The sequence below is a fragment of the Adiantum capillus-veneris genome, chromosome 12, assembly GCF_014529385.1.
Source record: "Adiantum capillus-veneris isolate H3 chromosome 12, ASM1452938v2, whole genome shotgun sequence".
NCBI classification, from domain to species: domain Eukaryota; kingdom Viridiplantae; phylum Streptophyta; class Polypodiopsida; order Polypodiales; family Pteridaceae; genus Adiantum; species Adiantum capillus-veneris.
Window position 1 is genome coordinate 90,999,242 of NC_140942.1, and position 72,089 is coordinate 91,071,330.

At 40.9% G+C, this 72,089-nt stretch overlaps 1 protein-coding gene across 1 annotated transcript; it reads right to left on the reverse strand.

The window, feature by feature from the left end:
- Positions 1-31,986: 31,986 nt before the first annotated feature.
- On the reverse strand, positions 31,987-49,772 carry LOC147446122 (transmembrane emp24 domain-containing protein p24beta2-like). Its single transcript, XM_086525425.1, has 4 exons — positions 49,457-49,772; positions 33,075-33,258; positions 32,597-32,704; positions 31,987-32,519 (listed from the first exon to the last, which is right to left on the reverse strand). Exons 1-4 carry the CDS (start codon positions 49,664-49,666, stop codon positions 32,386-32,388), a joined length of 636 nt encoding a protein of 211 aa, XP_086381551.1. The 5' UTR covers positions 49,667-49,772; the 3' UTR covers positions 31,987-32,385.
- Positions 49,773-72,089: the final 22,317 nt, after the last annotated feature.

Genomic DNA, 72,089 nt, shown 5'->3' on the forward strand with positions numbered 1-72,089 from the left:
GGAAATCTGCCTACGTCCTTTCTCATAGCTCTAGGTCATCACGCCATTTTGGCACTCGAACGGACTCGAAATGCAATGAAACTTTAGGAGGAGGTCTAGGACACCTAGGGGCACTATCCTAGCATGTCTGGTTGCAATCTGACAAGGTACCAAAATAATGAGCCATCATGAAAAAGGTCCTGAAAACTGCAATAGAACATACCAGAAAGGTCGTCCTATGGTTTAGGAACACTCTCCTATGGTCAAAATGACTAAAAACAATGATTTAAGCACTCAAATCTGAAGATTAGGCTCACTAACACGTAGTCGTGAACCTCAACAAAACTGACAATGCCTACACTTAATTTAAAGAGCAAAGAGAGAGGAACACAATGCAAGTTTCGGAATTGAAAATAGATTACCAAATCATTAGTTACGTCGATTACAAGTTTGGAGCAGCTCGTAGCTTGAGTGCACGTTTTTTGAGCTCCCTTCTTCTTCTAAAGATAAGCCTCCTTTGCACATTACAATTATTGACCTTTATACCTAGGGCTTTCTAAATGGCCAGTGGCTGGTTCACATGGACCTTTATAAATATCATTACATCATTACAACTCAGGGAATTGATCTAATACTCTGGAATCAGGATTTACACCGAATATCACTACACTAGCTCGAACAAAATAATAGACTACAATTGTGGTGTCCGGCTACGTGTCTGACCAGTTGGGTGCCCGTTTGATATGTCCGCAAACATTCCCCCCTTCCTAATTCGTGTCGTCCCTTGACACGACCGTGTGTAGTCTTGTCATAGGGTTGTCTTCAGCTTTGTCTTTAAGGTTGGACTTCAACTTGAGACCGGTTTTGACTAGTTTTTGTATTTGGCTATTTTGACCAACTTTTTTCAATTTTTTGACGTGGTCCCTTTGGCAAAGTTGTTTCAAATGATATCAGGGATGTACTTGTCAAATATCAATCCCAAATGTCAAAAGGTACATGGATCGCGATCCATGCTTGGCAGCAATTTTTCATGAATTTTGTTATGTTGGTTCTTCATGCCCTGTAGATGCAAATTCTCACCCCTTTTTGAATTTGGATCCCAAAAAGTAGAAAAAACCCAACTTCTGTGTCTGCAATGCCTGTTTTGCTATTTTTGCCCTAATAGGGAATTCTGATGTGATTTTTGAATTTTTCTTTGAAGCAAACTTGATCAGAGCAGTTTCCCACTGATGCTCACTGTAACTGGTCACTTTTCACCAAAAATGGTTTTTTGGGGTACATGGATCGCGATCCATGTTCCTCCACAGAATCTGGCCAAACTTCTCAGATTGCTTCTTGAGAGTATATTGATGCCCTTGATCCACAAATTTTTGAATTTAAATCACTTTTGAGGTCTCTATCATCAAATTTTCACAATTTCAGAGTTGTGGTCATTTCTGCCAAAATATGGTTTTCACCCTTTTTTTTCCTCAATCTTTTAGCCCAATTTTGATGGTGGTAGTTCCTACTTACACTACTCCTAAGTACTGAAATGAAACATGAAACAAAAACAAACGAAACTGTACAAAATAAAGTCGTAACGGAAAACGATACAACACTCTGAAAGCATAGAGAAAATCGAAGAATGAAATGCTTTTGGCTATTTCATTCACAACCCTCTTTACTTCTCAAGAATAGATCTAGCAAGTCCTTGACTTCTAAACTCTATCAAGCACTAAGCCCCGTGTCTAGCTGCTTCACTGCTAAAGTGTAAATGGAATGGAGAGACAAATCTTAGAAAAAGAACGCTCTAAAAATGCACTAGGTCACTCACCATCTAAGGATCATATCCCCGGCAACGGCTCCAATGTTAGTGGGTCGCCGTGAGCGACGGACGTCTGCAGCATAGCTTTCTGGCACTAACATAATGTCAATACTCAGGGAAAGTGACTCGGATGGGGCATGGAGACTCTATGAGATCGTCAATCTCACGGAGTGAACCTTAACAAGCAAACACACTAACTCTATAAGCAAACCAACACTCAATGATCAGGGAAATCTGCCTACATCCTTTCTCACAGCTTTAGGTCATCACGCCATTTCGGCACTCGAACGGACTCGAAATGCAACGAAACTTTAGGAGGAGGTCTAGGACACCTAGGGCCACTATCCTAGCAAGTCTGGTCGCAATCTAACAAGGTACCAAAATCACGATCCATCATGAAAAAGGTCCTGAAAACTGCAACAGAACATACCAGAAAGGTCGACCTATGGTCTAGGAACACTCTCTTATGGTCAAAATGACTAAAAACAATGATTTAAGCACTCAAATTTGAAGATTAGGCTCACTAACACGTAGTCGCGAACCTCAACAAAATTGACAATGCCTACACTTAATTTAAAGAGCAAAGAGAGAGGAACACAATGCAAGTTTTGGAATTGAAAACAGATTACCAAATCATTAGTTGCGTCGATTACAAGTTTGGAGCAACTCGTAGCTTGAGCGTACGTTTTTTGAGCTCCCTTCTTCTTCTAAAGATAAGCCTCCTTTTCACATTACAGTTATTGACCTTTATACCTAGGGCTTTCTAAATGGCCAGTGGCTGGTTCACATGGACCTTTATAAATATCATTACATCATTACAACTCAGGGAATTGATCTAATACTCTGGAATCAGGATTTACACCGAGTATCACTACACTACCTCGGACAAAATAATAGATTACAATTGTGGCGTCCGGCTACGTGTCCAACCAGTTGGGTGCCCCATTGATCTATCCTCAAACACACACATTCAAACATAGGACATCAAACATGTACATGATGCCAAGAGCACGAGGAATCAACACATGAAATTTCATGAACAATGCCTACGTGTACAAAGAGTAGTAAGCATGCAAGCATAGGCGTACACTTCACTACTTGTGCTCCAAAGTAAAAACAGAACCCTTTTATAATTACAAATTTTGGCTTATATACCTAAGGTAGAAAATTGGGCTTTTTTGGCTAGAAAGGAATAGTTACTTCAAAAATGTGATGGGCTTTGGCATCTAACCTCTTCATTAAGTACAAAATGGTTTGAAAATAATCAGACTCTTTCGAGTTCAGGATTTACAACACCAGCTAATGAGTGTAGAAAAAAGGTTTTGATGGCCCATCTGGACGGCGTGATTGGGCTCCTTTGCTTCAACACTCCCCCCTCCTGGCTTCTTGTCATCCCTGACAAGACTTCAATCTTTTAGTAGGGGCTTTCTTTGCTTTTGCTCGTCGACACTGTTGAAATGCCGACATCATCTGTTGCACTCGGTCTTCTTCTTGTGGCTTGTAGATTCTGGTTAAAGGGTTTTCTCATTCACTTAGTGTGTAAGCCACAAATCTTAATTTGAGATCTTTGCAGATGGGCATGAACATGGTGGATCCATCTCGAAGTAGCCCATATAGAATGCATCCTTGAAGCTTTGCATGTAGTGACTGGGCAAGAACATAATCCTTGAGAATAATCCATAAATGACCTTCATCTTGGGGGTATCATTCAAATTTAAGATTATACCCTTGTAGCCCTCCAAGAATGAAGTCCATTTGACTTTAGTGGACTCTGTGTTCCTGAAAGTGTTGATGCATGCTCAGAGCATATAGCATATTTTTAGCATCATCTTGCATGCGATGTCTGGCTTTCCTCAAACCAAGCTGATCATTTGCTTTATGGCCTTCCTCATGTAGGCAAGTGAAGGTGCCTCTCTTGGTTTGGGAAATATTGGGTAATTCAGCCATGCGTGGTGAGATACAAGTAGTTGCTCAAAATCAACCCAACTTCTCCTCCAAATGATTGGGCAATATGTTGGATCGATTTGAAGGTGGTGGGTGGGAGCAAATGAGTTTACTATGATTGCTTGCTTGTCTCCCCCATAAATTTCTCTTTCCATTCAGGTATGGATTCCTTGATTTATTATGTGGTCCATTCTGAAAGGTCTACGTCTTTGTAGTTTCCCTCGGCATCTGGCATAATTGATGGCATCGGTTCTTTCTTCTTCTCTATTGTTAGCCATTTGAGTAGTGGTGGATAGAGAAGTTCCTCTCATAGCTATTCTGGAGTGATGTACTTTAATAGATCCGATTTCAATAAATGGTGCTCGTAGCGGAGGTTCCTGGCCATAACTTCCTTAGTCACTGCCCAATGTTCCTCTGGTAGATGTGAGTACTCTTGGGGCAATATGTAGGGTTCAATTGAATTACCCACATCTACCAAGCCTTCAAATGATTGTCCTCTCGCTCTGTCTCTTCTTCTGTTTGCTCAAACTCAGGCCCTGTTTCCAAGGGTCCTTTCTCTCTAGGTGAGAGGTTTTGGAATTGCTCTACCGTTGATAGTTGTTTTCTTAACTCCTCCACTTCCTTCATGAGCATCACGATGCTTTGATGGTTGGGTTTCCTTCTTCTATCATAGCTTTGCTCTTTGAGTGCAGATCCTCTTCCAATGTGATTCTCATTGTTTGGGAAACTTCTAAGGCTTGTTACAAATTTGTTAACTGCTTCTTGTAAATATTAATCTGCTCAAATCTGCTTGTTGGGATGAACAAGGAATCTTTTGTGAATGCTTCAAGCTGTCAGTCTGATAATCTATTCGGCTTTTTAGTACATCTAGTGAGATCCTTTGTTTCTAAAACATTGTTGCAGATTCCTTGGAACTTTGATGTGCTTGTTAAAATTGCTTCTAAGGCAAGCTTGCTGCTTTGAGCTATGCCCTCTTGTACTTGCCTGACCATCTTTTCTTTTTCATACATCTCTTTGTACTTTTCTAGCTCTCGGCTGACATGCTCTAGGTGCACATCCCTTCTGTGGAGATCTTCTACTAGGAGAGTGTTGGTCGCAATCAACTCCTTGTTTTCACTCTTTGTTTTGTTCATTTCTTCTTGTATGCTGACCATCGCTAAGCTGAGATTAGTGTTGTTTTCTTCTTCTCTCTCGTACTTGAGAGTTATCTGCATGATTTCTTTGTTTAAATCCTCAGCTAGCTTGGATATTAGTGTTGCCTTAGCTATACTTGACATTTATTCTTTGATGATTGGCCCTTGAACAACAACTTGTGTCGTCTTGGTGGTGGTTTCTGACACATATTTCTTGCTTTCATCTTTTTTGATAAGAGTGATCTCTGGTGCAGTGGTAGTCTCCATCCTTTGCTCTAGACTGCTAACAAATCCTGGATGGTCTTCTTGGCTTGTTCTTCCTCGATGAGGGGTCCGTATGGAATATCTACTTATTTGCTCTCCATGCAGGCTTACTTTGATTGAAGGTCTTCATTTGTGGGTGGGGACTCCATGTGAATCAAATTTGTAGGCACATGGCTTGGTATTTTGGGTCCGTCTTGTTGCTGAGTTTCCTGTTGCTACCCTTGCCTTGCCTGCTCCTCTTGCTGTTGCTGGTAGATATGGTCCATCATATCTATGACATTTTCTTGGTCAAAAGTTTCTTCTTTTGTAGTGGTATCAGCAGGTTGTTGGCGGTCTAATCTTCTCTTTGTCCTTAGTTCTCTGGTGGAGGCACCTTCTTCAGGCTGATCCTAAGTTTTCATCCTTTTAGGCTCCTCCCCTTGTGCTCCTTCTTCAGCTGGTCTTTTTAATGTCTGGTCAATTTGTTCTTTGATTTTGGCCCTCATTCATTACAGTTTGGGGCATCCTCCAATGAGTCGTGTTCTCCGATTAAACATGCCGCAACAGTTTTTGTTAAGAATTTGGCTCCCTTGAGGTGTGGGATGCCGGATGGTTTGGCCCATTGCTTCTTTCAGCCGCTGCTACAAGCTGATCGAAGCCCCATTTGGCTAGATCAATAGGCACATGCCTGTGTTGCGGTACTAACTTGTGTAAGGTTGAGGCTAAATTTTTGTCAAGCCTCATGTATCTAGTTTTCCTGTCAAAATGGAGGTGTTGGTGCAGAACTCTCATCAAATGCTCTATCCTCATTTCCTTGATGCTTCTAAATGTTGGCAACTTCATAGTCCAAAAGTCCCCGTTAGCTTAGCCTTGGTTCCTTTTGGCAATTTTGTGATTTTTTGCTATGGAATCCAGGGTGATCTCTATTGTAACCTTCTCTCCATCAGCCTTTGTAAGAGTCACTATCATCTTTTCTTCATCCACCGTCTGAAGAGTGGTAATCAATTAATGGGCCCTTCTGAAATCCGCTCGTACTATTGGTTCGGAGAGGAAATCCTCAACTCCTAGCCTGGATATGGCTCTATTGGCATTTTGAGGTGTGTATGCAATGGTATTGAAATCTTTGGGCATTTGTGGTGCCTCCCATATCTTTCCTTGCTTGTCTTTCCATACGCAATTAAAGACTCTGAGGCCATGCTGAGTTTGGATGGCTTCGTCGACAAAATAGGCTCTAGACCCTATGATGTGGTCCATGTTGACCTGATAGCTTTCCTTTTCTTCGAGCTTGTAGATGCTTCGATGTTGCATTTTCCAAGGAGTATCTGATCATGTGGCAAAAAAATGAAAGAAAATCCAACTTTTAGTTGGATAATCATTAAATTTCAGCCACTTGTGCAGTTAGTGCTCTGAAAGTTAGTTTGGTCAATATCTTGAGCTCAAAGTGTCCATTTTTGTCATGTGAGGTGTCATTGGAATCCCCTTGAGGTGTACTTCATCATGGTCAACTCCAATCCCAAAAAATTGAAAAGTGGCAACAATCATGATAGGTTTCATTTGTGCCAGATCTGATATGTTTTCATATATTTTGTATATTCACATCTTTTTGATCGTATCCATGCTATGTATGATCAATTTCGACACCTAAATCTTCAAATTAGGCCCAAAAAGTATATTGACCCCTTCTAACTTGGTCTTTCCAGAGTCAAGTTGGAATTCTCGACTTTTGACTTGCCTTGTGATTTCATTTTTTGGATTCTACTCCTCAATTGGGTTCACTCGACTGGCAAAATGCTATATTTTGTCAACTTTCCTGGCTCAAGTGCAAATTTTCAAGTCATGTGGCAGCAATCGTGATACTTGTCAATTGTACCCATTTTTAGTATGAGTGGTACCCTCTGATTCCCTTTGATGTGTAGAGTCTATTGCCACCCTGTATGGTCAATTTGGATCACTGGTTTGGTTACCACTTAGTTTTTCCTCTTGCTGGGAGTTTGGTTTGTTAAGCAAGCCCTAATTATGGTTTTGCAGTTGAGTTCACACCTTTCCTGTAGCTTCCTCTGGTCATTTAAATGCTTTTGGGAGTTCGGGTTGTAAACTTTGTCCCATGGGGGGCTAGGTAATCTGCTTGTCTTTAGAAAAATGCACTGAAAATGCACTTTCTATGATAAGTTGAACTTCGGTCAACTTTTTGCCCTATTCCTTATGGCAATTGGTTCCTTATGGCTAGGTTGAGCTTATGGTCCAAAAACGCAAGGCTTTTGGCCTCATTAGGATCCTCTAGGGATGGACAACCTATTGGTATGCTTGTTTCTAGTTTTCGTGCCAGGTGGCAGCTACCACGATAGTTTTCACTGGGACCTGCTAACTGACCTGGGTCATACCCGTGCATTCTCCATGCTTTGGGGATTCTTTTGATGCCCTGCACTATCATTTGAATTTTTAGTTGATTTTCCATTAATGTTAAGTCTCGAGCTTCCAATTCAATGGTTCTTTGTTGGGTTCTTGTGATATTTTCAGGGAATGTCCTTATTGTCAGGTAGTCAACCATATATTGACTCCATTGAGGTGTGACTGCAATCTAAAATAGTGTGGCATATTCCATAGGTGGATTGTTCATGCATGTAACACAATTTAGAACATAGCTCTGTACATCTGCATGTATATCAAGCTAGTACACTCCCGATTGCTTTAAGCATTGGTGTGTCTTCTTTTGAGAGAAATGGAAGGCTATGTCATGTACATGGGCTTCCATGAGATAGCACTCATATTCTTCCGGACTAATGCACAGTCACAATATTCCTTTGGAGCTTAGATGGTAGAAGCGTCCACCTACAAGTTGAAAGTTTTTAGCTTGTCTGATTGTTTGTTGCTTTTGAGTTTGTTCAGACTTATCAAACTCGCCATTGTAAGTCAAAAGATTGACTACCTCTTGAGACTACTTTGGAACCATCTCAATGTTGAATAAGTAAGCATCATGTATATCATCATCTACTACTTTGGGTGCTTCACCATTGGGTAATCTAGAGAGATGATTTGCTCTAAGATGTGGTTTTCTCTTTTTTACCACAACCGTAAAATCAAACTCAAGCAATATGATGAGCCAAAGAACAATTCTTCATGTATTGCAAGGTTTGTTTACTAGATACAAGAGTTCTTGGTGATCTATAAAGAAGACAATTTTGTTGGTTAGAAGATAATGCCTAAATTTTTTTACGGCATATCATTCCTAACCCCTCTCGTTCCATGGTTATGTAATTCTTTTCTGCACTGTTTAGCTGTCGACTAGTGTAGCAAACTTGGAAATCCATTGTTCCTTCTCCTGGTTGAGCCATGATACAACCTATAGAAAATGCTGAGGCGTCAATGTGAACATGGAATATTTTATCCCAATCTGGTGCCTTTAGTATTGGTGCTGATATAAGCGCTTCCTTAAGTTTTGTGAATGACTCCTCATACTCTTTTGTCCAATCAAAGACAACTATCAACCTAGACAAGGACTGTGCAATAATTGCGTACAATCATATGAACCATCGATAGTACCCACAATGTCCCATGAAAGAGTGTACATGTTTGGCATTATTTGGCCTTGGCATTTCCACAATCACATTGATCTTGTCAAGGTCCATAGAGATGCCATTCTTAGAGACAATATGTCCCAAGATTCTGCCATGTCTTACCATGAAGATAAATTTTTCAAGGTTTAGGCAGATTCTATAAGTTCTGCACTTTTCAAATACTTTTCTGAGATGCTCAATGTGCTCGCCCTAAGGATAGAGCGAACACAAATGCCATCCATGTAAATTTCCAAGAATATCTGCAAGTATTCTTTGAAAGTGTGCATCATTAGCCTTTGGATTGTGGTTGGTGCATTGGTCAAGTCGAAAGGCATTACCCTGTAAGTGTAGATTTTTCATTCCATGGCGAATGCCATTTTGTATCGGTCTTCTACCATGATAGCCAATTGGTTGTATCTTGATAATTCATCTAAGAAAGAGTAGGCTTGTTTGCTAGCCACTCGTTCGAGCACATGTTTCGTAATTGGTAAGGGATAGTTTACCCTTATGGTTGCAACATTCACTTTTTTGAGATTCACACAGACACGTAATTTCCCATTTTTCATGGGGACATACACAATGGGTGACACCTAATCAGTGTTCAATCTTGTAGATAAATTTCACCTCTTTAAGCTTGTCAATCTCCTCTTTAATTCGTTCGGCAAATGTGTCACTATAGCTATAGGGATGTTGTCTACAGGGTTTGGCATCCAACTTCAAGGGAATCGTGTGTTGACATATGGATGGGTCGACCCCCTTCAGGTCTTTGTATGACCATGCAAAAACATCTCTATACCCTTTGAGGAGTTGTATATACAACTCCTCTTCTTTTGCGTTCAAATCCATTGCTATTCACACCGATCTCGCAACCTCTCCAGGTTCTGCTAGATCTATTTGTTTTGCGTTTTCTGGGCCATCATAGGATTCATTAACTTTTTCCTCCCTAATTGTTTGAGTCGTCACTATCTTCCTGTCCTGGATGGTGAATTTTTGATAGTGGGAAGGGACATCTATATTTTCTATGTTGATGCTCTCTCCTTCTTCACTTTTTACCTTTGTGGTCCATACTTCCTTCATGGTTCTTTTGAATTCTTGGCATTTCTTTTTATGCTCAACCTTGGTCCATTTTGGTTCTCCAAACTCATCCATCCGTGGTTCTTTTGGCCTCTTTTGTTTCTTTTCCTTTTTAGTCTTTTGAGCTTGCTTCCTCAAGCTCTTAATACCCTCCTTTTTTTTTTAATGGCCTGTGTTTTTGTGAACTGACCCAATATTTCTTCTTTTTATGCAATCTTTTGCCCTTACAAGCATCAGGAATTGTGTTTTACCTTTTACTTTTGGCATCGGATTTTCCTCTGGCCATGTTCAAGATCCTTTTCTTTGTGTCCCGTTGTTGTCGCTTGGGTTTTTGATTTGGAAAATCATAAAACTTGACATCCATTATGGTCCCTTCTTGATCACGTAGGTTGTCAGAGCATTCATCATCTGCATCTTCATCATACTTGAAATGTTTAGGAGAGTCGTAAGACAACTCTTCCTCTCTTTCCTTGTGCTGTGTTTCTATTTTGGGTTCATTTGAGGCTCGATTCTCACCCTCTTCCTCGACTACATTGACCATGTAATATGGGATCACGTCATAGCCATCCTTGTCACCGAACTTTGTTGTGGGGCCATCGGCCATTGCGCATACATCCAAGGTAGCCAAAATGTGTTCACATCCTAAAGGCTTTAGTTCTTCTTCTGGAAAGGGCTCTGGGATGTAGTCTTTGTCTTCTAGAACCCTTTCTAAGATACACTCCTCGCGCTTTAAGCTTCCACACTCTAAAGCTCCGCACATCCATAATTGCTTGGACTTACCTAACCATGCTGGGAGTTCAGATCCTGCTAATGTAGCTGAATCAAGCTCCTCAACCGATGTTCTAGTTATATCCTTGTAACTATGGTATTTTAGGTTTATCTTGGTTGTTGTTCCATGTTTCTCAGCTATATGTGGTCATAACTCCAGCCTTGGACCATTTTTAGCTGTCTCATGAATGGTCTTCCAAGTATGATGTCATAGTTGTTCTTCTTGCCAACATGGTCCCTTGGGTTGTTGAGATGCTTTTTGAGCAGCTCTTTGCTGATATGCATGTCTTGATCCCACTAATCTCCCATTTTCTATAAATAGCAATGTGCGTTCATCTAAGTTGTATCTATCTTCTCCTGTAACATGGGCCCTCTCATGTAGCATGGGCAGTAGTTGGTGGTCCAACTGATCCAATCATGCTCCATGGTTATGACGCTTTCGGCTCTTCAAGTGGATAGTATCTTGTTTTGGTCATATATCCACTGGGCTCCTCATAACATGCTGGGATTGGCACTAAGGCTTGTTCCTCAGGCTCTTCTACCATTGGTGCATATCTGAATCCTACATGTCTCGTTCTTGGTAGAGGGGGTTGTTGTCCTAAGATAGGTTGTGGTCTTTCAACTCCTACTGGATCCGGAAGAATTGTTGTTGTGTATCTTGGCATTGGTGGGGCTTGAGCTTGTCCTAAGATAGGTTGTGGTCTTTCAACTCCTACTGGATCTGGAAGAATTGTTGTTGTGTATCTTGGCATTGGTGGGGCTTGAGCTTGTGCTACTTGGGCTTGTGGGACATACTGGTGTTCCTTTACATATCCCTTGTTGTAATTGCAAACCTTTGTGGCATGATTTTTCCACTTCTTTTCTATTGCACACCACTTAGGTTGCTTAACCTATGGCTTAGCAAACGGATTGATCCTCTTGAGTACCACTTCTATGATCCATTCTTGATTTATCAGGATTTGGATTTTTGTACTGACTTGGCCAATTTTGATCCACTATGCTATGATGAGGAATCATCGTCTAAATGCTTGTATTCTCTTCCTTGTAAAAAACACAATTATCTACCAAGTATAGAGATTCTTTCATCAACTCATTTCGTGTAGGGCTCTTTTTCACGTGAAGGTCTATCTGGAGATCTGTGTTCCTCAGTCCTTGGATAAAAATGAGCATTAACCTTGATTAGGTTGGCAGTTCTTCTTCTAGATAGAAGGTAATGCTGCTTTTCGTACGGATCCTCCTCCTTTCTGCTTGAATTTGTGGATTTGCGAGACGGTGAGAGAATTCCTTGATAAATTCATCAAACACCTGCTCCATTGACTAAAAATCCTTACGTTCTACAGAATCAAACTAGGTGGCATCCTCCTCCTCAAGGGTTAGTCCAAATCTTATGAATTGCACTGGAACGTCTAGGACCTCCTCAACTTTAACGATGTGCACAAATGCTACCACGTGATCCCTTAGATCTCTATTTTTGAAATATTTCTTGTTCACTCACTTCTTGACTTGAGATGATCTCATCCTACGGTGATCCATTAATCTAAGCATAGGGTCCCCCAATCCTCCTCTACGAGCTATTTTCTGCTAGGATATGATACATGTTCGTCTCCTAGGGGTCCTAATCCATAATTCCTAGTTGGTTTGACTGGTGGTCATTCCTATGCTTGGACCTTTTCTTCTTGTTCTTGTTCTTGTTCTCGTTCTTGTTCTCGTTCTTGATGTAGTGCTTCAATCCTGGTTGGATTGGACGTTCTTGTTCTACTCTCATCTTGGTACTACTGATGGACTGGTGGTATTGGTGGTGCTCCTAGGCCTTACATGGCTTGATAACCACCTCTGTTTGTGTTTTGTTTGGTACTATATACTATTCGAGCCATGCTTGAAATGATATTGATGTGGTTTGTTGGTCTTGAGGATTGGCAATGGTTGTCTATTCGTATGTGATGTGGTGTCATAGTCATCTAAAAAGAGATATGTGGATTTGCTAGGGGTTTGTATGGGGTTTTTCTGCTCTTCAAAATCTTGTGCTAATAACTTTGGTGTTATCACTCTTCCTACATCCCCTGGGTGGATTGGCTTGTATTCTCGTTCGTACTTATCGAAAAAAATGTTATGGGTTCCTGTTGCAGAGTCATGAAAACAAGTACAAGACTTTGTCTTTGCTTAATTCATTCACATGGGGTTCCAAGCAACGGTAATAAGAGATGAATCTCGCATCCCCGTGCTTGTAAATCTCAATATTGTCACTCTCTTGTCATGAATGTAAAAGGCTCTAGGAAGATTAAGTTAAGGAGCCAGTTCTTGGGTCTCCATAACCATCATGGAATCTATCAACATCATCCTTTACTAGGATTACTTCTAATCCTCTAGCAGGCTTTTCCTCAATAGAGATGCATTACTGTCCTCGAACATTTGCATATACTAGGGCTCCATGGCCGTTTGTTCCCTTTAGGAAGATTGTCGTGTATATTGGTGTGTTTAAGGGTTTTTGGGAGGTGTGATCTATCTTGGCTTGGTTTACACTCTCTTCAGTTGACACTAGACTCCCTTGGTCCATCGTTCTCTTAGAAGATACTTTCCCAATCTCAAATACATGAAAAAAGCCAGACACACTCTTGCAAAATCCCAACCTCTTACCTGTGAGGTCAGCTTGCTCCTTGTGCAGCCTTGCTCTTGGTACCTTAGATACCTTTATACAAAAGATCAAGCACTTTGCCTCTTGGCCTTTTGAGTGATTAGTCCAAATTTCTCTTTGGAATCTTTACTGCAAATTTTTGAAGCCTAGGTCAAGAATTTGATGATTCAAAGCCTAATCTCTTTGAGGGTGATTTTGGAGTTTGTTTGATTCAACTAAGGTATTTTTGGAACCCTGGCAAGATGGCCTATAGGCTGGTAGAGTCAAATTTGCAAGCTGAGCCAGATGGCAGCTACTGTGATAGTTGATATTGGTGGAATTTTTGAGCCTGGTCAATTTTTGCTGGTTGGTCTTCACCTGGTGAGTCTTTTGACATCCTTTATGAAGTGTTTTGACACTTTTGATGCCTATTGGGTCAATTATCAGAGGTTGTCCTTGGATTTTTAGTTTTTGGGTGATTAGAGGGGCTTTCAATGGTCCAAATAGGTCAAGGAAGGTGTATTTGGGATCCTTGCATTGCTAGGAATCAAATGATACCAACTTGGTTCCGTTTTGGTACAAGTGGCAACTACCACATTAGCTGGCTTTTGTGAAATTTTGGACTTCTGAAACTTCCAGTGGTTTCCCAATCACATGTATAGTCTTTTGCACCTTTGTGTCTCTTGCAATTTTAATTTTGACCTGTCAAAGTCAAGTTAACTCCCCAGGCTTGGTCACTTAAGAAATCTTGGCTAGTTTTTTTGAGCCTTTTTTACTTGTGGAAGGTGGATTTGGCAAGTATGGAATCCAAGGATCTTGCTAGTATGCCCTAGCTGTGGAAAATTGACAAGTGGCAGTAACCACAATAGCTGCCACTGGGGTCTGATTTTAGCCTGGTCACTTCTTGTGGTTTCCTTATCTTTGGGGCTTCCCAATGACACCTTGCATGACTTAAAATGATCACTTTTTGGCCTCTATCCAAAGTTTCAAGTCCGACTTGACCACTTTTTGCAAAATCTGCTCTAACTCACAACAGCTGATGACTCAAAATTTAACCACAATTTCCAGATATGCTCTACTAGAGTGCATGCAAGAATTCCTCAAATCACACACTCCGTATTCAAGTTATGTATACTTCTTGCTTATTCAGTCACTTTTCCCATCAAAGGTCACAATATGGTATTTAAAAGCAACTTTGGCTCGTCCAAGCAACACCAAAATGTAATGTTAACCTAACTTCTACTCCTACAACTAATCTAATCAACAAAACTTACAAAATATAAAACAAAATGAAGTAAAAAGAAGTGATAGTGGGATAGATGACAGAGGAATTTTTGAATCTGGACCCTACTTACCACAACCACCTACCAAACACAATCTACAACAAGACTCAAAGCGGAGACTCAATGCACAATGCACTAAAACCAACAACTAAGGTCGTCCTAACCTACAAGGTAACCGAAAGAGAGTACACGGCTCTTCAGTCTACCTGAGAAATCAGCAAGCCTCATTGATTCTCCTACCTAAAGATAAATGTAATGAACTTTAACACTTGGGCACTGGGTAAATAAAAACCTCACCACGACCTCTTCGCTAGTGTAAGTCCCACATCCTTGGCAATGACGCCAATGTTGGTGGATCTCCGCAATTAGATGATGTATCCTAGCGAGAACTCAAACCAACATAAATATAATAATCCAAGGATGTAGCCAACCCGATCAGTGCATGGAAAAGTCAAATGCAATGCCCAAATAGCAAAGCACTGAGGAGAGGTGTCACTCTCAAGCAAGTAAGCAACTAAGTGGAAAATGCCTAAGTCTCCCGTGCGGTCTAACTAACACTCAAATGGTTGTGGAGGGGTCGAATGAACTCTAAATGACATGAAACTTGAGATTGGGGGTCTCTAAGTTGTAGGCAATAGGTTTCCAACATCAAAACCTGAAAAATTCATAGTCGGGTAGGTGAGCAACCGCAATTGTCGCCACCTCTCAACTACACCAAAAATGACGAATGAGGGGTCGTTTGGCTCCTCTTAAGGCCTACTTATCTCTGTCCATGCTTAGTTTCACTTAAAGCACCATTAACAACACAAAACAATCACTTAAACACACTAGGTGACCTAAAGCTAAAACCGCTCATTGCATCACACACACACACACACTCTCAACATAGCACATTGTACATGATGCCAAGAGAATGAGGAAGCAACACATGAAGTTTCATTAGCAATGCTTACCCATACAAAGAGTAGTGAGTGTGCTAGCATAGGCGTAATCTTCACTTGGTGTGCTCCAAAGTAAAAACACAACCCTTTTATAATTACAAATTTTGGCTTATATACCTAAGGTATAAAATTAGGCTTTTTTTGGCTAGAAAGGGATAGTTACTTTAAAATTTTGATGGGCTCTAGCATCTAACCTCTTCATTAAGTACAAAATGGTTTGGAAATAATCAGACTCTTTTGAATTCAGGATTTACAATGTCGGCTTAGGCGGAAAATAAGTGAGTGCGAGAAAAAGTTTTGCTAGCCCATCTGGATCAGCGTGATTGGACTCCTTTGCTTCAACACTCATCCTCGTCAATTTCACTCTTGTTATCTTCACTTTCTATGCTAGTGCTCAAACTTTCACATTTATCTATTGTGTGTCATCTTCTTTGCAGGCACGGTCATATGTGTTGAGGATAGGTGACATTTGTCATACGTGTTGAGGATAGGTGACATTTGTCTTGTACCAATTGTGTTGACAACTGATGAGGCTCACCATCGAGAGGCACAATTCTTGGGCTTTCATTTGCTGTTAGCTCCTTTAAGATCAAAAGAGTATGGGGAACGGGTTGTGCCTGCACCCAATCAATCAACATATACTCTACCAGTCCTTTGTGCTCCAACCAGACCTCATTGCCTCCGTCATCTGATGATTTATGGGGGTAAGAGTCTTCATGCTCACAGAACCCATAGCTGGTGCCATCGAGTAGTTGTATGCAAAGAGCTCAAGAAATTTCACAGAGAATGCAGTGAAATGTGCGAGGCTGTGTGATAAGCAGAATTGCATAGAGAAAATTAAAATGCATGCACAAGACACACAAAGGTGAATGGCAAGTAAAAGTGGGTCCAAAGAATTCTCCACACTTATATAGAATCTCTTTTGCATGTCGGGCACCACGTACCATGCATTGATTCTTGGGTTCACATGTGTGAAAATTAATAAACTGCCAACCCTTGTCACAATTACCCTACTCATTACTAAGTCTTGCTCATGATGCCTCAGATTCCTCGCATAAGACTTATTGCCACGTTCAAAGTCATATGCTAGCATTATTACCGGGATAAGCAGGATCAAACCAGCTCTTCAATCTTTTTCTCATGATTACAAGGTACTGTCCCAAGGTAGTGCCATAATTTAAATCCATTAACTGGACTTGGAACTTCCGCAAGAAAACTGCATTTACACCGGCACTTCCTTAAACATGGTATGGTCCTGTCCACCGCAATTTAGCTTTTTTTAAATGTTTCCCTTGTTGAGAACTAAACATCAACACCAAATCCCCTTTCTTAAAAGTCTTAAACCGCATTACTTTATCTATATGTTTCTTTTTCCTACTCTTTTGCATCAACATAAGACTGATATACCTCTTCCAACTATAGCAACCAATTTATTTGTTAGACAACTAAATTCTTTGGTAACAATCTCTCCGACACCACAATGCGCATGCCAAGCACCACAAATTCCAATGGGGAAATGGCTTCTATTTTGACCGCTAACTTAAACGGAGTAAACCCCGTAGCAATTTTAAATGAAGTGCGGTATGGCCTAAGTGCCATAGGGAGTTTCAAATCCCAATCATCTCTTTTCTCAATTGTTAACTTGGGCAACATCTGTATAATATCCTTATTGCTACTTTTTGCCAAGCTATTTTCTTGCGGATAATAAGGAATACTCTTTTTATGAACGACCTCGAAGGTCCACAGAAACTCTCTTATTACTTTATTCAAAAAATGCGTACCCCAATCGCTAACCAGTTCCACTGGTAGACCAAATCATGGAAACACACCCTAACAAAGACATTTTGCACCTGAAAGCGCATTATCTTCTTTTAATGCCCAAGCTTCAACCCACTTTGTACAATAATCCATACAAGTAAGAATGTATCTACATTGAGATTGTTTTACTGCCGATTTGATTGGACCTATAAAATCCAAACCCCACTTTTGGAACGGTTCAAGGGGTAGAATCGGATTAAGAGGCAATCCGTCTTTATTCACTAGATGTCCAACCCTTTAGTAGATGTTGCATTGAGCTATGAACCTCATTGCATCCACATGAACTATAGGCCACCAAAGCCCGACTTGAAACTCCTTCTTTGCAGTTGGGTGAGATAGATGACCACCAACAACACCTTCATGAGCTTCCTTGAGTAATTTCTTGTTGTTCTGGTCCTGGAACACACTGCAACAATACTCCCCAAATATCTTTGCAATAAAGCTGATCGAATAGAATTTCAAACCTGTTAAGTGGCCATAGACAACATAGAAGTGATCCGTTCTTAGATAGTTCTATTCATCCTTTCTGCCACACCATTCTAAGGGGGTGTGTAAGGCCGTGTGAACTATCTTCTAATGCCTCATTTACTACAGGTTTCCTTGAACTCAAAGGAGATATACTTGCCTCTATTTTTAGTTCACAAAGCTTTAAGCTTTCTATGCAATTGGTTTTCTCCATTGCTAAGAACTCTTAAAAGACACTAAATACTTCGCTCTTCAGCTTCAAGTGATAAACTGACACCTCCTAAAGAGTCATCTATGAATGTCAGGAAGTATGGGTGCTCCCCTAGAGACTTAACATGGTCCACATAAGTCGCTATGGTGAACAAGATATAGAGGGATTTCTAAATCCTTGTCTAAAGGTGTTGATGTCAACCTACTCTGTTTTCCATAAATGTAAATCTCACATAAACAAAAGTCACAGTTATCTAACATGGGGAGATAACCAAAATGCTATAGTACTTCATTCCTTTTTGAGTCATATGTCCCAGCCGTCGGCTATGCCACAACTCTATAGACGGTAGCTCGTCTACACACATAGAATTCCTTTTCACTAAAGAGACATAGAGTGAATTCACTGAGCCAAACTTCTCGCCTTTAAGCATGACTAGGTTTCCTTTCTTGATCATCCAAGAACCATGTGAAAAATAGTAGTGTAGCCCAAATCGTTAATTGCCCTATAAACATCAAACTCTTTGTCAATTTGGGTACATGTGTGACACTCTATAGCATAAACTCGGTGCCATTATGCATACAAAGTTTTTTGGTCCCAATACTGCATATATCCAGCTCATAAGAATTACCCAGCTTCATTGTACCATGTGTAGCAATGTATGTGGAGAAACACTCCTTATGAGGAGTCACATGAAAGCTAGCACCTGAGTCCACTATCGAATTCTGGGCATGCACTCATCAAGAGCTAACAATGCATGAGGACTCAAATCTGAGGTGAAGATCAATGCATCTAATGTCTTCCTCATATCAAGAATAGTCTCAACAATTGAAAACTCAACAACAATAAGTTCTTCTACCTTCATGGTGCTCTTAGGTGTGTCAGACTTCACTTTTTCTTTTCCTTTTTCAAGATATAATGTACGAAAATCCTTATTCAAGTGTTTTTTTTAATGGTAATGATAATATTCAATGTTCTACATGTCTCTTTCATGACTCTTGCTACGAATGTTCTTGAAATTTTGAAAACGATCACCACTACGACCATGCTACCTTGTCTTGTCATGGCTGCCATAGCCATATACGCATCACCATGCCCACTTGCATCAAAAGACTGACGTCTAATCTCCTTGTCAGCAACATGCTAATAATGTCACTAAACGCTAGCTTCTCACATGTGATGAGTTACTTATGGCTGTATTGAATGTATCCCATGATGATGACAATGAACATAGCAAGAAGATGACCTTCATCTCATCATCAAATTTTGGAACTTTGGAGGTAAGCTATGAAAAGACATCGTCGAACTCGTTCAAATGAGAGCTAACATTGCCGCCTTCTTTCATGTTCATGTGCATAAGTTTCTTCATGAGAAAGACCTTGTTCGAGGCACTTTTACCATCCCATGTTGCTCATAAATCACCCCATAAATCTTTGGCATTGGCCTTATCCATTATTGTGAAGTAAATGGATTCACCAAGGTGTAGACAAATGATTGCCATATCAAGCTCATTCAAATCTTCTCGCTAATCATCAATGTATGCATTCTCTTTTTTGTCATGCAATGGCGCTATCAAACCCTTATTGATAAACACATTGTACATACGCTTCTCTAGATTGCAAAGTTTGTGCCATTAAGTAGTACTGATCCTTGTCCGAGGCACTACTAGCATTCATATTTCAAGAAAATGTGACCAAAAGACTTACTGAAATTTTTTTGGGAGAATTTTGACAGAGTTTGCACTATAATACGAGAAAAATCTCAAAAACAATATGAAGCGAAATCATTGTGTGAACAATCAAGTGTGCCAAGAATGCGTATGGATGACTTGTAGGAAAATATGGTAGAGTCTCCTTTGTTCAAGGAGCAAGATCTCAACCCAAAACAAATGTGAAACAACACATAAACAAAATCAAATGCTCTCAGAGCATGTAATGGCATAAAATGGTAGCATAAACGACTGACAGAGCACGAATGACTGCCAACTTGGCATCAAAAGCACATATACCCATCTATATATAACCTACGGTAAGGCCATGAATGGGCATCTCTAGCAACCTAATCCATCTCACACTAGGTAACCCGGTCCCCCGTGCTCAACTTCAAAAAACCTCATGCAACAACCCCTCATAAAAGGTTATGCAGACTCAATGACTAGTCAGTCTCAGAATGGGCTCTTTCAGGACAAGCATCATACAATGGAAATATTCGCAACTCAACGTACATGTAACGGTAGTCACTATTAGTGTAGCAGCATCTGCACACAACAAGCGCTAAAAGAGTGCGAAAAGTCTGTACTGATACCTCTCCCTATAGGGAGTGAAAACCGCTCTCAATAGAGCTCAACAACACTAAAATCCATGCTACCATATGCATAGTTACACGTAATCTCACACTGGAGTGGAAAAATGCATCAAAGCTATAGTAAAATGCCCTATAACTACTGTGTCAAACTACCCAATGAGACTGATGCAGACAGTGCTCGCTAACGGGAACCAAATAGAGTTGAATTTTCCGTCCAAAAGTGGCTTGCAATAAGCTAAATTGATAGATGAAATTTCAGCTCAAAAGGACGATTTGTACCAGCCCTATGTGAAAACCCAGCATCCATACATCAAATTGCCACCAAAACTTCGAAAAGAGGCTATTTTAGCCTACAAGACAGCCCCTTTCCTGATGTATCTTGCAGTCAATGTGTCCAAGAGACGATGGTATGGAAAATAATCACATCAAGCACTTTGTGTGCTATTTCAAATGCACCACAAGTTGGCATACATGCCGATGAAAAATCAATGACAATTTTTGTGGTCAAAATTGCCATCTTTGTTTATCAGCAAATAGAATCCTCCTCAACCACATACATCCAATCAATGACCAACTCAAGTGTGCCATGAAAACCCCACCACAGGTGTATGCGCTCAGTCCCAAGATAGCTCGCTCACAACTCACCTCAAAAGTATCATCGCATATGGCTCATAGCCTCACACCACTACATGCATAATCAAAAGCATTCAAAGAAAGAACCCAATTTGGGTCAATCAGAGCCCATACATTTAATGCATCTCGTCTTTTGCAATCTTTGCTTCTCTTCCAAAGGTGATGTACAATGTATACGCATTTACTTTTTCATCTAGCCATTGCAAACATGAACGATCTTTTTCATATGTTCTGCTCCCTTGTTATGTATGGCCTTCTTGGTAGTGGAGTAGGGACAATATCTGGATAGATCCAAAATAAGGAAAAAAAGCTAGATTCTAGTTTGGGAGGATGGTTTTAGTGATTTCACCCAGTCAATTGCAAATGATGCAACATTAGCTGGTGTAACATGTGATCTTGATTCAAGAAATGAGAGTGTTGAGTAGTCCTACAGTAGCCAATTGTTGGTACTTGTCTAAAGTCAGGAGCTATTTGAGATGGCAAAAGAGTGTGGCCCCAATCTGTAGCTCGTATGTCATTTATGCAGCAGCTCCTACCGCAAACCTTAGGTTGTATGCCGTTTATGTAGCAACTCTTACCGCCATGCTCTGATACCACTTGAAGCGCGCACAGAGCGGGAGCGTGTATGGGTGCAAGCAAGGGAACGAGCTAGAGAGGATAGGAGGCACATATTTTGGTGGAGCTCTTGGTGAAAATTTCTCACCACTCCTTATTCTTCATTATATCTAAGAATAAGGTTAGTTATTAGTGATGGGCGACCGATCAGTTTGCCTAAACCCTAACATGCATGATCGGTAGTGGGAAACCCACCGTAACCATGGAAGGAGAAGAAAGATGCCATGACAGCTTGTGAAGTGCTAGTGGAAGAGCCAACCAAAATCGAACCGAGGAAGGATCCTGTGAATGGGATCTTCCAATCTGATGTTTGGGAGGCAATGGTGCATTTACCTATCAAGATGAAGTTGGGGAATATGTTTTGATTGGTACTTGCTTTCAAAGAGCACTGGATGTATCCACTGAAGCGACCAACCATAAACAAAATAGGGCCGAAGGAGTTGGGTCCTCTTGTAGATGACCAAGCCCCACTTATTATTGTACGGCATTAGGGTAGTAACATTCAAAATGTACTTGTAGATGGGGGATCTGGAGTCAATATGATTACATGGGAGACATGTAAGAAATATGGATGTCGGGAATTCGAACCAGTCCTATTTTGTTTCCAAATGTCAGATCAAAAAAGGGTACGACCCCAAGAGATATCGAGGAATGTTACTTTTGTTGATATTGGGGGGATACCTTTTGCGATATTGTTTGTGGTGTTATATCTCCAGGAAATGAAAGAAGACTACCAGATGCTATGGGGTTGACCATGGTTGTGACAAGCCAAGGTGAGACAGAATTGGGTAAATCATACATTAGTTATACAAAGAGGATCGAGAAAGGTTCGGGTTTTGTATCAACAAGCCAATCATGTTTGTGAGGACAACCAACCCAATGTGGCCAAACCAATAAATATGATGGAAGGATTGACGGACGAAGAAGAAGCTACCCAATTCTTGCAGGAAAATCAAGATTTGATGGCTATTTGTACGGTGGATATGGAAGCAATTTAAAAGCATTATGTGGAGAATCTAGCCAAGTTCCAATGGAGATATTCAAGAGCTGGACGAAGAAGGCCAATCCAATCAAGAGCTAATGGACCTGAGGAATTATTACATCAAGAACGTGAATTTGAGAAGCGAGATTGCTCTAGTGAAACACATTAGGTGTTGTCAAAGTCTGCTCCCTAGAGACTGAGGGAAAGATGATATACATAGAGTTCTTTGATATGCTCATGCTCGAGGTTGATGAGTTGATGCTAGGACACATAACTCGTTTATGGATCAGAGGATGTAGCCATCTCAGTGTTAGCGATGACACATCCATACATGATGAGTAGTTTTGATGATGCATTGTAAGCAGATAATGCTAAGAAGGCTAGTATAGCTAGGGTTGCAGAGATTTTGTCAGCATGTGGGCATTTCATCTACAACCTACTAGTGTCAAGGCACGACCTAATAGCTACAATTGGTGTATTTGCAACACGGATTGTCAGTTGTATGATGATTGACACTAGCATGATGCATTATGGAGCTATGTAGACCATACAAAGATGTCTACGAGATTTGCATACAGACTCTAGTATGGATTCGCACGCTCACCTATCACTAGAGCTGATACGATTGCATGTAGATCAAGTGTGCGAGCCAGTGGGCGTAGGGTGAGAGAGTATATCACCTATTTTTTATATGTACTAGTAGTTTAGCTAGTAGCATTCACTTATTGGCACATTCACCTTTAAGTGGGAGGTTGTTGGGGTTAAAGGTGGATGTACCTTTACCCTGAGTTGGACACTATATTTGGCCACCCCCTTATTCATTGTACATTATAAGGAGCACTCTCCTACACTTCTGCTAAGAGGTTGCACCACCCACTCTGTGTGTTCCGCACGTACATTGCATTTGTACACCCTTTAGAAAGGAAACATACCATTTGTTATTGAGGATATCTAGCTGAGTGGAGTAGTTAAGCTGGCAACTTAGATAGTGTTATAATGGCTAATTGGATTAGTGGACACCGCGTGCACACAATGCCTCCATAGAAGCTTCCGTATACATGAGCAAAATCCCTCGCAAACCTGTGATGCACACACGTACTCCCTTCTTCCTTCTCTTGAATCTACTACCATCAATACGCTTGTCATTGCAAAGTCGTTGACCATTGTCGCATTTCACCCACACAAAACCGAAGCTCAGATACCACTTGTGAGAGCGCTAGGTGCAGAAGAGATGCGCGGTGCGTGCAAAATGTGAGGGAGGAGAAGAGTAGAAGACACATTGTCTGGGTGGAGCAACTCCAAGAATGTGGTAAGGAGCTCCGTATTTCTTCTTTTTTTTGACACACCGGAGGGCCCATAAGGAGCTCCTTATTCTTTGTGTATATGAAGAATAAGGAATTTGTATGTACATATAGTGGGCGGTAGGACACCGGACGTCCGGCCCCACAATGCCTTTTTCCCAACATTGCTACCACAAGTTCGTCATGAGCCAGATCCAAGGGTGATCTTGAGCCAGTAGGAACAACCACAACCACAACCACAACCACAACCACAACCACAACCACAACCACATTGAAGAGCACTAGTGCCGGAGCGTGAGAGAGTGTGTGCAAGCACAAGCAAGGGACGAGCAAGAGAGGAGACGAGACATAGATTTTGGTCGAGCTCTTGGTGGGAATTTATCACCACTCCTTATTTTTCATTATATCCAAGAATAAGATTAGTGGTTAGTGATGGACGACCGACCAATTGGCATGAACCCTAACAATCTCCCACTTGAAGGCCAACATGGCTCAAGTGGCTATAAGTGTAAGGGTTAGTATGTACAATTATACAAGTATGAAGCATGACCATAGCTTCACCCTATGCCCATCATCTTGATACAATTTGAAAGCCAGACTAAAGATAAGCTCTTTGTCATCCACTTGGTTCTCATCCATTTGGACTTTGGCTAACTCAATGCGTTTTCTAGCCAAAATATCCCCTATCACATGATACATTACCTTGATGTGTTTTGATTTGGGATGAAACACGGGGTTCTTTGCTAACGCAATCGCACCTAGCTATCACAATGCAACAATGGAGACTGGTATATATTAAGGTCTCCCACTAGACGAGATAACCACATAGCTTCCTTGTTGGCACTAAAAACTGAAACATACTCGACCTCAGTGGTGGAAGACAAAGTGCAATTTGGAGACCAGATCTCCAAGAGACTACTGCTTCAGCAAACAAGAAAAAATAGCCAAATGTGGATCTCCAAGTGCCCACACAACCCACATAATTAGAATCAATGTATCCAACTATAGATGCATCACTGTTCCCAAAACATAAGCACTTGTTAGTTGAACCCTTGATGTATCTCAAGAGATGCTTCATTGCTTCCTAATGCTTTCTGTCCTTGTTTGCTATATACCTGCTGACCACTCCCACTACAAATGCAATGTTAGTCACGTGCTAACCATGGTGAACATGAGACTGCCAACTGCCAAAGAATCTGGCACCTTTTTCATCTCTGCCTTTTTAGCATTCAATTTGGGGTAATCATTCTTGCTAGTTTTTACATATGCTATCATTGGGGTACTCAATGCTTTCCCCTTGCATGTTAAAATGTTGCAAGACCTTGTGAATATACTCTTCCTGTGATAGTTCAAGTATTCCACGTTGACAATCTCTCTTGACACGCATACCAAGAAAGTGATGTGCATTGCCCAAATCCTTCATGACAAACTGCTTGCTTAAGGCATCCTTGAGAAGTGCAATCTCATCTTTTGACTTCTCGGCTATAAGCTTATCATCCACATACAAGAAGTGATCCTCTTGGCTCTATACATAACTTTGGGATTGAATGTACTTATCAAACTTGCTATACCAGTGCTTTGAGCCTTGCTTTAGTCCATACAAAGCTTTCTTGAGTTTACACACCAGTTCTGCCCTTGTTGGATTCTCAAGCTTTATCTCAAAACCTTTTGGATGCATCATGTAGACATCTTCCGCGAGATCCCAATGAAGAAACATCATCTTCACATCCATTTGGACCAGTTCCATGTCCTCTATGGCTACTAAACCAAGCACAAGACGTAGTGTAGTCATCGTGACTATTGGGGAAAAGATATCATCAAAATCTACACCTTTTTTTTTTCTTGAATACTTTAACAATCTAGCCTTATACTTAGGCTAGGGATCTTCTGCCATGTATTTCTTCTTGTACACCTATTTGCAAGCCAATGCTTGTTTAGCCTCTAGTAACTCTGTCCATTCCCAAGTTTGATTAGCTAAGATTGAGTTATACTCAGATTGCATAGCATGTTTCCACTTCATGCTATCTTGTATCTAAATAGCTTCTTTATAACAAGTGGCCCACCATAGTCTCAGTGTGACTATTAAGTCTAATCGTAGCTGAAAACGCCCAGGTGCACGAGATACACAAGTAGATCGTATGAGTGCCTGACTATTGGATTTCTCTCACTCTGGAGAAACATTTGTCTTTGTACTAGTGGAAGGTACATCATTAGCACACCCAACATTCTGTGTAACTGGTTGTGAGGCAACATCCTCAAACCTTACTTTGCAATATTCAATCTCTTTCATTGATTGTCTATCAATATTAGACTCATTGAATATCACCTGTGAGCTATATATAACCTTTTTAGATTTTTGGGTACCAGAGATGATATCCATCTCTGTGTCCACACTATATCCAATGAAGATGCACTTGTGTGATTTGGGATCCAGCTTCTGGCTAAGCTCTTTTGGCACATGTGAGAATGCCTCACACCCAAAAACACGTAATCTGTTGTAATTAGGCTGTTTGCCCATGCCACATCTCTTGCAGAATCTTATACTTCAGTGGTGTACTAGGTGACCAATTTATCAAGTAAACAATTGTCGTAACAGCTTCGCCCCAAAACTCATGAGTTAAAGTCAATGCCACCCTTTTCCATTGATCTACAGTCAAATGGGCCGGCATAATTCCTTCTTGCAAAAAGATCATTATCTCCTCATACCATGTCCATGGAAGAATTTCTAGATTTATAGAAACTTTCTCTTCTGCTTTTGCTCTGAACATATGTGTATCTAGAAATTCGTCTTCAGCACCAGTTGGTGCTTCCCTTGAATCCAATCGAGACAACTAGTCCACAACTACATGTTGTGCACCTTGCCAATGTACCACTTCAAACTCAAATTCTTGCAATAGGATCATCCACCTCGCCAATCTGTCTACCAAATTCTATTCATGGACAAGGAGTAGCAATGCTGAGTGATCCATATGAAAATAAAATAATTTCTCAAGTAAAGAATGTTGAAACTTCTTCACTGAATACATCATTCCCAAACATTCTCTTTCCGTCATATCAAATAATTCTTCTCAGCTACAAAATGCTATCTACTAGCATAATAAAATGTTTGAAGCCATCCATTAATTGTTTCCTGCATCAATACACTTCTGATTGCGTTGTCGGAGGTGTCAACAAAAACATGGAAATCCTTTTCCCAATCCGGAGGTAAAAGGACTTGTGCTCTGGTCAACATGATTTTGAGATGGCGGTAGACCAAATCACATTCTAGAGTCCATTTAAATTCATTCTTATCCACATGTGCCATTGCATTCAATGGCACCGCAATAAGAGCCAAAAACCCCTTAGTGTTGACCATGCCATCGTACTTGACCCAGAAACTGCAGAGTTGCCTTTGGTGAACTGTGTGGTGGTGTTTTCATGATGGCCGCAATTTTGCGGGGATCTATCACAAGTCCTTGCTTGGAAATAATGTGTCCCAACAACATTCCGCTTGCCATGGCAAACACACACTTCATCAAATTAAAACTTAACCTCGTTTCTCGACATTTTTTGAAACAAAGCCTAAGATGATGCAAATGCTTCACTTTTTCTCAAAAAATAGAGAAATCATCCTAAAAAATATGCATGAAGTCCATGAGATATGGACCAAATATCTGCTACATATCCCTTTGGAATGTATTAGATGCATTCCGATTGGTTATAGCCACTATAACCATCCGCAAAAGAGTACACTTGTTGATCTGCAACTTCATCCAAAATAGAATCCAACAATGGGAGTGGGAAGTGGTCTAGCATCGTAGTTGCATTCAGCTTGCAGTAATCAACACAGATCTGCAACTTCTTGTTCTTTTTACGGACCATGACAATCCATGAGATCCAATTTGGATTTTCAATCTATCCAATTTCTATTTTACTTGTTTGGCATAATTCGACTTCATGCAATACCTGGCTTGCTTGGTAGGAACCACATCCTTCTTCAAATTGATATGATATTGGTTAAATCTAGGATCAAGACCCTTCATATCTAAATAATCCCATGCAAACACATCCATGAACTCCATCAACAACTTTATAAGATTGGTTCGGAAAGGGATCCACACAAATCTTAAAGTCCACTAACATGTCCTACACAACTACATGCTCTATCTTGTGAGCATGGTGGAGCTCACTCACAAGAAGACACATCTTGTCTCTTGCTTATCACATGTCAACAATAAAATCAAGACTGTGTTCTCTTGTACCTAAGATACATGCATATGATATAACAAGCCACTCTAGGCTCCCCTAGAAATCACTAGCAATCCACAATGCATCTAGAAAGACTGCTCTCTAAGTAGTATACAATATCCACAATCTCCTAACTGTCTGGCTAAGATCAAATTATATCTTAGCGGAGGAACATAGTGCACGTGTTTAAGTGTATATGATGCACCTATGGGCTATGACAAGCGTACATCTCTTGCTCCTGCGATGTCAAATGTTGAACCATCGGCCAAGTGCGTATGACCAAAGCTCCTACTAGATAAAGTGCTAAACTACTCACGATGTGGTGTGACATAGAAAATTGCATCCTTATTTTGGAGAGTACTCGCTGGATATATAATGGTTATGGTTTTGAATGTTTGGTTGTGACTTTCGATGGAAATGTTACGATTTTGTTTATGGTTATTGTGAGCACTTAATGGTCTCATCATTTTGTTATGGTTAGGGTAATTTGCTTATGATTTTGGTGAGTACTCGCTGGATATGCTATAGTCATGGCCTTTGCTTTTTTGTGTGGCTATATGCTTTTGATTCTGGTGAAGGATTTTTTGGTCTCTCTTGTTATTTGTAAATTCGGGCTGCGCATAAGTAGCTCTCTGGAACTTTGTAAATTCGGGTGTGAAATAAATTCAGGATGCACAAAAACTACTCTCCAGAATTTTGTAAATTCGGGCTGCACAAAAACTACTCTCTGGAATTTTGTAAATTCGGGCTGCACAAAAATTACTCTCTGAAATTATGTAAATTCGAGCTATAAAAGTAAATTCGGGCTGCAACACTAAAAACCATGTGAAAAGACAGTAGTGCAACATCTTCAACTTCACAAACCCATGTCATTTCAAACTGCAGATTATAAAAGTTTCAATTGAATAGGTGGACTTTGTGTAAACATCATTAAAACTCTCATTGAAGAGGCTTGGATAGAGTAAGAGCTACCATCATATGTGGCTAGGGTAAAAGAGCGCTCACCATCAGTTGTTTCTACATGCTCACAAGAAGAAATTGTGGCATAAAAGCTTCTCACACCATCACAAACTTGGACGGTCCGTCCAATAAGACCTTCCACGTCCTTTACTCCACTATGACGATTTGTCAAGGGGAGTTAAGCATTACAAGTATGACAACAAAAGGTGGATGCAAGATCCACTAATAGAGTTTTTGTACAACAATGCGAACAAAAGATGCGAGGACGCTCGTCAAATCGGATGTGATGGTGGCCATGTTGATGCTTTCTTCTAAGCTTTCCCGTTTGACGAGCGGGCTTTTCGGGTTGGGTGAGTAGACCTCCCATATCCACCTTTTGCCTTCCATGACCAAGATGGGTTAGGGTGACATGCTCTTGGACTTGGTGGATACTTTCTCTTGCTAGCAAGTCTATCTCCTTTGGTCTTTTTGCAGCCGTGTTTATGTTGTGCACCCAAGATACAGGGGCTCACCATGATGTCATTGCCTAAAGGTAACTCTATGGATAGTACTTTCAAGAATGGGAGACATCCGACCCACCGCTTTGGTCATTGACAAGTCACAACAAGAATTAGAGGCATTTCTTAAGGTGGTCAATGAAGATCCACATTGTTGGGAGACAATAAATGAAGGAGAGCATCGCCAAATTTCATGTCACATTAATCTATGTTGGTTCCATGCTAAGAAAGCATGGGTAGATAACCTCCTTCCTCAGGTAAGCAATAGGAAAATGTGCCACCACTTAAAGACATGTAAGCAAGAGGAATGCTAAAGGTGAATGTGACATCACTGTCACTGGCATACGAATCCACTGTTCTAGCATGTGTCAAAACCACATCTACATCTCGCATACTTTGTTGTTGTTGCCCCTTTCTCAAGGATCAGATGGTCAAGCCATGAAGTCGTGCCAAAGCTTGCATCCCTCGCTTCCAAATCACCCGATCATTGCTGCACTTTGACCATCCCAAGATCGCAAATCAACGCCGTGAAGACGAAAAAAAATCATTTGACATTGCCTCTTTGTCAATGGCACCCAAATTTGGCCAGCCGTATCTCGGCAACTGCGACTTTGATCAATGAGCCATCAATTTTGGCCAACTCCACACAGTGCACACTATCTGCTAGAACCCCGACAGAGCTAAGAAAACTCCAAATGGCATGCCTATCAAGGCGGTCGAACTGCCACACAAGTAGCCCCTTTGAAATTTTCAACTAGCTATAACTTGCCCATTTAAACTCCGATTGAGGATCCAAAAAGACCGACATGCACCAAAACTTGAGCACTTCAAATCTATCTAGTGATAATAGCTCTAATCACCTGCTTGCACTTGCCCTATTCGTAGGGGATCTACAAAGCATTCCAAATTTGAACGGCCATAACTTCTACACCATAACTCCGTTCGAGGAGCCGTCTGGACCGGATTGTAGAGAATCTTGTGCGCCACATTCCAAGGCACATTCCCAATACTTTGAACACATGGAGTAGTCAACCTGATTGGGCCATCATGGAGCCCTTCTGGCCTAAAAAACCACCTTAAGCATACATTTCCCAATCTCCTTACCTGCCTAGGACCTCCATACCTGCTCTAGTACTTTATCATGCACCTATAGGAACCCATAACAGTGCTTGATATTGCTCACAACATCGACCAACTTTGGTTGCATCAATGTGTCGCGGGTTTTTGGGAGGTTGTGGAGTATTGGTCAACCCAAAAGGCATGGACGGATAAGCAAAAACACCCCTCTATAGAAAAAGTGACTTTATGCTAGTCTTTAGAATGAATAGTTAGCTGGTTGTAAAGAATCAATCAAAAGGCTAAAGTTTTTCTTTCCTACTATCCTTTTCAAGACAACCTTTATGATAGGAAGAGAATAGTTGTTATGTTTACCTTTTTGATATTAACATATACTCTCTATTAGGGTAACGGCCAAGTGGCCAAATGGACAACCACTAACCCATCTAGGAACTTTATTCTTCCTCATGTAAAGATTAAAAATTTAGTGAGACGCTTCTCATTGTTGGACTCCACCAAGCAAGCGGCTTCCTCTTCTCTTCTCCTACTCATCGCACATGCTCCTTAACCATGCTCTCACAATTAGTATCAAAACAATAAATAACCTATGCTAAATTTTTGTAATGAACTAATGTTCAAACAAGGCCTTGGTGTCTATGTTAAATTTTTGAAATAGGCGCAAGGCCTTGTTTGATTAATGCAAGATGAGCAAAAGACATAGCACTTATGATTATACAATGCTAGAAGGTAATCAAGCAACTCATAAGGTAGCACTAGAGAAATAAAGCAACATGGTAGCATTAAACTTTAATGCAAGCTAGTGGAAGACATAGTATTGGAATTTTTGTAACGATGGGTAGGAAAAGGGATTGCGCAACAGGAAAGCAAGGCACTTGCAAGTAGTGCAAACTCTAAACGCAGGCAAGTAGGAGAGGAAGTGTTGGTAAAAAAAGCTCTCAAGGGGTGCAACACCTCACCCTCGTGCACCACTCTCCCACGCACGATGTGGCACACACATACGACCATGTACTACCCATCACATGTGCATGGCAAAGACAATTGATAGAGATTTTGGAGCGAACATTTCTTGGCGGAGTTGGATGCTGTTGGAGAATCGGACCCAGCCGCATACAGGTTTTGGCATCAACTAGTAGGTGCAGGATTTCATAGGGGGGCTAGACATCTGGCATCCAGGACAAGCACACATAGAGAGGAATACAAGCACATAATTTGTGTTTTTCTTGAATTATAAGAGACTTTTTTGCATCTCTATCAGTTTTGACTTGATGTATGCCTCAAGTGGTTTATGACACTAAGCCTCTAATTTTGTGCATAGCCATATATTTGCTTATCAAATTGCTTCTACAGGTATCACTAGATACAGGTTTCACAAGCTTATATATGAAGGAACCTCTACCATAAATCAACGAAACCTAAAACCTTGTACGAAAATTACACTCAATGACCCAAATATATGTCAACATGTTTTAACTTTGAAGGGCAATGGATCCCAAAATCAACCCTCGGTGGACAGGCCAGAAAGATGAACGAACTTACACATCAATAGGTACGCAAAAACAGCAGGATGAACAATGCAAGCCTTTTTCTGAATTAAATCCCCTTAAATTATGTCAAGGCAACAATCCCACTGGATGCACAATACACCATACTGTCCATACACCTACAATAATTACATTGATACAAAATAGGTACCACAGAGAGCTTCAAAACCTGTGATGTCTCACTTTGTTAACATGGTAGAGCAATCCATTAGGTTAATGGGCGCCCCCCGCTTACTGTATCCAAATTAAGATCTGGGAAAGTAAACCCATAAAAGTAAAACTCTTCAATATGACCCCTCACTCTCCCATGTCCTCCACCTACAGAGACGGACTCGGGCCCCTTGCTGCGAGCCAAATGTGTTAGTTACTACAGAGGAGCTCTGCTTCCTGAAGGGACAATGAACCCTTGCTAAAGACACAGCACTAAACCCTTGACTGGTTGAGCTTCTTATTGAATAGTCGGCGGAGAAGATAAACTTGTAGTACACTTGCCCCAATAAGGGCTGCCGCTTCAAACAATGCTCTGTAAACCAGCCTTCTGCTTAAATTGTCATTCACTGCAATGAATGGCAGACAACAGATCAGAAAAAGCCAACTTGCAAAAGAGAGAACACAAAAAAAATTGAAATCATACAAACAGATTGTTGTTCGGTCTGGGCATAAAGCCAGTGCTGCTCAAACTGCACCGCATAAATTGCCTCTTCAAGCTTTGCAATCTGACCCATCAGAGGATTGATATGGTCTGCAAGAATGTAAGAACATGACTAAAAATGAATACACAGAAATCATGCAGTTATGAAATTGCCATCCACGTGTATCTACCCCTAAAACGGGCCACGAAAGCAGCGACAATGACAATACTAGATACAAACATGTCAAAAGATTTGAAACATTCAAAAACTTAGGGTTTTGACAGTTTTTTTGGGAAACAGAAAGCTCTACAAATGACCTCAAAAAGGCACTACTCAAGAATCCTCGCCAATCCAGGCACATGATGAAAACTAACAGTTGCAAGTTGCAACAACATGACAACACATTATAATGCTTCCTCCAGATGATGTTCCAAAGCTTAACAACTTTCACGACATTTGCTGCGTTATGATTCTCCTTACCATCTTGTAATTTCTGGTCGTAATATGGAATATGGCCAACATGCACCGAAAAATCAACCATTTCGGAGTAAGGTGACTTGTTTTTTAGACAAATCTTGTATGAGCCCCGATGGCTCGCCAAAAATTCCAGCTTGTCTGCTGACTTATCATACACCTCCTGACGGAAGTTATTAGGGCCCTCTATCTGCAAAACCAGAGGTGTATATCAAATGAGAAGTGCAAAAACATAAGACTCATTTAACAAATTAAAAGAATACAATACAGAAAAAATTGAAGAGTTCTTGAAAATCGCTTAAAGGCTTAAAAGCATTAAAAAATCACTAGATAGTAAATATATTAGAAGAGTACATTTAGCGAAAAACTTTGAAGCGTTTGTGAATGCTGAAGCTTCTCTATTGGAGTAACAAAGCATATACATGGTGTTACAAAAAACAAATCTGTGTCTTAAAAATGACAAATGTGAAAATATAATATACTTAACTGACAGTGAATATCCGAATATTTGGTCCTCAACACTTAGTATGAAGTGACGTCAATATGTCTGTGGCGGCAAGCGCATTTCTTCGCAGTGGACCAGGGTATCCAGGGGCACTCTACCAGCAACCTGTGTGGCTCTTCCCAACCTCCCATTTTGTGCCATTGTATGCTTATTTCTCCAGCATGGGGTGGGGACTAACAAGTGCAGTGTGCACTTACCTTCCATCATGCACCACCATGTAGATGGCAAGTTGAGTTGTGATGACTAAATAGGGACCATAAGCATTTTGAAATGATGTTGCAGTTGCTGGGCGTGGAGCAGTGCAAGCAAGCTGCATCTTGAGATGCTGTCTGTTGTCTAGCGCATATTGAGAAGCTATCACGGTTTGTAGGCAGCGGAGGCCCTTGCTAGAGAAACCTATTAAAACACTGGCAGATAGTTTGGCTGAGTCGTGACTTGCTGACTGGGGTTGCTGTACAGATTTCAGTGAATTGCGCTGACAGCTTTTTGGCACTGTCAAGATTTTGGACCTACATGCTTTTAGAACTGTTGATTTTCATGTAACTGCTTTGGATAGGCCAGGGGCTTTAAATATGCTATGTGGCCTCTCTCTGTGGCATTCTACCGCGTGGAGAAGCAGAGCAGAGTTCCCATAGCTTGTTCCTTGTTGAGCAATGTTAATAAATACCGAAAGGGGCACCAGGTATTAAGCTACATGTCAGATGGGTACCAGGTTGTTGCATTTTTTGTACCAGATTGTGGATTACGACAAAGGGGGATCTCTATCCTTCTTAGAAGGAAAGAATGTACTTTGTGTCACGATTGTAACATACTCTTTATCTTTGTTATTACATCATACACTCTTCTTGATTCATTACAGATGCAGATATGAAGTGTGACTAACCCAAGAGGACTCCTGTTCTCGAATGGTCACAACCCTTTGCTCTAAAGTCATGCCTCTTCACCAACAGCCACACTCCTTCAACGACTAGTCATGCCCCTTCAACCAATGGTTGCGGCTTTTCATCGAATGGATGTGTCTATTCGCCTAAAGCCATGTCTATTCGCCTAAAGGATGTGTCTCTTCGTGAAGGGTCATACCTTTCCGTATGAACCTGTTCATCTCCTATATAAAGAGCCTCTTGTACTTAGTTTTCAAGCATTCAATCAATCAATCAAACACAGTCTTCGAAGTCTTATCTCAAAGTCAAGTTCAAGTTTCTTAAGTCTTAATCATGAGTTTAAGTACTTAATTAAGGATTAGTAACTAGAATCCTTATAGTGGTATCATAGCAAATTTTTTTCCCGGGACTCGAAGGTTGTGAGCCTCTCACCCTTGCCGCTACTCTCTCCCTAGCGTTGCATGGAAGCAGAAGAAAGGTGGTACACGCACACATGTGCCAGCATGAGGTAACATGAATCTTTCTGTTTCACTTATATACATAAAGGACGAAGACGCAGATGTGTGTGCGGCGTGCCACGTACGCGGTGAATTTTTGGAAACCCTCTACCGGTGACCCTTCGCGTGCCTCTTCATCGGATTGTGCCCTTTCATGCATGAGTTCGCACCCCTTCAAGTGAACGGTGAGCAATTCCGTCATGCAGGTATCCCTTCACCTTGGTGGCACCCCTTCCCTAACGGACATGCAGATTGGCATTGCCCCTTCTCCAAAGCTGTCTGTTGAAGCCGGCTTGAGAGACAAACAGATGGCGACACGCCATTGAGAGTGCACCTCGTCAAGTGGATGCTTCGCCAAAAATTTCGCATATTGGGGATTCTTGGAGTATTGTAGCATCTGTCGAGCACAATTGTTGACCTATTATTGACGTTGCATCTCCATTCTTTCATAAGCTCTGGGTGGAGACGAACCATACTCTTCGCCAGACTTGTCACAAGCAGGTCGATGCTCGTTGGAATCCCCGTTGTTTTCTTCAATACCCAAGTGGTCGGGTGCAACAATTTCCCCCTGGTAGGATTCGCCGGCTGAATCCATGTGTGCTGCAAGTAAAGGGATCAGATCCTCCATAGAAGAAGAATCGTCTGAGCTCTGATACCATTGTAATAGACCCCAAGCCAAAGAGTATTGGTCCCAAAGACTAGCGTCCTCGATATTTCTTTATTATTATGCTTCAACAAGTACAATGTCCAAGGGTCCTCTCTCTCCGCAGTGCTCCCAAGTAAATCTGCTAGAAGAGGAGGCCTTGGCACACTTATAAAGGCCCTTGGCATGAATCAAAAGCAGTTACATGAAAAGCTGATGTTCTAAAAGCGTCTAAGGTCAAAAAGCTAGTGCCCCATGGGTTGCCCGTCCGCGTTGCCACATCAATAATATCTCCGCAATCTATGCAACAAAACACGGGCGTCCATACAACCTGCCACATCAACAGCCGCTACGCAAATTTGAGCCTCCTACTTTTACTTACAAGGCTTTAGGACCCTCAACCACGGTACCATAAGTTGGTACAACTTATTAGGTTAGTTTCTTTTAGTTTGGGCCACTCGGATAGATTCCATAAGTTGGTAAAACTTCTTTAGTTTCTTTCCGAAAGTTTTCATCTGAGCTCTCGTCCTTTAGGCCATTGTTGACCGCTGGGTCAACAACACAACATAACTCAAGTTTCGTACCAAAGTCTTATCTTTCGCGAGTTATGAAATGCTGCGGATTATGGCTATAAACGTCATTTGTAATGAGTAGTTATTCTAGTTTCAAAAGCCGGGGTGCAATGGCACTTCCAGATTGTAAATACAAAGCCATTTGACCCTTTCAACCCCATTTTTGGTTAAACCTAAGGTAGCCTTAGTATATAAGGTACCTAGGTCATTTTGTAAAAAAGTCTTTATCATAATCAAAATTTAGCGCTGCCATCTATTGTGTGTGAGAGAGAAAGAGAGTGAGTGTGAGCTTCATCCTCTCGCTACGCCCGGCTCGCTCAACACATTGGAGATCCGACTGCACCATTGTTGTAGGCTCGAGGAGAGCTACGCGACAATGCCAAGCATTCCACGCGAGACGAAGCGCACACGCCGACGCATCTACGAGCTATTTGTGGTTGTAAGTGTATCAAACAATGTCTGTTTTCTGCGTGCTAGTAGTCTACAGAATCGTGGCGACATAAGCTACGCATAGGTACTCATAAATTTCAGTTTCGGGCACTTTCAAAATTCTGTTCTGTCATCCTAAGCGTTTTCCGCAGATGGGTTTAGAGTGAGGGTTTTGAGTGTAGAAGATTAGGGACAGGTGTATCCTAGTGAGGGGATGGTGTTCCTTAAGTTTCGTACGAATCTGGCATGATTAGGTGAGTTACCTTCCGTATGTGTGTATGTGGCTAGGTGGTGTAGTTGAGAGCAGTGAGGTTCTTGATTGTGGTTTAGTTGGCCTTCCTGAGTGTTATATGTGTAGGATGGTCTCAGTCTGACAAGCTACAGAGATTTCCTCCGTGTGCCTATCGTGTCATCTGTGTCCTCGATTGACATTATGTTAATCCAAGTAGTGTTTGCATGCACTTCATGGGTGTGTGAGTCGCCCCCCGTTCAACATTTGCGCAGTTGCCGGGGACACAAGGACCTAAGTAGGTTTCCTACTAACACTCATGTGATGGTTGCTTGATTTAGTTTCGGCTAAAGACTTTCTCAAGTGGATCCGAAAGAGGATATTCCGCGATCAAGTGGATAGCCAGGAAGCGTGTCTTGCCGAGCGTCTGCGACTAGATAGGTTTAGTTAGGATCTGTGGATTAGAGTAGTTGTTGGTGGTCGAGTAATTTGTGAGGTGATAAAAGCGTTTACTAGTCCGTGTGTGGCAGTGAAGCGTTTTTCTACTCATAGATGCAAAACCCCATATGATTTGTAGGAGTAGCTTTAGGTAAGCGATCCGATTTTGATCTAGAGCTATTCAGCATTGAATTACTTGCTAAAGTGCTTGTTTGCATTTGAAATCACGGAAAAGTGTGCTTTTGGGGGTAAAAATGCATTAAACAAGCTTTTGTGGATATTTTTGTACGACTGACTGATGCTGTGCATATAAAAGAGCATTTGCAAGGGTTCTGTGAAGAAAACCTACAATTCTGTAAACATAGACATCCTACGCGTAGGATGTCTCAAGGGGGTTCTGGAGACCAAATTTGAAAATTCTGACTGTACCAGTGGGTTCAGAGGGTAGGTTTTACCCTAATAACATATTGACTTGGGTGTTTTTCCCTAATTTTGTTGACCAAAAGCCAAAAGGCGGAGTCAGAAAACGTAAAATTTCAAAAAAGGCTTAAATTAAGTGATTTTTGCATGTTTTTGCAATTGTGAAGCATACTTGCACTTGCTGAGAGCATAAGGAAGCATCACGGACACTTCAGTCTCAAAAAATTAGCAATAGACATTCTATGCGTAGGATGTCTACAGGGTGATCTGGCCATTTTTTTGAAAATCTGAGGTTACCACTGTGTTCAGAAGGTAGGTTTTACCCTATTTTCACCTGGAAAGTGGGAACTTGACCATATCTTGACAGGATAAGACCAAAAGACGAAAATTCCCAGACATCCTACCCAAATTGTGCCCAAGGCATAATTTTTGAGACCAAACCATAGGGTGACTTCATGTGCATGTTATACATGATGTTTTGAGTGCATGTGATAAATTTCATCTCATTTGGGTCAGTGAAAGTGAAGATTGAACAGACTTTAGCGTTTTTGGACAGACAAAAGGCAAGAACAGCTAAAATTTGGGACTTTTGAAATCCAAACCAAAATCTAAGCATACCACTGGGTTACTGACATCAAGGGGAAGCTGTGGGACAAGTCTGGGGTCAAACATGCCAAAAAGACATCCTACGCGTAGGATGTCTTCTGTGTAATTTTGGACTCTAAACAAAATTCTGAGCATACTACAGTGATCAGCACCTTAAGGAGAGTCTGTGGTTCAAATTTGGGGGTTTTCTGAGCAGTTAGACATCCTACGCGTAGGATGTCTAAGGCATGATTTAGAGGCCAAATTCAAATTGTGGACATAGCAGGGTGTTGTATAGCCTTAGGCAAGCCTCCTAGTCAAATTTGGTCCAATTTGGAGTTGATTTGACTTAGGAATTCATCAGAACAGACATCAGGCTTTTGGAACAGATTCTTGATCATTTGACCAACCTATAGGTGTCAGAATCAAAAAGTAAAAATAGCTGTGAGTTGAGCACATCAAGGGGAAGCTACAGTGCAAGTTTGAGCTGAAACAGAGTAAAAAGACAGCCTACGTGTAGGATGTCTCCAGCTTGATTTAGGACTCCAAACCAACTTATGAGCACACCACTGTGATCAGCACATCAAGGAGAAGCTGGGGTGAAAATTTCAAGTCATTCTAAGCAAAAAGACATCCTACGCGTAGGATGTCTCAAGGCCATTTTTAGGTCCAAATGAAATTCTGAGCATACCATTGTGTTGATGGACTTAAGGAGAGTCTCTGGACCAAATTTTGTTAATTCTGAGCATATAAACATCCTACGCGTAGGATGTCTCTAGGCCAGTTTTAGGGTCTAACTGTACTTTTAACCATACAGAAGTGTTCATAGTGTCACACAGATCCCAAATCTTTTTTCAAAATTGAATTTGGACTCATTTTGACGAGTCTAAACTGCATTTCACTGTTTTGGCCATAACTTTCACAAACGGTATCGGATCGGAAAAGTTTTTATATCAAAACGTAGCCTGAGAGCGGCTCTACAGATCTTAGAGCAAAACTTGAACTAAATGTATGCCTACGGCAACCATTTAGTTCAACTTTGAAAAAAACGTCGTTTAAGGCCTCAAAATTCATCCGCAAGTTAGGGGTGTCTAAAAGCGACAATTTGCGAGACTTGTGACGAAACGGTTGCGGTTTTGGACATAGTTTCGACTTTTCCCTAACCAAGGCACTTGAACACAATGGACTAAGTCTACTTGAACCAAGCAAAAGATCTTAAGCCCAGAAATCATGTCTACCCTAGATTCAAACGCAGCTTACACAAGCTTGGAGATCCCGACGATGGAGGAATATCCTCCCACAATGGATCTTCCAAACTTGCAATTGATAAAGATCCATCGTGTTGAGAGAGTTTGGATGATTGGTCATGAGAGTGCAAGACTATATAGATACATTGACGACAATGAGGTCAATCTTTATAGGTGCTCAGATCCATACCTACAAGAGATAACGGATTACAAGCTCTTATATGTCTACACATATGGAGTCGACTGTCAATGGAGATCTATAGTTGTCGACAAGTATGGATGAGAATACAGAGTTGTAGAAAGCACAAATCCACAGACTGTACTAGAAAGAGGTGGATATTTGGTCAATGAAGGACCACAAATGCCTCCACCAAACACGAGAATTCCTATAGGAATTCCAAGAAGAGAGTCACCAGGATTCCCTTCAAGAGCGATAACGAGAGAAGGATTGGGAGAGTCTCTGGTTAGACTTGTAGACAATCGACGAATTAGACCATCCCAAGTCCAGAAATGGGTAAACAGAAAATACTCCGGAGATAAAGATCCGAGAGATCACGTAGCGGCTTTTAGAAGAGTGATTAGAGCAGAGGAAGTTTCAGATTTTGCAACACAGTTTGCGGGATTTGGATTGACTCTAGAAGACGATGCAGCTACATGGTTCGACTCGGTGGAAAAATGGGATTTTGAGACCCTAGATGAGCTGTTTGAGGAGTTTATTGAAGAATTCTCGCCAAAAGGCATTGCTCACAACACAGTCTCGCAAATCCATAGATTCAAACAGAAAGAGGATGAATTAGTACGCAAAGCATCATTACGGCTCAAGAGATATGTTAAGCTCTGTCCGAGAGCGGAATTACCTACGCAAGCACGACTGATGCTGATCTTTATCCAGGGAATGAGAGATGAGGGCCTTTAGAAGGATCTGCATATGATAAGGAGGATGACGCTAAACGAGTTGATCAAAGAAGCTCTTTATCTAGTGGATAACTGTGAGGCATATAAAGAGTCAAGGAGATGACACATCCTCTCAGCACAGTGTTTCACAGATAAGTGAGTCCATTGCCAAGCCAACGACACCTATTGATCAAGAAAAGCTTATTGACGACTTGGTCAAGAGGTTGATTCCTCTTGTAAGGTCTGATTCGGGAGAGCCGGAGTGGGGTGAAATTGAGAGAAAATGGACGAACCATACGGGGGAAGAGTGCTATTACAGCATGGAAAATGCTAGGGAAAGGTATGTACAACCTGTTCCAGAAGCACCTACTCCACCTAGATACATTATGGGGAATGCGCCAGGACCAGTAGGAGTTTTAAGGCCACAACTTGTCTTAGGACAACAACCTCCGCTGCCAGGTGCTAGAATGCCGGTAGACATGAGATACATGCCAATGATGGAAGCATCAAATAAACCAATGCCAGTACCAGCTACAATGTGGTATAGCAACCAAAGTGAGTACTACCCTTCGGAGCAACAAAATGTGAGAGAAACACATGGAGTGGTGAGGCCGGTACAACCTCCACCTCCTGGGTTTCAGTCGAAAGAAAGAAGGTATGAAATGGACGAAAGGACATTGCGATTCATTGCAAATAGCAGCTTATCTAGGTCAAAGCTTTCTTATAGCCAAGAGGAAATGCTAAAAGAATCTCCTCAACCAGAGACAGATTGTCACAAAAGTCGTAACAACAACTTGGTCAAACAATGTCCTCATACGGAGATCATTGAAGTAAATGCCTATTGTCTTGAGTGTGGCATCACTCACTTGATCCCCGATTGCCCGAAAAATCCAAACCAAATCAGGAAAATCACGACAAATGTATCAAGGATTGTTCAGCTACCTAGTAGCTCAGAAAATGAAAATGTCGTACCAGTTCAAGTGGTTACGAGAGCACAAGCTCAAAAGAAAGCTGATGAGAATCCAGAGACAAAGAACACGGAAAGTGACATGAGTCCAAAGACAGATGATGGATCAAAGACAGACGCACCTAGTTAGAAAACCAAGAGCAAACGAAATAGTTGGAAAGCTAGAAAGACTAGGATGAAAGCACGCAGGGAACGAGAGCAAAAATCCCTAGTTGAGAAGCTTACGGAAGCTGAGGAGAAGATAAAACAACATGAGGAAAAGGAGGCACCTTCTCTTACGCAGATGGTTAAACCTCTAGAAGAACCATCCACAGATGAGAAACCGAGAAGTGCTAGTTTAGGAGGATCTGTGTTGGCAGAGAAGGTTAATGAGACATTAGATGCCCTCTTGAAAGCCTATGATGTGAGGCTCAAAAACAACCAAACCCAAGAACACAGATGGACGACATATCCCTATGCGGAAAGCAAAGGTTTGAAATGTGCAAGAAAATGATTCAAACAGCCCAAGCTTTACTAGAACCACTAGTTGCAAAACCTGAGGATGTGATCCGTGTCATGCCTACACAAGTAATCCCACCAAACCAGGAACTAAAAGAGCCAGATTCTAGTCATGAGCACAGACCAAACCTCAAAGAACTAGCATTAGAACCAAGGATAGTACTGAATACCACGGATAACTCTTCCGAGGGATTTCACCAAGCTATACTTGAGGATTGTAAAGAGATAGATGGTCTTGACGAATTGTGGAAACAAGTCAGAGAGGCCAATGAAGCCGATGACCTAAGAAGACGAGTAGACAAGACTAGTGATGAACGAGGAGTGTTTCTACCACCAATAGAGGAATTTGAGACTAGATCTCAAATGAATCTAGACGTGCGATCGTATTGGGGCGACAAAGAATCTGTACAATCTATGGATAGTCAACCCCATTCGCTAAGAACACTACCGTCCTACATGGGAGAGTACGAGACCAAGTCAGATGTGGTTGCAGTCCCATCACACAGACTATCTCCCAACAAGGCCATCGATTCAAAGGGGCTAGTAGATATTCTATCTACCCCAGTCACCTGTACAATAATGTTAGCCGAGTTGCTCAGAATTAGACCAAACATGTGGGCTAATTAATGTGGGTAAATGTCTAGAGAAATTTGGTGTAAAAACCCCAATGACTCAAATCGAGGAAGGCATTAAAGAGCTTGAAATGCCTCAACTAAATACTAGGCCAGTGCCATTAAACAAGGTAGGCGAGTATTACGAGGGAGAAGATGGAAACACCACCCTTCCTGTGGAATTCAATGGTGTAAAAACCATGGCAATCCTTGACAGTGGAGCTGGTGTGGCCATTGCAACCAAAGAGGTTTGGAAAAAATGAGGAAAACCTGCCTTGATATCCACACGAATGACCCTGCAGCTTGCAGACGGACACAAGGAAAAGCCCCTAGGACTGCTAGAAAAAGTACTTGTTACTTCTTGTGGCATTGAATATGAACACACTTTTGCTGTTGTTGACTTTGGCAAGAAGAACAACTATGACATCGTTCTGGGAAGACCATTCATGCGACAATTGAAAATGGTCCAAGATTGGGGTTATGACCATATATACTTGAGACATATGGAAACCATAACAAAGATAAACTTGAGGAACCATAGCTATAGAGATGTGACGAGAACACCGGTTGAGGAGTTTGATTCCGCCACAGTAGCAGGATCAGAACCTCTATAGCTATGGCTCAAAAACAACCAAACCCAAGAACACAGATGGACGACATATCCCTATGCGGAAAGCAAAGGTTTGAAATGTGCAAGAAAATGATTCAAACAGCCCAAGCTTTACTAGAACCACTAGTTGCAAAACCTGAGGATGTGATCCGTGTCATGCCTACACAAGTAATCCCACCAAACCAGGAACTAAAAGAGCCAGATTCTAGTCATGAGCACAGACCAAACCTCAAAGAACTAGCATTAGAACCAAGGATAGTACTGAATACCACGGATAACTCTTCCGAGGGATTTCACCAAGCTATACTTGAGGATTGTAAAGAGATAGATGGTCTTGACGAATTGTGGAAACAAGTCAGAGAGGCCAATGAAGCCGATGACCTAAGAAGACGAGTAGACAAGACTAGTGATGAACGAGGAGTGTTTCTACCACCAATAGAGGAATTTGAGACTAGATCTCAAATGAATCTAGACGTGCGATCGTATTGGGGCGACAAAGAATCTGTACAATCTATGGATAGTCAACCCCATTCGCTAAGAACACTACCGTCCTACATGGGAGAGTACGAGACCAAGTCAGATGTGGTTGCAGTCCCATCACACAGACTATCTCCCAACAAGGCCATCGATTCAAAGGGGCTAGTAGATATTCTATCTACCCCAGTCACCTGTACAATAATGTTAGCCGAGTTGCTCAGAATTAGACCAAACATGTGGGCTAATTAATGTGGGTAAATGTCTAGAGAAATTTGGTGTAAAAACCCCAATGACTCAAATCGAGGAAGGCATTAAAGAGCTTGAAATGCCTCAACTAAATACTAGGCCAGTGCCATTAAACAAGGTAGGCGAGTATTACGAGGGAGAAGATGGAAACACCACCCTTCCTGTGGAATTCAATGGTGTAAAAACCATGGCAATCCTTGACAGTGGAGCTGGTGTGGCCATTGCAACCAAAGAGGTTTGGAAAAAATGAGGAAAACCTGCCTTGATATCCACACGAATGACCCTGCAGCTTGCAGACGGACACAAGGAAAAGCCCCTAGGACTGCTAGAAAAAGTACTTGTTACTTCTTGTGGCATTGAATATGAACACACTTTTGCTGTTGTTGACTTTGGCAAGAAGAACAACTATGACATCGTTCTGGGAAGACCATTCATGCGACAATTGAAAATGGTCCAAGATTGGGGTTATGACCATATATACTTGAGACATATGGAAACCATAACAAAGATAAACTTGAGGAACCATAGCTATAGAGATGTGACGAGAACACCGGTTGAGGAGTTTGATTCCGCCACAGTAGCAGGATCAGAACCTCTAGCTTGGTTAGGTAAGCCTAAAGAACTGTGGATGTGTGGAGCTTCACAATGTGGTAGCTTGAAACGTAAGGAATGTATCCTAGAGCGGGTTATAGAGGATAAGGACTATATCCCAGAACCATTTCCTGAAGAAGAGTTAGAGCCTTTTGGATGGGAACACATCTTGGCTACTATGGACGTGTGCGCCGTAGAGGATGCTCCCACAACAAAGTTTTGTGATGAAAATGGCTATGATGTCGTTCCTTATTTTGCAGTGAGTGTAATCCAGGAAAACGAAGAGAGCCAGACATCAACAAGCTCTCGAAATAAGGAGCAAACAAAGAAATGTGGGGAATCAAAAGATGAAGAAGACGACGAGTTCTATGACTCTGTAGAACACTTCGAGCTTCAAGAAGATCAACGACCCGAGAATCAATGTCATCGCTACACGAATAAAGTGCATCAAAAGTGAATTCCAAAGTCCTCGATGAAGACACAGCCACCACAAGTATCCTCATACATGGCTCCTAATAAGGATGCAAAGACTCAGCTAGGAGGAATACGACCAGAGCAACGAGCTAACAATGCTCTAATCAATGGGCTAGAGAAGTCCTCCAAGAAACTACCACCTACGAGCAAACAGACTAACTTTCCACTGCCACCCAAAAAATCAAGGGAAAGTACAAGAAGTCAACCTTGTTGAGGATAGTAGCGATAGTGATGAATCTTACGACATCCCCTATCATCAACTCAAGCCATCACTATCACCAATCCCTTCAACAACAACCATGCCAAAAAGCTCGACAAATCTGGATACCAAAAAGCCAGATCGGCCAAAAACAGATATGGATCAAGAAGACAAAGATCTCTAATGACAAATCACAAGATCCAACACCAAAACAAAAACAAGGAAAGCATGCAAGAACGGGTAAGAATATCACAAAATCGCAAGCTTTCACAACTCAGGTTTGGGCTCCAAAGAAGTTGATTCAAGCACAAAAAAGTCAAGAATTCATTTGGATTCCAAAACAACCACAGTATCAACTTTCAAAGCCTAAATCCCGTCCCCAACCAAGCGTACAAAGGGCTAAAGCAAAGACCACTGTTGACTCACACAACAAAAAGGTGGATCCCAAAGAAGTCTCTTCAAACACAAACGAAGCACGGGCAAGTATGGGTTCCCAAACGAGAGCCAACAACAAAACAGCCAATAATCGCAAAGAAATGGGTCCCAAAGAAGAACAACAAAACTGCTGTCAGTGCATCGCCGCTTGAATTCTTACAATTCTTCCTACGATTACAGTACAGTTAGAAGAGAGCAAGTCGCTTCAATCAAGCAACGATACAGGAGCTTCAAAGACCATTACATTGCTTAGAATAGGAAGCCTCGCCAACAAATGCCAATAAGCAAATTGCTTATACCCACATCTTGCACAACATAAATCTTTTCCATGCATTGACTGTGTATGCATAATAGGGCTACATTACAAGCCCTGCATAGGCACAACTTTTAATTGCCCAAGCACAACACATACCCTTTGTGATACCCTGTCGTAAAGGATGACTCCAAATCGGAAGGGGGGAGGCATTCTGAATGCAGACCTAATATTATAACTATTAGAGGGCAATGTTTTGTGAGATGCATTGAATTTTTGCGTTTTATTGTGATAATTTTTTGACGGAATTTAGAGTATATGCCCTCATAGTAGTGTTACAAAGGAGTATGGGGACAAAATCCATATATGAGCCCCTAGGGACATGTGTATAGTGTACATAGCATTTAGATTTCTATTTGAATGATTTTTCTTTTGTTGAGTTGTTTTAAGATTTTCTTTGTTTATTATTAAGAAAAAATTTAAAAAATCCATAATCCACATGAAACGAGAGGCCTGAGCACTACAAAGAGAAGAAGGTACAGGGAAACGATGAAACTTCACGAAGTATGTCTCAGCAGCCACTACAACAGCCGAAGAACTTGTCACAAAGCAGTGTCAACAGGCAACCGACAAGTCATACAACTCAGAGTCAAGTAGCTACGCCACAAAATGAGAGAGGTGTTAGTCCCAAAGCTTCAAGTAATATTCTCTGTGGTCTAAGCGTCTTAGCTATTCTAGGTACTGCTCAAGCTGGAAGAGTTGAGCATATTTACGTTGTGTCGCTCATGCTGGTATAGGTGAGCAAAAGAGTCGAAGTCTAAGTACTTAAGTCTGGTGAAGTGAAGGAGAAGGTCCAAAAGACACTCACGTACTGCGCACAGTGAGATACGAGTGGAGAAACTTCTACATCGAAAACCCTTCTTGGAATGGTGGAAGCTATTGAAACATCTTTTGATGTCACATGTGCTACATTTATTCCTCGAAACACCCATCATCTCCTTCTTTCACATTGCATGCTTTTGTTGACAAATTTCTCATATGCATATAGAGTGTCCCATAATTGGCACTTGCATCAGGCACTCTTTCCGTGTTTCACCCAAGCACTCACCTTTCATGAACATGTACTTCACGTTCAACTGCTCAACTCCAATAAGAGCGTATACCAAAGGCATTTTTTTCCCACCGGGTTTTTTCCTTTGGTCATCCAGGTTTTAGACCCTAATCTAAGGACACCTATCACCATCCTCTTGTACATATTCCTTCTACATCAACAATAAGGAAATGCTACTCAAATCAATTGACAAATGAATTGGAGCACCAATTTCAGATCATAGCATACTTCTCCTCAATGGCGAGTCGAAGAATGGTCTACAATGACAAAGCTGCAGACAACACAACATAACTCAAGAACAAAGAAGTCATCAATGACAAAGAGCAGAGAATGCGCATCGAATACTCGGCAGGGTTTTGAGCCTCAAATTAGCATAATTAAGTCCTGGATTCGGCCTGACAGACAGACTTTGCATTGGAGTGCAACTTGGCCTAAAGAAGTTAAGGGTTTAGCCATACAATTTCTACAAAATCCTTACAAAGTTGTCATTGGCTCACAAGATCAGAAAGCCAATCACTCAATTCTACAGATTGTAGAAGTTGTTTCTGAGAATCACAAATACTCCGAATTGACAGATTTGCTGGAGCAAGTGATGGGTGGAGCTTTCTCTATCCATGATGATAAGAGTCAAGTTAAACGACATTGGGTTCTTTTTGAATTTAGATCTGGCAGTAGACCTATAATGACAGAAACAGATGCTGCAGCTCGCAGCGTGGATGTGAAAGACATAAAGTTCGTCATCAATTATGATTTTCCTGAATCATGTGAAGACTATGTACATCGGATTGGACGAACAAGACAAGCTACTACAAAGGCTATAGCCTATACTTTCTTTCCAACAACAAAACGACAACAAAGACCACATCGCCATCGACAATCAGGTCATGTCGGGGACGACATGAACGCGAAAGGGGGAAATGTTGACTGCTGGGTCAACAACACAACATAACTCAAGTTTCGTACCAAAGTCTTATCTTTTGCGAGTTATGAAATGCTGCGGATTATGGCTATAAACGTCATTTGTAATGAGTAGTTATTTTAGTTTCAGAAGCCGGGGTGCAATGGCACTTCCAGATTGTAAATACAAAGCCATTTGATCCTTTCAACCCCATTTTTGGTTAAACTTAAGGTAGCCTTAGTATATACGGTACCTAGGTCATTTTGTAAAAAAGTCTTTATCATAATCAAAATTTAGCGCTGCCGTCTACTGTATGTGAGAGAGAAAGAGAGTGAGTGTAAGCTTCATCCTCTCGCTACGCCCGGCTTGCTCAACACATTGGAGATCCGACTACACCATTGTTGTAGGCTCGAGGAGAGCTACGCGACAACGCCAAGCATTCCACGCGAGACGAAGCGCACACGCCGACGCATCTACGAGCTATTTGTGGCCGTAAGTGTATCAAACGATGTCTGTTTTTTGCGTGCTAGTAGTCTATAGAATCGTGGCGACATAAGCTACGCATAGGTACTCATAAATTTCAGTTTCGGGCACTTTCAAAATTCTGTTCTGTCATCCTACGCGTTTTCCGCAAATGGGTTTAGAGTGAGGGTTTTGAGTGTAGAAGATTAGGGACAGGTGTATCCTAGTGAGGAGATGGTGTTCCTTAAGTTTCGTACGAATCTGGTATGATTAGATGAGTTACCTTCCGTATGTGTGTATGTGGCTAGGTGGTGTAGTTGAGAGAAGTGAGGTTCTTGATTGTGGTTTAGTTGGCCTTCCTGAGTGTTGTATGTGTAGGATGGTCTCAGCCTGACAAGCTACAAAGATTTCCTCCGTGTGCCTATCGTGTCATCTGTGTCCTCGATTGACATTATGTTGATCTAGGTAGTGTTTGCATGCACTTCATGGGTGTGTGAGTCGCCCCCCGTCCAACAGCCATGCCACGTCATCAATTTGTAATAACACAACCATTTGAATGCATCTCACGAGACGGTCAGGCCCCGAGGATCATTGTACCGACGTCGCTCACAAAGGAGGATGCAAGATATCATTACCAACTATCATGCGAAGCATTTTATGTAAAATGCTTCTTTACTATGGAGAAGGTAGATATCATACTTTGCAAGTGATAACTCCCCTTCCCCCCTCCTTGTTTTGTATTCCCCCACCTGTACAAGTTGATTCTCTGTATTGTGCCCTCACTTCATAGTTTAATTCCCTTTGTTACACCCTATGCATGTACAACATCTGTCCTAGTTTTAAGGTAATGTTTATTTGTTAGTTGTTCCAGACAAGAAATAACTCTTTCTTAGACACTATCTTTCCACACATACCTGTGTGCAAACACACACACTCGTGAAAATATTTTACAAAACAACATGTCAAACAGGAACAAAACAGCACAGGCAATTGCCAGGAAAACATCCGAAAGAGCATACCTGTGCACAAACACACACACTCGTGCAAACATATTACCAACCAACATGTTAAACAGGAACAAAATGGCACAGGCAATTGCCTGGAAAAAATCCAAAAGAGCCACAAGCTTCTGTAAATTTGCTATACCAGTCTCAAGCATCGCTGCAAAATAATGCAGAATTGCAGGTGACATACGGCAATGCAAGGCAGCACGTACCGTGAGATCAACACCGGAAATAGGATGGTGAAAGTTCCAGGCACTATCTGCTCTGATGACAACGAAGGAGACATGCATTAGATCACCGTCATACTCCACCTCCTCGCTAAAGCACTCCTCTTGGGTCAGCACAAAACGCACCGCCTTGGCTGGTCCTATCAAAAAAGCGAACGCTACCAGGAGCAGCACCCCCACCTTCATCGCCATCATTCTTCTCCTGTCTTGAGCAGACGAGTGCGCTTTTCAGTTTTGAGTCGAGCTGCCTCGGCGATGATTTTAAACGCTCAATTGAGAGAAATCGGGAAGAGAGTCGAGACTATCCATAAATTTGCGGGCCTAAGTAAGAGGGCTCCACTATATACTAGCACGGCCCTCAGCACTATCTAACACGGGGCCTTAAACTAGTCTTGCTTGGTGGGCGTTGCTATAGAGCTTAACATGACATAACATCAAATATCTAGCACTGAGTGAACAAAATACATAGCGAATTGACATAATTTATTCAAAAAGAATTGCATATATGGTGATTGATTACCTTTATAGTTGTCTATAAAATGGTCCAATTTCATGACATTGATAAAATTTTGAAAAAGAGTTGCATGCATATTTATTTCTCTAAATCAAGCCTAGTCAATTTCTCTTTCAAAAAGAGAGCTGAAAGAATTGGAAGTTGTATTTTACAAAAAAATGGTTGTTGGTAGAAGGTTTGGCGACATGAGCTATAGTACAATTGATACAGAGACCCTTCGCATTTCAGAATGGCAAGCGTGCACTTAGCAGGGGGTTGTAGGAGATAGGCTTGCGAATGGGTGTGTAAGTCGTGAGGGTTTTGGGATGCAGTGCCTTTGTCTGCTCTCCTTGCTGGATTGGTTTTGTTGGTTCCCGAGGTGGCGATAGCAACTAAAGCACTCTCCATGGTTCAACAGCCTCTTATTTAATATAAAATTTAAATCTTCTATGGTAAATGTTAGAGGTGAATTCACTATCCATAGAAATAAATTTCTCCTATCTTTTAAGTTTGTTGGCATTGCCCTTACCAAAAAAGGCAATGCAAATAGGTTCATTGATCTTAAGGAGCTCATTCCATGTCCTTTGTGAGTGAAGTATCGATGACACTACCAATTTGATTGGGCCACAAGCAGTTCACTTTCAGGCTTTTTTAGTGCACAAGTTCAATGCAATAGGGTGTGGTTACTATGGGTATTTGCAAGCAGGTGTTGCGTAGCAGGGAGGTGTTCTCTTGTCTGCTCACTAGTGCAAATAGTGGCCTTGTTCTAGTATGGGCTGAGTGCAATCTAGCAGAAAGGCTGATTTATCACGGGTTTTTACGAGCAGGTTTGGGTCAGTGGATGCATGCTTTCTCATGCCCCTTTGTGATGTGTTTTATCACGCGCAATGGGTTGTGGTTTGAATCAGGTTATACGCAGCAAGGATGAATTTTGTAAGGTTTTTGCATGCTAGTTTTTTGTCACATCTATACACCACTTGAGTGTCGTGCAAGTGTCCTCAACGGGCGTGTGGTTGCTAAGCCACATGGTCTCTGTTGAACAGGAGTGTGCTGATTTCTTTATGGTCTATTGGTTACTTTGCGGGTCATCGAACCCCTCGTATGTACCCCAGTTGTGGTTTTTTTTGTATGAGCTATGAGGCTCTTGTTCTCATTCCTTTTTGGTTATAGAGCCTTAGATGGATCTATGAGTTGAGGTGCATAAACTTTCTCTCATTTCTACCCTATTCTACTATACTAAGCTATGCTAAGTGTTTGCCCATGAGCAAGCGTACATGGAGTATCAATTCTCTTGAATGAAAAACACTTCTTTTCACCATGATCTTCCTCTTTCCTCGTAGTTCCTTTCTCCTCACTAGGGTGTTTACAGTTTAAAAAGGAGGGTTATACCATGAAATCTTGAAGAACACCATCTGCTCAATTCAAGAAAAGGTTCACAAGAGCACAAATATGTATTTTAACAAAGCTCCCTTTTGAGAGGATTATAATACAAGTCCTTTTGGAGGGGGGACTGGCTCCAAGCAAATTCACTCCTCATTGAGTTGTCAATTTTAATTGGGTATTTTTTTGGATTACGTGCATGATTATAGTGTTTTTAATGTGTAGTTGTGTAAAGAAATCAGCTCAGTGCAACCTATAATCTCCTTGCTTTCTTTCTCTTAAGGAAAACTCTCTCCTTTCATAGTTAAATTCCGTTGAATTCAAAAGTAAGTATTAAATACTCTTACATGTCAAGATTTCTCCTTCCCTTGAAACAATATGAACGAACTCTAGTAACATGGGTAGGGGTTTAAGTGTGGCCTTCATTTTGGGTGCCTCAGCTAAAATTGGAGTCCGGCCTTAATGTTTGGTTGGTTTTGCAACTTTGGAGATAAAGTAACGATGGTTCTAAGTAGATACCTTCAAATCATTGTTTGTTCTTTCATGCTAATACTTGAATTTTAGAAAACCAAGGATGGGTTCAGGTGACAAAGCCGAAGAGATGGAGAAAGGGTCATTATGAAAACATGGCATCCATGCATGAAAGAGGCTTTCTCCATTTCCAAACCTACTTGAGGATGGGCAAGTCCCCCCCCCCAAAAAAAAAAAAAAAAACCTCTACTCCTTTAGCCCATTCTCAACATGGATTGCAACCAGTTGAGAGGAAAGAAGGCACCAACCACTCTAATTTGCCCAAGCTGTATCGTGGAGTTCGTGTGAATTGGAGGTCAATAGCTTAGAGCTCACAACAAGATTGCCGCATTCCTCATTTGAACCCAACCGGAGACTCTTTTCTTTTGCACTCGTCTCTCTCTCTCTCTCTCTCTCTCTCTCTCTCTCTCTCTCTCACACACACACACACACACACACACACACACACACACACATTTCACACCCTCTTATAAATACCATTCTTTTTTTATTGAACATGGATTTTCTTTTTGTTTCAAGAAGGCCATCTTAAATTCTTTAACATTTTTTATGCTTATTTGAAACTCACGCTTAGAGAATAGGAAGTTAGGACTTTAACAAGCTCAACCTGCTTATTTGCCAACACATCCTAAATGAAGTGATACCTCAAATTGAAAGAAAAAGTTGGGTTAGACTTTTGCTAAGAAGGATTTGGAAGAAGCTAGTCACTTTCTTGGTATGTGTATCAAAAGTGACAAGTCAAAGGACAATCTTGAATTGTCTTAAGAATCGTGCATATATAAGGTATTGCATCGTTTCAATTGCAAAGGGGGGAGGCATTAAGACCCCCAATGTGACATATGTGAAACTTAGCCAAGATGATTCTCCTAAATTAGATGCTTTGAAGGTTGAGATGGCTTAGATTATCTATTCCTCAGCTGTGTGGGCAATCTCATGTACACTGTGGTTGCTACAAGGCTATACATTGCATTTGAGTGGGAGTGGTGAGTTTTTACATGGCTAACACTAGCAAGAGACATTGGGATGCAATGAAGTATATCCTCAAGTACGTGAAAGGTATATCAAACAAGTGCTTATGCTTCAAAAATAGTGAAGCATCCATGGTTGGATACGTAGATGCATATTATGCAAGAAATGTAGACAACAAGAGGTCTACTTCTGGCTATGTTTTCATATTGCACGTCCTCTTCCACTACATAGGCTTAGTATGTTGTAGCATCAAAGGCTAGCAAGGAAGCTTTATGGCTAGCATAATTAATGGGACCTTGGCATATAACACAAAAAGAAAGAGCGATCCATCACTAAATTGAATCATATTTTGAGCATAACTTGCTCCCACTATAGATTATCATCTATGTGCATGGCTTCTTAGAAGCAAGCAAGTTTTCCATAGTTAATTAGCATGGCATAATATACCTAGTTGAAATTGCTTAGGTGGTTGTGAGGCTTTATTAGAGCATCTCAATCCCTAATACTACTCTCTACCTTCTTTGGAACGTTCCAAGTGGAATGCTCCTCACTAAAATTCTAAATTCTTACTCAATATTTTTCACTGAATTTTGAAAAAAGAAAGAAAAGATTATAAACAACCAGAGGTGTCTCTGACATCTAGCGTTTCACAGACCACACATGTCGGTAGTGTGCGACACCGCCCAATTTACCAAAATCTACACTCACCAAAGCTGCAAAAGGGAAGGCTACGATGCATGAGGACACCTTTGCTAAGGGTGTTGCTGATGTGGAGGATTTTGGGGATGATGGAGAGATAAAAGCATACTAACAAGTGGAGCTACTGCTAGTGGCAACTTCCCAATTAACAAGGATGTCACACTACGTCAATACATGTTGTCCAAACATCTAACTAATCTTAAGGTATTTTGTCAGGACACGGGTCCTGTACTCTAAGAACTAGGCTAGACAAGGACTACGGCCAAGGGCCGGGCTAGGCAGTGTGGACAAGGGATCCGTCTAGGGCAAGGGGCTAGGAGCCCACCTATAAAGGGAGGTTGGGAGGAGGATCCAGGAGAGCCTAGTTGCTTAGTTTCTTATATTGGTATCAGAGCTCAGGGGAAGGGAGGAGCTATGGAGGAGGAGGAAGCCTTGCGAGGAGGGGGAAGCCTTGCATGGACGATTGCATGCTCTCTCTCTCTCTCTCTCTCTCTCTCTCTCTCTCTCTCTCTCTCTCTCTCTCTCTCTCTCTCTCTCTCTCTCTCTCTCTCTCTCTCTCTCTCTCTCTCTCTCTCTCTCTCTCTCTCTCTCTCTCTCTCTCTTTCGGGATGATTCACATGGCGAAGGAGGCAAGCAAGGTAGTCTTTTTTCTCAGCTTGTCTCGCTCGTCGAGGTCCATGGCAGCAAGGCGTGCATGGTTATCTCGAGGCGTGGAAGTTGTGACTCTCTAGCTTGGCCACTGGAAACTGCTCCTGCGAAACCGAGGAGGAGATCACGCGGGAAGGAGGCTAGCAAGATCCGCGCGGGAACAAACCCTATGCGGCAGGGAGGTGGTGTTTTCGATATGTGTGAAACAGGGAATTCTTCCCCTCTGCAGTTTCGCCTTGGCTTGCTGCCGGTTTTTCTTCACATGGACGACGCCTAGATCGACCTCGGCACCGTGCTCTGGGCGGTTTTCTTTCGTGCGCAGCAGCGACAGCGACCGCCATAGCTGAGGAAGGAGATTTCAAATTTTTTTTAAATTGGGCACCCTAATTTTGGGGTACCCACACCCAGTTAAGGGTCACAACCCACGGTAGGGCCATCCCCAGCGGGTGACCGACATGCTTTGGGGATTTTTGGCGGGAAGCTTTCCATCTCCCTCAACTTTCACAACCGTGAGCACCGCTTGAGACTCGGCAGTAGGGAATATCTGCACGGACATGAAACGTTTAGCATGCATGCTCATGCATCATGCAAAACTTCGACGGCACGGCAAGCCGAGTCGCATGATTACCAAGAAGTGAGCACATCTCAAGCACTCCAAGCAAGCATCAAGCACTCCAAGCATGCACAGCTTGTGACAGTTTGAGCAAAATTTCGACGGCACGGCAAGTCGAGTCGCATGATTAGCAAGGTATGCATAAATTTTATGTTTGATCGGTCACTGTTTTGAATGTTGCATAATTATATCATGCAACAGAAGTAAGCACACATCAAGCACTCCAAGCAAGCATCAAGAGACTCCAAGCACGCACAGCTTGTGACAGTTATTTGAAGCATTCACATATTGTTGCCCTACATTATTGGCGGGCCAATTATTAGTTTCACGCCCACATCAAGCACGGCTTCTTGTTTCAGTCAATCATTTTTTTAAAGATATATAAACAATAGTCTGTACGACATACACTTTCATGTATAGTTGCTGACATGTACGACATGTTATGCACTTACTTTGACCTTGGAGTCCATACCACTATTTTACGATGATGCGACCTAGACGGTGAGCACGTCGGGCAACATGTAAGACAGGTAACCATAGCTTGTCTACATGCCACTAGGCAATGAGTCTATGTCTACAACTTTCATATGGCATCATGTCTACGGATTACATTAGCCTACAAGGATTACAAACATATTCTTATGTTGCTAGAGTTGGTATGACAAGCTCTCTCAAGGAGATTCAAGAATGCATGGCATGTTATTTTGAAACGCTTGTAGTGACTTACGGTGCAATGATGGTCGTTGCTCATGGTAAAGTCACCTCTTCCTTGAAACTATCTTACTGGCACCTATCCATCTTTATTCTATATGTATATGATGGTTAGGAAGCAGTGGCTTTCATGTCATGGTATGCTTCTCAGTTATCCAATCGGAGTCATACACAAGAGGTGTATGAGCTGATTGCACATCCTATGAAGTTTGTGAGTAGCTTACGTTCTTTTATCTATCTAGAGTCCTTTGAACTTACTGCCATGGATGCCATGTCTTTGTGCACATATGCACACTCCCAGTTGCGAGGTCTTATGAATACTACAAGTGGTTTCTGACATGTAAAGTATGTTCCGTTTGTATCTACGAGACATAACCTATGAATTAAAGCATACTCCTCGTCACAAGGTGGGCAGAGTGGTCACACAAGGTATATGCTCTACTGGAGTACTAGTAGACCATCGTATGTAACATGTTGGTTGGGATTTTCTTGCTTGCATAAATTGGTATCCCTCCTTCTCGCATTAAAGGCATGCTCTATGAATTGGGCATGACCTCGTATGTTGAGTAAGGGTACATATTTTTTGATACCTGAAGATGCTAGCTCGCCCGTGATTACATCTATTATGGTTTACGTGCTCCAGAGCTACATGACACACTACTACGAGCATGTGTTAGAAATTTCAACAGGGAATATGCAAGGCGTAATTCCAGGGGTTGTCCCATTGGGACTTTTTAATACTTTGGTGAGACACGCTTTCTCCTCTATGTGGGAAAAAAGAGTTGTGTTCAACTCTCTTGTCTTCGAGATAACCTCTCATCAAGCAAAGTTTGTATGCTAGGTATGCACCACATGTAAGGCATGTGGGGAGTTGTAAGATGCAACACTAGAGCTGCTTGAGTTGTTGTTATTTCTCGACTTGTGCAAGACACAACTAGGATTTGGTAAGCAAGGCTTGTCCGACTTCAAGCTAGGCTAGGAGCCATGAACTTCTCTTGTGAACATCTAGTTGGTTCACTGCAGTGTTGGGATTTAAAGAATGTCTACCCTCATTATGCACAAAGTTGCAAGTGTGGTATACACTTGAGGTGTTTTGCCCTTACATGCAAGGCATGAGGATCAATTCAGCAGATGGATGACACTTTGTCTTGGTGGTTCTTTTACCATAATTTTGACTATGAGTTACACTATTGTACGTCACTTAGATACGAGTCTCATGACTATGAGTCATTCCTGTTTTCTTGTGAGGTGTTTCTCTTCTCAATGCCTCAGAGATGGTGTCCTTTTTCTATACGATAGTTCAAGGCGAGTACGACTCTTCATTAAGCTTGCTTTTATGTGTAAACAATCTATACGACTTACCATTCTCTTGTAGGTAGTCCTAGTCTGAAGATCAAGGTCACGGCATCTTGTCTATAGCATTCTATAGCCTTAGGTGGTTATAATGCTTTGTGGTCATGGTACCACTGTTTTGGGGTAAGACCCGGCGGGTGATTGTTACATCACCCCATAGGCATTGAGGATCATAGTTCGATCTGCATTGAGGATCACAGTTGATCTCTCCCAGTTATACTTTCAAGGAAAGAATTACGCAATCTACCACGCGGTAGCAGACGAACACACTTTTCAAGTTGATTCCACTCAATTTGTACACGGTTAACTATGTTGATTACCGTTATCTACTAGTTGAGAAATTTCTACAAAGAGTCTTATCAAGGGGTTTGACTACGTAGATTCTAATCCAAGAGCTTGGATTGCAAAGGCAACACCCAGGCTTCCGAGTGCAATGCTATTTGTTTTTTCAGGTAGGGGACGTGCTCCTCTCCATTTGAATACAGGTAAGTGAACATTACGTTCAAATCTCCAGGTATGCATCTATTGATTTGGTGTTATTCCATTTTTAGTATGCTTTGCTTGGTTTTTCAAGACGTATACGTACGCTTGAATGTTACAGAGTCATGCCAAGGGCATGTCGGCACGAAGTATTTTGGGCCAAGTATCCAATCTATTTTTCTGCCTTATGCTGTTATGAACCTACTTGTAGGGTTCAATTTGGCACATGTTGTCACATGGGAGACAACATGGTCTAGGAACTCAAGGAGTTCGGTTTAGCCAGTGTGGAGCAATGAATGAGGGTCCCTCTCACTCTTGTCGTAAAGTGTTTAGAGCTACCTCCACACACAATTACATCTTGTACTTGTAGGATGTTCTTTTTCAGACATCCTTAGTTGAGACATATTCCACATGTGGCGAATATGAGTCTCTGGACTGACACTGGCGCCATTATGTCAATTATGTGTCACGACAAAGTCCCTAGGTGCTGGTCACATCTGTTTTCTAGACCATTTTTAGCACGACGTATCAGGATCAATTTCGTGGCCAGAAATTGTCGGATACTTAGAATGACTTGTTAGGATACAAGTACTGCTAAACAACATTACAGATGGTTGTTTATACATATAGCAAGGCTATAAGCTGTTAATGAAAAAGTTTCATTGACTACATCTAGAAGTGATCAATGTTTCACCTTTTATTGTGATTCAGACGTTTTAGCAAGGCTTGCAAAAGATTGCAAACTAAAAGTATTTAGTTTCTTTTCAGAACTATTTACATTCTTTTTATTGCGTGCTAGGCGCATCACATTTGCCATAAGTATTGGCAAGCATCATTATGGATATACAGGTTCGGTTAGTTTTTGCTAAATGCATGCACACTAGGTGTTATGGGCCCTAGTGTTTAGCAAGGGCTGATTTGGAACGGCATGCATATTCCACAGATTGTTGCTTATGAATCATTTTGCACTCTATGTGCACTATCTCTCTCAGATTACTTTTGTATCCACTAAATCACCAATAGAGGTCATGGCTCGGTTTGGGCGTTTGTGGATTTTTTCAAGTTAACCACGATGGTTATTTCGGACATTGTTGATTCTTCACCAATGTTAAACACTACTGTGATTTCCCGTTCACCAGTCATCTGGGACGACTGTCTGTAAATTGTGAGGAAAACACACCTCAGTACTGTCAGTTATCCAAGGGGATAGGCAGATTATAAAGATTACAAAGAGTAATCTTGTGATAAAGGATATGCTAAGAGCATACGTTAACACAACGCATTTCTAAATAGATGATTTTCTCCCTATTCTAGAATTTGCTTAAGTACGATTTTCGACTTTGAACACCTCTTGTGGTGGGGTTGGAGATTGTGTCAATACTTTCATACGTCAAGGACTTACAAGGTGTGCTGACATAGCATGTTGGCAAGTAACCTTCATTAGGGATGAACATGTAACGGACTGTTCAAGATACTCACGCGAGTAGGAAATATGGCTTACAACTGCATGGAAAGTTACGCCAAGGTTTCCTTGCATTATTCTAGTACCTTCAGAAGATCTGAAAACTGGTTATGCCTTTGGACAACTCTTAGTTGTGGTTACTCCTTTACAACACTCAAGTGAGTTATAAATGGAGTTACCATTTAGATCCAAGTGGTTGCAAACGGACAACAATGTTGAAAATCAAGATATTCATTTTGGTTTCATTGAACCTCCTCATTGCACCAGTTATCGGTCATACAGACAACTAGCTCACTTATGGGACGCCAATAAAAAAGAACACCAGTATTCTTAAGAAGATGTTACTACTTGTGTTTTCGAGGACGAAAACTCTTCCTTAAGGGGGAAGTAATGTCAGGACACGGGTCCTGTACCCTAAGAACTAGGCTAGGCAAGGACTACGGCCAAGGGCCGGGCTAGGCAGTGTGGACAGGGGATTTGTCTAGGGCAAGGGGCTAGGAGCCCACCTATAAAGGGAGGTTGGGAGGAGGATCCAGGAGAGCCTAGTTGCCTAGTTTCTTATATATTTAGTAATGATTTACATTGGTCAAATATTTATTGTAAGATAATTTTTTAAGTCATGCAAATCATGTAGGAGGAGGTTCCTCTATGTGGACTAACAAAGCTAGAAAAAGAAAGGCAAGTGAGTTGGGAACCAAGCGTATGAAATCATTGTCTGACACATTCCTACTTGACATGTATTACGAGCCAAAAGGATCCTTTATTTTTTATCTTGATGCTAAGAGATATCCATCGATCGATGTTGACGATGAAATCACGCAAAAATTGGGACCTTTTATGGTAGGAATTGATTACTAAGTTTGAAGTAGAGTTCAAAGACACTTGTTGGGCAGATTTGTGTGGAAAAATGCTATACACTTGGGATGAAAATCACAGATTGGCCTCTTGGACGGGGGGTCTTGAAAGAAAGTATGTTTCTGTGTTTTGTATTGCTTTTGCAATATTTCATTAGTTAAAACAATCCTCCAAGAGCGCTTGCACTTTGCTATTTTTAGGCGCAGTAAACAAGTCAAAAACTTTAATATAATAAGCACCAAAATTTTGTTTATGTTGTCAGATGAGAATAGGCCGGATAGCATTTTCAACCTTATGCAACTTTCTCGCAACTTCAAGAGAACCATGTATACATCACTCCCTTGGTTTCTTGAGTATAGGGAGGACATCTTTCCTCTGAACAAAGAACTGGCACAAAATGATGCTATGAAGGACAGAGAGAAACATGCTCGTGAACAAGCTCCTCCCTCAACCACCTCCAAATTTTACTGCTGCCGAGGAAGTTCCTGTGAAGCCAACAATTGCTAAGTCCAATGTGAAGGTTTTGCAAAGAGATGATACAACAACTACACCTCAGGTGTGGAAATGAATTCTTTCATATCAAAACTAATTATTAATTTGTTGCTTGTCAAGTTGCTATTTTTTTTGTTCTGTAGCTTCCTAGCACTTTATTATTATGCAGCTTCAGCAACCTACAAAGATTGGAGGCTCACAACAACATGTTCACACAAAGAAAAATAGTAGGTTTCAATGCAATTATTTCCTTGTGAACAAACTTTCATAGTGATTATGTAGCTTGAGATGAGTAATTGTTTTTTTGGTCTTTTTTTGCTATTAGGGAGAAAGGTAATTTGCATGACCTCTAAGGACATTATTAACTTCACAAAAAGTTTGGAATAGAGATACTCGATGTGTAAGTTCTACCAATAGTGACGCACTCATTATCTGGTAGGTCTCCCAATTCGAGAGTTGGTAAATTTATGGGATATCTTAAATAATTATTATTGAGGTGTTTTTTGAGTTAATCCTAAACCATGAACATATGATCTTTCTAATGTTTCAAATACTAATGGCGGTTGTGCTCAAATTGAACATTATAGTCCCAACAAAACAAAGTAAGAGACGAAGAACGCTTTATTAAACCTCATCAAGCCACATGTAGTTGAGAAAGGCCTTGTGAGATTTGTGAGGAGTTGTTTGTGGATTCTATGATTAATGCATTTATTTTATTCCTTCCCACCAATACTCCTGTGCATGGGCTGGCATATACAATGGTTCCACAGTGGAACTTTATGGATGTGTGCCAATTTGGTCGTTTGTTCCAGCTTGCACATGCAATGGAAAATGATAGAGGAGTATTTGTCATTGTGTGCCAAGCAGATGATCATGCAATGGTGAGAGACATCACAGGAACTGCTGGATGGAAAGAAGACCACATCAACGTGAGTCTACATGACACCGATTTGTGTGCTAAGCAATTGATCATGCAATGGTGAGAGATGTCACAGGAGCTATCGGTGGCAAGAAGACCACATCAACATGAGTCAGCAAGACACCTATTTACAAAAAGGAAAACATAATTGTGCATTCATTGCTCATCTCCGTGATAAAGAAGGGGCTACCATCGTCATTGACAACCATTGAATTACCACAAGAGGATATTTGGTTTGATCCTCAAGGAGGAAGAATGGACAAAACAAGAAGATGACACTCCAGTTAGAGGTAGATTAAGGCATTGTAAACAAGTGCAAATGTGTTTCTCCTTAAAAAGACCATTTTTTTGCAGGAGGCATGGAACACAGACATGGTCTAATGTGGCAAGTGCTCACACAATACACAAGGAAACATGGCATAGTGGTGTAGTAGGTGGAGATTGTGGGACGTTGGTATTGCTAAGGAGCAATGGGATGAATGGTTACCATTTTTTAAGACAATGAAGAGTATCCTAACAAACTTCAGACTATCTCGGACAAATAGGCCATTCACTTGAGAGGGATGCAAGAAGGGGGAAAAACGAAAGTGATTGATTTGGATAAGATGACTGAAGGAGCATGCATGGTGTCGAAGCCAAGTATTGTAGAGCTAGAACCACCCGCCTATTGAGTAGATTAAAAATGTGTACTTGAGTTAGCCCAATATGACCTTTGAAATTCTTAAAGGCAGTCTGAAGTCATGAAGATCAATGTATCTGGCAGAACAAGATGCAGAAGAGTCCGACAACACACTTCTTGCTTGTTGCGGCTACAATAACTAGCTTTGTTTTTGCCTTTACCCCTTACTATATTTTGTTGGAGATAGTTTGAATTAGCTTGGTCTCAGGCTTTATACATTTGATTGAGGGGAGGTGTGCAATATCTCTTGATTAGAGATGTTTAGTCTCTTAGACGGGAATGGTCTCCTAGATTGGAGATGTTTGTTTTCTCCTAGATTGGATTGTGTCAGCATTGTCAGAGATTGTCTTCTAAATTGGAGCACGTCATAGTCTAAACCTCAAGGGGAGGGGTTTTGAGCTTTATCCTATGCTTCGATATGTATCACCTCTTGTATAATGGATTCTTAGAAGGTAGGTTTCATGTGGTAACATGTTGAAAAGACACCTTAAGTGTGGTATAGATTTCTAGAGGGTGGGGACTCACCTAAACTTAGTAAAAGGGTGCATAAAAGGGCTTAAAAGTGAGTACCCATGAGTTCTCTACTAGATTTGAGCTATTTTGGAGCCTCTTATGGTGTCATCTATGATGCAAGATGAGATGTCTACTCTAGCTCTATATAATTAGCCTCTTTGCACTCATTTTCATTCAATCTAGTGATCATGTTGTGTTTAAACTCTACTTTAATCTCTATTTTGTGATTAGCATGGTAATTCCACGAATGGTTCTCTATTTTATCCTCCCTGATCTCTATAATAGCTCATTGAGTAGTGATGAAAGGGGAGTGGGATAGCCAACTCCTGATGCCAAACTTCCTCTATTGAGAAGGGCAACTTGAGTTTTTGGGCTACTTGAATAGTTTACGCCAAGCATAGACTACATTATGCCAAAAAACTATGGATAGCCCACCTACTTTGTGAGGTCTATGTTTACGGGGTGACAATCTTAAATGGGAGTGTGCTATGAAGTCAAAGATAGATTTTTGTTGAAGAATCAAACTTGGGACTTAATACCTTTGCCAAAGGGGAAGAATGATTTGTTTCGTAAATGGGTCTACAAGTTGACAATCACACCCAAACGATGCACAACATAATTATAAGGCGAATAGTTGCACCAAGCACAAGCATGGTATAGATTTTATTCATGTCTCTTGTTGTCAAAATGACTACCTTGCAATATGGATACTTTTTGTTTTGGGTTCTATAGAGGAGGACATGGAGCCAACTTGCCAATGGATGTTAAAAAAAAAAGTGTTACACGGTACATTTAGGAGGAGATTTAAATGCAATAGCCAAAGGTTTTGTTGAGACATGTAATGAGATGTTCATGTGTAAGAAGTTTGTATGATTTTAAGCATGCAATAGTTATATTGATGATAAACTTGCAAATATATTAACCAAAAATCCACTCTTTAAGAGTTTTCATGCTGTTGAGTGCTTATGGTCATTGCATAAAGATTTAAAGTCTTCATACCTTGTATAGTGCTTATGGGCATTGCATGGAGACCCATTGTGTAGAGATCCATGCTCTACATATCTTGTATATCTAACCATAGCTCGCTAAAGTCACATCAATATTTTGATTGGGAGGGTTAATCATAAAGGGAAATTGTGTCATGTTGTCCACCCATGTCCGACAGGCCACCCAATGCACTACCATACCTAACCTTATTCTTTATCCATAGCAAAATGAGGAAGCCACTTTGTGAGCTACGATCATTACAAAGCGAATTATCCAAATCCTAATCTGACTCTCCTTTGTGTGTGTGTGTGTGTGTGTGTGTGTGTGTGTGTGTGTGTGTGTTCCACATGACGTCTAGACTAGGGGTTTTTCCTATGGAGTGATGTGCGGAAAAATCCACAACCCCACCACGGTTATCCATCCTTCTACTTTATCTTTGTCTTCTGACTTTACTGCTTCGTCATTCTCAATGCCATTGTTGTTGCACTAGCTTTCTTATGAGCTTTATTGAATGTAATTGCAAGGATAAATAACACTAATGAAAAACAAAAAACTCTTTCTAATGCTCCTCCCTTGAAGGTAAATCTCCCTTTTGTTTTCTCTCCTCACAACTTACTATGGTTTGGAGCGGTCTTTGCACTTGGACACTCTCCAAGGCTAGCATTTGGACTTCATACAATAGCACGATGATAGCATCCTTGTAGATTATTGTGACATACATTGCAATGTTACGCTTGATTGCAAAAAATTTAGTTGATAGCATGGTAGAGAAAGAGATGATGAATTTTTGTTTTAAAATCCTATTAGATAGGCTTTGAAGCTTTGAGGTTGGACTCCACTTGATAGTATAAATCTTCCTTTGATGTCGTCAATGGTGACCTTGAATCTTTATTGAAGAAAATTCATGAAGCCTTGATGAGATTGATGAATCTCCTTGTGAACAATCCCCTTGAATGAAGCTCTCGTGTCCCTACTAAAGGGCATGGAGGTTTTGCGCATGGCCTTTAATGGACTTGAATCACCTTATAAGTTGATTTGAAGACCAATTTTCACGTCCACCCACTTCCTAAAAATGGCCGAAGGACTTGAGCCCATGACCAAGAGTCCTCAATGCACTATTTTAGGCGAGCTAAGCAAACTCACCCATGTGGACACCTTGTGTGAGATCTCCCTCTTTTAAGTTTTGGTTTTCCAAAGGGTACACACACTTTTTTTGTAAAGCTAATTTGATAAATTACAAGTGGGAGACCTCAAAATGAGGAAAATCCACCAGAAAGATAAGATACAAATCTTTAAAATCAAACATTGAAGAGTTATAAGATGTTAAGGGATATGTCCCTGACACCAAAGGCAAAATGTAAGGATTGCTAAGCAAAATCTAGAACGAAGGAAAAGGATCTGCCTTTTGTGGTGATTTGTTTTCAATATAATCATTCTCAACATTTAGATCCAAGGTTACTCCCTTGCTCTTATAATAGAGCTAAAACCTGGGACATTCAATCTTGGTAGTGGCTTAAGCACTTAAAGTGGACAAAACTACATATGTGTTTATCTGGTTTATGATTGTGTTTATTGATAATAATTTGACCATTTTTTGTTTGCTTGATTGCATTGTTGTATAGTCACAATGTATCATACTATCTTGTAAGTTGTTATCATCAATGAAAAATTATTTTTTGACAATCTATTGCTTACATTTTCTAGGTTGATGACTCTTTATGAATGACACACTTATAATGTAGGTACTCCATACATCATGGCTGGTACAACAAAAATCACATTGGCACCACAAAGACCATAGTGACCAACATCTAATCCATGTGAAGAAGATTGCAAATCGTTGAAGGGAGGTTGGGAGAATGACAAAAACCCAGAATCTTTTGTGGAAAACTGCTAAGGGAAATCGCAGGTGCATACATGCAAATTGTGATCAAGGAAGCCTTGGGAAAGCGAAAATCCCAAAACAGATTGCTGACAGTCTCATCATAGATGGAACATCTGACACAATGAGAAGAGCTGATGTCCGAAAAATAGTAATCGAACACCAAATTGAGAACTGCTCAGAAAGCACTTGTTTAGGCAACAGTTTCAACAAACCTCTTTCCAACATAACGATAAATTCTATTTAGACCACACAATATTCATCATGTAGAGCAAAGATTCTTTTAAAGGCTCCCAAAAAGAGATTAAAATTTCCATAGTGAGCCCATCCCAACCAAGGGAACGCCATTGGCCGAGAGCAAGTAATGTTGAGTGCAATTCATTTTTTGTAGAATCTGCTTCCATTGATAGAGCATCTTGAGGCAAGATAATCGAATGCACCGTAGATAATAAAAGCTGGCGTGCATGAAGATTTTCCGTCAATGCCGTAGGAGGAGTAGCAAAGACATTTAAAATATGGAAGACCATGGCATCCACAAGCTCTCGTTTTGAGGATGTCCAATGCTGGAATTAGGTTTGCAGGGAAACACACACAGCTTGGAGAAGACAAAATAAGCTCAAGGCACACAACAGAGAGTATATTACTTAGTGTGTAATGGAAAGATAAGATGGCCCTAGAGCGTATATACAATGCACGGGGAAAATAACCTCCTAGTGAGGGAAAAAATGCCCGATAGTCCTAAGTGTGTTCACACACATCACTACCACATGTATATGGTAACAAATCCCCCTTGGGAGTGATGCGGTGAACGAGAGCTGGTACATAGAGTATAGGGAAGTGCCATGCAAGCATAAAAAATTGGGTTTCTCGCAACTTACAATGTACTCTGACTTTGTCAGTGTGGATGATGTTCGCACTGTTCTATCCAACACCCAAATCAGCCACAGGCATATGAGCTATACACACTCAACTGTAGCTGTAAAGATTTCCATGTACTCAGCCTCACAACTAGAAGTGGCAACAATAGGTTGCTTCTTACTTAACCATGATATGCATGAACTACCGAGCATGAAACAAAAACCACTCGTGGACACTTGCGTGTCAAAACAACCAGCCCAATCCGAGTCTGAAAAAGCATGTAAATCTGGCAAAAATGATCCCCCCTTGGGATAAAACAACCCAAGATGTCAAGTGCCACTTAAGTAACATCCGCTTGATAACCTCTCAATGCTTAGACCCTCGGCTATTCATAAATTTGATGACATGTGAGACTGCAAGCTGAATATCCGGCCTCGTATTGTATACATAAATAAGGCATCCAACAACAGTTTGGTAAAGAGTGACATTGGCACAATCACCAACATCATGAAGTCTCAATTCCAAACGTGTTTCCATGGGAGTGGCAATAGATTTGCAATCCTCAAGTCCAAACTTACATAGCATGATCACCAACATCATGAAGACTCAATTTCAAACGTGTTTCCATGGGACTGGCAATAGATTTTCAATCCTCAAGTCCAAACTTACATAGAAATGTCTCTATGTAACTTGTCTGACACAAGGAAATACCACCATCACACTACTTAAACTATATGCCCAAATAATAATGCAACAACCTCAAATCTTTCATCTTGAAAGTAGCATTTAAATCAGCCTTAAATTCAGCAATATGTGCCTCATTCAAACCATGATTAGAAAATTATCCACATATAGAACAACGATGAGAAGTGCATCACGCTCAAGCTTCACATACAAAGTGCTTTCTGTTGTACTGTTATAAAAACCTCATTTGACCAAATGAGTGTCAGCTTTCTCATACCAAGCATGAGGAGACTCCTTCAACACATATAAAGCTTTCTTACATTTGCACACTTTATCCTCTTGTCCATTCTTGACAAAACGGTGAGGCTGTATTACATAAACTTCCTCAAATATATCACCATTCAAGAAAGCAGTAACATTGTCTGATTGATGTACATCCCAACCAAAATGAGCAGCCAATGCACATAGAAAATGCACAATAGTTATACGACAAGTGGGAGCAAAGGTCTCTTCATAATCTATGCCTTTTTGTTGTGTATAGCCTTGTGCAACAAGTCAAGCCTCATAGCGATCAATATCACCATCCGGCTTATGCTTCAACTTGTACACCCACTTTGTACTAATGGCCTTTTTCCTAGGAGGCAAATCGCATAAGGCCAATGCGTCATTTTCTATAAGTGCATCATATTTAAGATTGCATGGCAACCATCCAATTTTGTGAATTATACAGAGGTTCCTCAACATCACATAAATTGGAAACAACCAAAGCATAGCAATCTGATGCATAAGATGCATGGCAAGAACCTGAATGAGTATGACTAGACAAACAGGCATCCAATTTAATGTCATGCAAAGTATGCACTAGCCATTTTGGCATACCTCTAGCCTGCTCATTCTTAGCCATTTCCTCATCAAGTACATCATGTACATCTACATCTACATCTACATCTACATAAAAAATTGGCTGATCTGTAACCCCCATAGACTGTACATTTTTCAGAACCCCCATAGGTTGTACAATTGCAACATTAGAACTTACATTCAAACTTTCACCACTGAAAAGAGGCAATAAACTATCATAAATGTCATGTGAGATTACATTACTGTCTCTAGTACATGACAACAAGGGCTGAACAAAATCTTCCATAAACACAACATCCCATGAAACCAAGATATGCTTTGTTTGTGGATGACACAATTTGTAACCTTTGCTTTCAACACTATAACCAACAAAAATGCACTTGACAACCTTATAATCCAATTTTTTGCATTGCATTCGTGGCACCAAAGCATAAGCAAAACACCCAAAAACGTGTATGTGATCAATAGATGGCTTTCTATCATGCCATGCTTTATATGGAGTCATAGAATGCAAAGCTTTTGTAGGACACCCGTTGAGTACATAAGTGGCACACATGATGGTCAAGCCAAAGAGAATGTGGAAAAGCTTGGCTTTTGACCATACACTTTGCCATCTCTGTAAGTGACATGTTCTTCCTTTCAGCAACACCATTTGGATGAGGATTTTACGGCATTGTACATTGGTGTCTAACCCCGCGAATAGCCAAAAATGCATTAAATTCATGAGACATATACTCGCCCCCTCGATCGGAATGGAGGGTGCCCATAGTACATTAAGAGACATTTTCATCCATAGCTAGAAATTTCTTGAAGCACATAAACACATTGGACTTTCCCTTAAGCGGATACACCCATGCAAGCTTGGAGTAATCATCATAGTAAAGGTAATTGCCCAAGGACGGACTTTGTATGGGCCCATAAACGTCACTATGCACAAGCTGCAACCTGCATGTAGCCCTAAACCATCCTTTGGAAACTTCAAATGTTGCATCTTACCCAAAATGAAACCTTCACAAACATGCTTAATAGTGCTTCAAGAGGTGGCAAAGAAGCAACCATACCAGATTTTTGCAAACGCAACAATTTGACAAAATTCAGATACCCAAGACATGCATGCCAAAGTTTTGCATCTAAAATAGCCGTAGAATCCACAATTGCATTTTCAAAATTTTGCCCACACTTGTCATACAAAGTGAGCTTATACAACCCACGACATAAAATGCTTGATGCAACATCTCATCACCAAAACTGAGATCATGAACTGTACATCTATTATCCATAAATTTCACAAAAAGACCAAGTCTAGCAAGTGTAGATACAAACAAAAGATTTTTCTTGATCCCAGGTACATAAAGTGCATCAACAAGTGTGAAAGAACTGCCATTCGCAGTAGTCAGCACAATCTTTCTGATTGCTACATCCGACCACAATCTGTAGTTGTCTGTATCAATCATTATGCTTATACTCAATACCTACTTCTCCCTCAGTCATCTCCCTCTGCACCCCCGAATTCGTTTGATGATCCTCCCCACCTAATCACCTCTCCTTTCTCTCTCCCGCTCTCTCTTGCTCCCTTGTACCAACATAAGGCCTTGCCTATTGTGCATACCTGCATCAACATGAGTCCTTGCCTATTGAGCATATCTGTGAAGACTTCATACCAAGATCTGGTGGAGATTCTGTAGCCAGGCATGGTTGAATGCTCTGCACACAACGAGGAGGGAAGAGTTCACTTCATCCGTAGACTCACCTCCTATTTAACCAGGTGAAAAGTTTTACTCCCTCACTTAGCCTTGATTGTCTGCTGTATTTAAAAAATCTATACAAGAGAGGAAGGGTTGTCGAGTGCTTCTCTAGTGAATTAAAATCTGAATGTTGGAAATCGTCGAGCAAACTGTTGCAGCTTCTCAAGTTTTTGGCCTAATTACTTGACATCTTTCACTTTGTTTAATGACTGTGCATATACAAAAACTATAAAAAAAGCGTGGGGCGTGCGTGATGACTGTCATCAATTTCTTCCTAAAATTGAGAGTGAGGATCGATGTGCCTTTTTGCTGGTAAACAAGTCTGTCAGCATGGAAATCATGCAAAAACCTACTATTACTCAGGTTCTTTTTCAACTAACTTTCTCTTTTGTAGAGTATCCTACTACCATAGATGTTTGAAGGTTTAATCCTCATTATATTATCTGATGATGATCTACTTGTATGAAAATGATGGCTGCTAACTGACCTCCTATGGTACTATTGCTTGATTGGATAGCTGATCTACTTTGAGCTTTTGATTTTTCTTGATTTCTCCTTTATACTGATGTTGTTTAAAATCACTGGACTCTAGTCTAGCTTTTTGGTAGCTAGATAAGCCGGTTCTTTTCTCAATGGTTGTGTTTCTTATGAGACTGGGTAAAAAAGTATTTAGAAAAGGTTGGAGAGATATTTTCCATCACCTTTACAAATGAATAAGCACCTTGGATCATACCATTCATGTAAAACTGACCAAACTCTGTAATTATTGTCCAGTTTGGAAATGACTAGTTCTTAACTGTTGTTATGCCACTTGAATCAGAAGGGGGTGGTGGCCTTTTGATTCGCAATTGTAAAAATAATTCTTAGGATTTACTAGGCTAAGTAAAACTCCGACTGGGAAACTTTATACTTTCATTGATTTAAACTCAAAAATGGTTGAGCCTGCTTGAGGATGGGTAGCCCAACTTAAATTAAAACCGTTGCTAACTTTGGTTATGCCACTTGAATCAGAAGGGGGTAATGGCCTTTTGATCCGTGTAACAATTAAAAATAATTTTCATGCTTATTTGGATACCCCAAAAAAAACTTTAACAAGTAACCCAATTTGACTCAATTTGAAAGAAAAATTATTGATAACTCTAGTTATGCCACTTGAGCCAGAAGGGGATGATGGCCTTCTGATTCACATAACAATAAAAAACATATATATCTTAGACAATAGTTTAAGTTGAAAAAGTTTTAAGTAGGACAAGGATGATAACTAATAAGTTTGACGATACTCGTAATACGTATTCAAGGCTAATGAATCTGTTGTCTTGTTTATATGAATGCAAGTGAAATTCTATCTTTAAATTTTTTTGGCTTTATTGATGTCCGCCTTGGAAGAACCTTGCCAATTCAACCTGAATAACCTCCACAACTCTATATTTTTTTGTATAGGATCATTCAAATGATGCTTCATTCTTATTATATTGTACAAAAATGGATCTAAAACTTGAGTCATTGTTGTACAAATCTATGTCTTGTTATCTAAAGCCAGTTGTCTTTCAAATGTTATGTTCTTTTGTGTATATGTATTAAGTTTAATACAGCAACATACACACACAAATTGTTAATCAAATGATAAAAGGTGCTAATGATGTTGTTGCAGAGCTTAAGGGTGCATGTGAAAGCTCTTTCCACAGACATTCTCCACAGATAGATGGGCTTTTGATTGTGTGCTCAAGGATGGAGTAATTAGAGTTTGAAGAGGAACAAAATCATTTCTAGATGCAAGAAAGCTAGTGCCTAATGCAAACACCTAAGTACTTAATTGGAAACGATGAATGCTCATTAGCATTCTAATCAAAATGGAAAATATTGGCTCAAGGGTATGGGCCCAATAACATGCTCACACAAAATGATTAGAGACTAATTAGACTAAGGGTTTCAATGGATGATTAAGAGATGCTAATCACCTCTAATGGATCTGATACCGTTTGTAAGGATCAAGGAAAGATAAGAGAGACAACCATTCATGGTATTGACATGCCAATTACAAGATTAATCACTCAATGAAAATTGGATTAGAGTGTAGACACAAAATGATGACTAAACTACATGAAAATAAATAAGGCTCATTATACAGTGTTACAAAGACATCTCATCTACCATCATACACGACATCATAAGAGGCTCCAAATCAAGCCAAATCACTTGTAAACTCGTGGGTAGTCTTTAAGACCCTTTTATGCAACCATTTACTAAATCTATGTGAATTCACACCCTCTAAAATTACCCCACATGGTTACCCATACACTGAAGGTACCTTTTCTGTATGGTAGCACATGATTCTTGCCATCTAGGCATCCAACATACTAGGGATGATACATACCAGGCTGAAGCCCACAAACCCCAGAGAGAGAGAGAGAGAGAGAGAGAGAGAGAGAGAGAGAGAGAGAGAGAGAGAGAGAGAGAGAGAGAGAGAGAGAGAGAGAGAGAGAGAGAGAGAGAGAGAGAGAGAGAGAGAGAGAGATGAAATGAAATGTTATATTAACGTCTTCAGAAGGCCAGAGTGACCTATGAGACCAGAAAGTTACAATGTGGTGGATCTGATATAAAGTCAGAGTAACAAAAATGACAAAATAAAATCACAAAATAAAATGCTATGGAACCCGAAACAACTAGGTGTGATCTAAGCAGCTAGGTGGGATAGCTAAATCACAGATCACAAAAGATCCAGCATCGGTCTCGCTGGTGAATCTCATCAATCTCCTCCCTGGTCAATAGCCTGACCACCGGGCGTCATGCATGTCGGGCCAAAG

Excerpts from the sequence above, each read along its gene's own strand:
- LOC147446122 (XM_086525425.1), bottom strand. The coding sequence starts at position 49,666 with ATGATGGCGATGAAGGTGGGGGTGCTGCTCCTGGTAGCGTTCGCTTTT. Across the intron at positions 33,259-49,456 it reads TTTCCGGTGTTGATCTCACG|ATAGAGGGCCCTAATAACTT; the intron begins GTACGTGCTGCC and ends CTGGTTTTGCAG. Across the intron at positions 32,520-32,596 it reads GACCGAACAACAATCTGTTT|TGAATGACAATTTAAGCAGA; the intron begins GTATGATTTCAA and ends CATTCATTGCAG.